This window comes from Eucyclogobius newberryi, unplaced genomic scaffold (genome assembly GCF_026437365.1).
Source record: "Eucyclogobius newberryi isolate DKJ021-1_F unplaced genomic scaffold, fEucNew1.0.hap1 SCAF_5, whole genome shotgun sequence".
NCBI classification, from domain to species: domain Eukaryota; kingdom Metazoa; phylum Chordata; class Actinopteri; order Gobiiformes; family Gobiidae; genus Eucyclogobius; species Eucyclogobius newberryi.
Window position 1 is genome coordinate 20888667 of NW_027316167.1, and position 72089 is coordinate 20960755.

Consider the following 72089-nt stretch of genomic DNA (forward strand, 5'->3'; position numbering starts at 1 on the left):
AGAGAGCAGTGAATTCTGTTGGTTTATGCAATATTGTGGCAAGGTTTAAGGTTTGAAGAGGCGAGGAAAAAGATGATCACTAAAATAAATTGAAAATGTATGGTGATTTTATGGGAACATGATGAAAACCTGATTATCAATTATTATCGTGAGTTTGAATATGGTGTGTTATCTACAACCTTAAAGTGAAGATTTTTTTCTGAACATTGCAACACTTTTCTTTGCACATTATTCCTGTACGCCGACACCATGTACTACCAACTGTCCTTTGTAAAACTGTCACATAATAATTCCCCATTTAAAAAAAAGAAGAATGTGCTTTTCACGTCCTATTCTCTATTTCATTCAGCTCATTCCTAATTAAGCTCACGCTGGAAAGAAACACTAGGATCAACGCTAGAAGTAACACTCAACAAAAGCAGTCTAGCAGGTTTTTTTTCTATATTGCTTGAGTTATGATCCATTCTCTACTTCTTTCCCATTAACAGAATGAAAGAAAAAGCAAAGTGTATTCTGTATTCTTCTATTAGCAACTGCCAAGACACAATGCATTTAGCCTGCCCTCCTCTCTCTCTCTCTCTCTCCCTCTCTCTCCTCCATCTGCTGCTCATCCCTCATTTGCTTTAATAAACCACAAATCTTATCGGCCATCTTTGCTGTCTCTGTGTCCTGCATGTGGACACTAATCTAAATCTGCATGAGGGAGCAGGAAAAATACAAGATTTATAACTCATCTTAAGATAGATTCATTTTTGGAAACCAAAGTAGTTCCTAAAGGATTTGATGTGTTTTCGAAAAGTCCTAGTTTCCAGATTTGCTATTATGATATAACTTAAGCGTTATATTTATTCAATGAAAGTTTCAAACAATGTCAAGATTGGGCATAATTAGGTCAGGAATGATAAAAGCTAAAAAAAAAAAATAATTCTATGTGGAACCAGAAGATTCAAGCATTTTGGAGTATATATTGTGCAAATGTTCAAATAGATTTTGAGCATTTACCTCCAAACTAGGTCTAGAGCAGACTTGTAGTGGCATGTCCACACGCATTTGCATGTATTTAACAGTAGTGATGTCTGCGTGGCTTCATCCCATGGCAACTGTAGACTGTGAGTTATGTAAATTAAGCACTTATTTATCTCTGGATAAAACTAGTTTCATGGTCAGCAGACAGAGCCAAGTCATTGATCATATGCACAGCTGGCCCTCCCTACAGGCAGTGCGGCCCACCTCTCCGACAGCCACCACTCTGGCCTCGTCTTCAAAGGCTTGTGGCTAGAGCGTGTGAGGAGAAATCAAGAGAAGTCTAATGCATTAGAGGAAACACAGGCGTTTATGGGGATTTGATGTGTCTACAAGTCTTCTTCGTTCACAAATAGGGCTGTGATAATTCTCTACGGCAACTATCCTCATACTTTTCATGCCATGTACAAACTCAAAACATATTTGACTTACCAAGTATAAGCTAGTTTTAAATAAATGAAATCAAGAACAAGATGGTGTAATCCCGGACCGACAAACCGAGTTAAATCTGCACTTTATGAATTAAGTCTAAAACACCTGGATCCACAAAATACAAGACTACAGAGAACTACAAACAGACGCTTTTGTATCATCAGCAGCAATTTACTACAGTAGAGTATATTACTACTTCAATAAAAGCCATGAATACTTATTTTCCAGCAATTGCTTTATTTTAATTGCAGGTTTATTTTATTTAAGATATGTTTCAGTCATTCTTTCGGATTTCCTTGTATTATTTTGTTTTTGTCAACAGGTACAGGCCCAAAGGTGTCATCAGTAAAGGGTTTCACACATTTTTTTTTTTTTAAGGGACACGTTCTACTTCCTTCTTGTGGGAGTAGGGCTCTTCACTCCTCTTCCTGCGGCCTTGGGGGTGGGGCTTGATGCAGCAGAGGAGGGGCTTGATGCAGCAGGGGCGGGGCTGGGAGCAGCAGACTGGGTTTTAGGCTGAGGAATCTCGATGGGCTGTTTTGGAGCGATGATGGTCTTGGGAGTCAGGGTTGGTTTGGCTTCAGGGATCTTCTCACCGTGGCGGTACACACTGACCTGAAGACGAGCAACAGCAGTCAGCGGATCATGTTCTATATAAATAGACTCTGTCAGGTAGCTTACCAAGCAGAACTGGGTTCAAAACACAGATCAAAGCTCAAAGATATACAATGAGACAGTGTTTTGGTTGATGTTATATAAAGTGTTATGATCCAAAGAAGTTTCTTTACAAAAAGGAGGACGTAAAGGTAGGTTTAAAGAGTTATAAAACTGGAGAGTCACACGTCCGTATATGGATGATAATGATAAAGCAGTATTGTATAAAAGTTAAATTTGTATGAAGATTGGACTTAAAAAATATAAATTCACTGAAAGAAGAAAAATCACTGAAAGTATAATTCATGAATTTAACAGTGGACATAATTATACCTTTATGTTATAACGTATATGTTAGTACATTTTCAACATTGTAATGTCAAACTTTTTTCTCTGAAAAGTTGCCAAGCCTTTTTATTTATTTCACAAAGTCTTACAAATGAAGGTCAAAGAAACGTTTTAAAGCCTTACATCAGCTCCATAACAAACATGATTTGCTATATCTAACTTTTAAGCCCCAATAAAAGTCACACAAAGTCAGAAATATTTCATGGCTTAGAGAAAAAGTAGTTATGACACTTACCACTATATCCACGGACTCTCCTCCATATTTGTTCTGGACAATCATGGTATATCTGCCTGAGTCCTCCATAGACACACCTTTGATTGTCAGACTGGCAAACTTCCCCTGATCCAGAGAGACCACGTACTGCAATAAGAGGGACGAGATGGATGGAGTTAAGCCTTTTAAACATGACGTCACTTGAAAGTGTATTCACAATGTCTCACAATACAAACTCATTGTCTGTATTAGTTTGAGTGACAAGCCTTTGGTGAAAGCTGCGTTCAGGTCATATCATATTATAAGTATATTATATTATAAAATCCACGAAAACAACAAAGACGCATATACAAGGAAATAAAACATCCATTTCCATCCACTTTTATCTAAAGATGTGGCTCTGACTCATGGACTGTGAGTAGTGCTGCACAGAATACATAGACCTCTTAACTTGCCCACTCAAAGCAAAGGTTCTGTGGACAAGTATTGTTTCTCAAGTACCACTTATACAAGGCTAATTTCATTTCTATTAAAAAGAGAAACACTTGTAATGTGTGGAATTAAAGCTTGAGTGCTTGCAAATGCCGTGTTAACAATGTTTGCCTTTTTACATTTTTATAGGTATCAGCAATCATTTACTCATTTATATGTCATAGCGTTTGACTCAGTGCTTACTTGTCAACAGTAAACAAGCGTTGGCCTTATTTAATGTGCTTTTATTGCCTGGAGACAGAAATTCTATAATATAATTGTTTGTTTCATATTATATAACTATTCATCTCAAGATGGAGGAAGAAGGACCTTGGAGTAGAGGAAAACCCATCACTGTGGACATCAGCACTGACTTTAGACAGACTAGTACCCAAAGTAGAGTGATGCGTAGTAGATTCAGCCTTCACTGATCACACAGACAGATCACTTGTGTAAATAATCAGGATTAAACCAAAAAGCTAAATTACAGTAAAGATTTTTATCTGCGAGGGCCTGTGATTAGTGTGATTGGTCAAATTAACTATAAAATGAACACGGCACCAGTAGTAAAAACACTCTTTTATGTGTTCATTAGATTTATAGAAATTTCCCCTTCAAAGCAGGTGATGTATTTTAGATCAAACGTAATTTTAAAAGTTCAATACCCAACAGCTTTTAGATTACAGTATATTAGATTTATATTGATCCAGAAAGAGTTCTGGGAAATTGTTATTCGTCTTTCTCATTTATTTCTTTTTTCTGCCTTCATAGAAAATGTTATTTGAGGTAAATAAAGTAAACACAGAGAATGCACTTCTAGGTAACTTTAGTAACATTGCAACCACTCCCATAAACAGTGAGTAGAAAACATGATTATAAGCTCAAGATCCATCAAAGTAAGGTTAGTCTGCTTTGGCGGAGGAACTCATTTCTGCTTCAAAAGGTATTTATTCTCATTTTTGTTGAGTTAAATACAAATAGATTTTCGATATGCTGTACTCTGTAACTAATCCACCAAAATACACAGCCAAATGGGAAAAATGCTCTGTTAAACTTGACAGATTAATAGAAACATACTGTTGCAGCGAAGGCTTAATAAGGTGATTAATCATGGGGAAGCAGGGCTGGTCTGATGCTACAGCAAAGTGCAAACATGCACAGTGTAACTACATGTGAGAGCTACAAACATGTATTTTTATTGCCAGGACTCAACTTAGTCAGAACTAAAACATAAATAGGACCCAAAGACATGGACCGTACCTGATCATCGGGCTCCACCTCTGCTCCATTCTTGAGCCACGACACCTGAGGCTTGGGGTCGCCACACACTGTACATGTTAAACTCAGAGTCTGAAGACAAAAAAAGAAATATCAGAGAAACATTGTCATATACACATACAAATGAACACGAGTTACCTTCTTCTCCATGATTGTGACTACATCGGGCAGGCCTCCAATCACTTTACCACGGTCTGGAACAAACAAAAATTCCGTTACACCTTTAATCTCTTCTATGGATGAACTTCAGTAAATATCCAAAAGCAATGGCAGAACTGAGGTGAACTCACTCTTTTCAGCGAAGGCCTCAGCCCTGCAGGATAGAGAAAGTAATTATAAGTCAAAGACACAGTTTTTACAAATGCACTTGTTAAGTGTATTTTGGCCACACTGAATTTACATTTAGAAAGCCGGCCTTGTAATAATTGTACCTCAATCGAAATGCTGGTACACTATCTAATTAAGTAAAGGAAAACTCTGCCCGGCCGTGAAACAAGGTCAAATGCCATCCACAGGGGCAGATGGCTTTAAAGAACAACCCTCCTTTTGGCACTCTCCATCGGAGAGCAACATGGTGTCATGTGGCTCCTCAAGTCTTTCCCTTAATTGTTTCTATTTGAATCTTAATTACAAATCCCAGTGTGGGAGGCTTTTAGTGATAGGATTTTCAAATGATGTTTCTAAAATTATTTTGCAGAAAAATTCATTAAGCAAAGGATTAAGATGGACCTCAAGACCTCATCTGGCTATTTCCACAACAAGACTATAGAGCAGTTTAGCAGGAGAGCACTTGATTAAATTATTAAGAAAAATGACTTACGGATCCTTGGGAACTCAAAATAGAGCCTTGCTGTTACTGAAGATTTGAAAATTCAACTAAATTATGTAAAGCTTATTTTTATGTTGTGTTTCTATCCTTGGGGCATAAATTAATGCCTTCTTACAAAGGATATGCTGGATACTAGGTCAACAGGGATACTGGGTTAACAAACGCAGAGTTCTGTGAGCATAAGATCTGCTTAAAAGGTAATTTCAGGCCAAATTGAATTTATGTGGATACAAATACAAGAGAGCATCTGTTTCTAAATAAATTACAACTAAAATAAGGAATGCTGTTACCAGCTTGTAAACAGAAAAGGTCTTGGGAAATCATTTTGCATTACTTGGAGCTTTCAGTGGCCCGCAGTGCTGAAGCAACACATATTCAAATGGGAAATAAAATGTAATTCATCATTAGCACAAATATCCACTCGGCAGGTAAATGAAAACTTTTCTTACTTGAGTTTCTGGAACTCCGCATAGGCTTTCTCATAAGCTGAAAAAAAACAAAAGAAAACCGTTTTCACAACTTTTGGCTGAACATTTACATAATATTCCCCTCAATGAATATGATTTATTTGTTTGGGTTTGTTGAAGGTGGACAGCATTTGTTATGACAAGTATAGAAATCCTCGGTGAAGGCGAAACACAAGCTGACAAGTGTACTGAGAGGGAAACAAAATGCTCTGTACAGCTGAGCAGAGGTGTTCAGAGGAGTGACAGTCTCTCGTTCAACTCTCCTCTCGTGGGCTTAAAATGGATTTTGCTGCGAAAACATCCAGTGTGCTGCCCCAAAATATATGACTTCTAATCTGTGACTGCGAGTGAATAAATGTCACAAATATGTTTCGATTGATTGATGGTGTGCAGTGTAACTTCCGCCACCAGTGCGTCTCTATCCAGGGAATCCTTCGCCTGAATGTTCCACAGTATGACATTGTGTGTTTATGACAAGTGTTTTATTCACAAACAAATACCTTGTATTCTAAATGTGACTAACTCGCCTCTGACCTGTAACTGAGCCTGCTTGCTTGTTTAATGCCCTACTGGAGAACTTTACTACTAGTGTTGGAATTAGTAAATTAACTCATTACTACATGTTTACTTTGCCTAAATGATTAAATACAATACAAAAAAGTCAAGGCAAAGTATCTATGTAATGTACGTACTTATTTTAAGATATGCATGGGATAAATGAGTACCGGTAAGTAAACATTTTAAATTACTTTCCAGGTCAGAATGTGGTAATAGGCTTTAAAAAAATACATTTATGCTTTTTATTTTCTGTGGGAATATTAACAGTAAACTATAACATATTTTGATCATAATTTGTTCATTGCAAAACACAATATTGACTGCTTAATAAAAATAGATTGTTGAAAAATTGCAGTGTGACTTTCTTTTTACTTTTTACGTATCACTTAAAGGATAATATGTCCCTTAATGTGTACTGACCTTCACCACTCAAGTCCAGGGTTCTCTTGTTGGACGTTTCAGGGTCCGCAATCACAATAGAGTACATTCCCTTGTCCTTGTCCAGCGGCTCAATCACCTAACATCAAACCAACACCAAATTAATACTCATAAAATGTATTAAGAGTGTTAATATTTATCATAGATTTTAGACGGATCACATGAGGAAAAGCTATCTCTTGGTCTTTGTCAGATTTGTAGATGATAACATAACATTTAGAGTATTCATAAGAATAAATCATCCTTAAATAGTACCTGGTGTGAGCCTTTATCAATCTAATTAACATATCACATATCAAAACTTGCTTTTATTTTGTATGAAATAAACATCTCTTTGAAGGCTGTTTTATCAGTTTAATTGATTCTATTATAGTCCTGGCATCACCTTGTTTAAAGCCATCCATTAGAACGCTCTGTCTAAGGGTAATTTATTGTTATTTGCAGCTTTATAATGTTCCATGTGTGACCTACCTCCATTGTTGCCATAGCAGAGGTTCCTCCGATCACAAACTTGTCATTGTGGCTGAGTTTTGTCTCTCTGAAAACCAGAGAAGAAAGGACATCTTAAGGTATAGGAATGCTCTGTTTGATATGACATACAAAATCATGCTCACATGCTTGCGTCAGATGTTATGCATAAGGATAATATTTTCGCTGTACAAACACTCTCCTCCAAACGAATAAATGGAGCAAATAATTAAGTACCACGTCCTCAATTGGCCTTAACGTCCTCCTTTTTTGTGTGTGGCTTTTGTTCTCTCTCCCTCTGTGTTGTCTCTCCCTTTGTGTCTTATATTGTCTTGAGTACTTTAAAGTCCACCAAAATAAGCATCTTTAGAGGGAATGATAGGGATGTGATTTTCACCGCAAAAGGAGTAATTTTATAGCAATAACAAGAACAATGAAAACCCTTGCCAGTGGCCATCACAAGTTTTATTATGTGGCTTATTGTTTTCCTTTTCGGACGAAGGAAAGGAAATTAAAGTGTCCGTGGTTAGTACCCTTAAAAGAATCTATGTCTCTGGGTAAATGGACTGCTTTTGGAGTGACTTACCCGTGAGACCAGGTGATGTTCATCTCGGAGGTGTAGTACTTCATGTGACATTGCAGCTGAATACCTGTTGCTGTGCAGTTAATCACAAGCTCTGCGGCAGTGGCTCCTACAAGAGGCAATTGAGGTCACACGGGTTGTTCAGGGCACTCTTGACATCAGCATTATACATATATTCGATCTGCTGCCAGGAAGCTATGAAGTCTTTTATCAGCTGGGAGTAGTAAAGAGGTTAGCAATTCTCCTCAGTACCGCCCTAGTGAATCAAGGTACAGATGCTTTTTATCTATCAGATCCAATACCAGTAAATGAAAGAACGAATAGTACCGTCTGAAGGTCATCCACTCAGAAGCAATCTTAATATCACTGTGGCTGTTTTAACATCCACAGCCACAAACAATGTATGAAACGCAAATAATGATTTCTCAGTAATTCCCCGGCCAGCCACGCTCACATACCTTCACAATACCTTTTAATAAACAAAGGGTTTGGAACCAGATCCTGTGTCCACAATGTTGGACTGGCCGTGATTGAAAGGTGAATTAACCAATTAGAGAAACGCAAGGTCTGATCATGTCTAAACAAACAGTGCTTACGGTTAAAAAAGAAAAGCAAATACGACACACAGAACTGAGGAACAGCTCGAGCCTCTGCAGACAACAGTGGAATCCGTCATTTTCTTACATTTACACATATAAATTCACCAAATAATCTTGAAATCCCCACTTTCAGTCTATAAACTCGAAGATTACGGTGTGTTTGTAGTTCAAGCTCCAACTCCAACCAATGTGTACTGTTGAATCTTTGGGAAAAACACTGCACCCTCCCTTAAGAATAAATGTTTTCCAAGTTTTGGTAGTGGTCCAAGAGGCTGATGGAGCAGATGCATTACAGTTAGCTAATGTAAAAGGGAATTTTTCATATAGTGTTACATAATGTTTCATGACATTGTTGATTCATTCATGAGATAGAGTAGATGTAATTTATCTTTATTTGTGCCCCTAATCCGTCAGAATCTCTACGGTTGCTTCTTAAGTGATTCTGTATGTGGTTCGTGTGTATGTTCGTCTTGTTGCATTGCCAGGGTTCCCTAACATCCCTGTAATGAACTGCGCTCCCTCAGCTTCCTCGGCTGTAACTGTCGTTGCCAAGCTGTCAAGTGACAATCTCTTAAAATAGGAGTAAGATGCTCCTCCACACCGTCACTATGACAGCAGTGGCAGAGGAATTTTAACATGATTTCAACACATGGCGCTGTGATGGCCAAATGCCTCTGCCTGCCTCAGAAGTGAGTGTGCAAGGCCACGCAGGAAAGACAAACCCGCAGTGCAAAATCTCACACTGAGGTAAATTTAGATTTTTTTTTTGCACCTTCAGCTGTTGATAATGATGTTTGGCACAGCATTCAAAATCAATGTGTCTTAGTGAGCCAATAATATGACATGTATTGTATCTTGTGTGTAGGCGTGAGTGTGTTTGACACCTACCTGCCAGCTGGCTTATCTTGTTTATGGCATCCTCAAACACTGGAATAGAATAATAGACAAGGGGTCAGGAAAGAGCGCCCTCCAGTGGCATCTTAAAAAGCCAAACCGGAGATGAACTTTTAATTAAACCCTACAGTGCCTTAAGGATTTGTTTGCCTTTGCTCAGCTAACATTGTACTTAGCAATTTATGCAAATGGATTTCTATTTTCTGCCTTAAACAAAAGGATGGCTTGATGTGTGTTTGCTGGTTAATCTCCCTCTTATGGAGTGATTAAATACTCCTGATATAGTGGTTGATCTGAAGAGGATTATAGCTCATGCAGAGTTTATGGAGGGGGCATTCAATCTGGGAAATTAAAATGGATTTACTCCTGAGTAAATGCTGTCGTGTAGAGCCACACTCTCACAAGAACGCTTTTAAAGCTTTGCAAAGTTTAAGGCTTTATAAACTTCTAGTAAAGGCGGACTCATTTGAGTTTCGTCAAAAACACGCGCATTCTTTTGGATTTTGAGTTTACCTTTTCCAGAGACATCAATTTGGCTCATATCTTTTCCTCTATCATCACTGATAATGGCTTTGTAAATTCCTGTTGTCTTCAGGGAAAACTAACAGAAGATATTGATAGATAGCCCAAGTCAAAAATGAAAGCAAACAATACCAGAACTGTGTTTTATTACAGTAGCAGAACAAATGAACTTAGTATTACCTGTTTGATGGGGAGTTTGCAGACACCTGATCCCAGATCGGGTTTGACATCAGGGATAATCTCTGTGTCTTCTTTGAACCAGTGGAACTCAGATTCTTTCTTCAGATTAGCAACCTGCCTCCCAGAAAATGCAATATTAGGAACATCACTGAGAGTAAACTTCTATTTTATTCAAAAAATAATATTTTTTCAATACATAATATGTATTGAAAAATTATTATTTAATTTAATTTATTTAGAATGAGCAGTCAATGTGGAAATGACTTAAGATAAGATAAGATAAGATATTCCTTTATTGTCCCACATGGGGAAATTTCATTGGTGCAACGCAGGTAGATACAGAGGTAGATACAGAAGAACAGATCACTTATAGGAAGTCTGAAAAACACTTTCAGTAGAAGATCTTCTATAAATAAATAAATAAAAACTCCCATAGACAAATAAATAAATAAATACATAAATACCATTGCATGTGATCACGACAGTAATTGCACATGAATATGTGTCACGACAGCACATAGATTGCACATGAATTTCACAGTAATTGCACATACGACAGAATTGCACATCAGTATTAGGTTAGGTCAGTATTGCGCCGGGATAACGTGACGATCTCCGGGTAAGACGACTGTTCTCCGCAGTTTCATGAGTTCCTCCTTTGTGGAAACGCGGTACGGCGCCGGCCGGGGGGCGGGGCCGGAGCCGGGGGGCGGGGCCGGAGCCGGGGGGCGGGGCCGGGGGACTCGGAGCCAAAACACATCGCAACGACACGACGAAAACACTCAATCCAGCCGAATAAAGTCAAAACAAGTTAATTTAAAGCGATTCCAGTGCGTGTCCCGATCGTTCGTGAAGTTCCTCTTTCATATAAACGTGTATATAAACGTGTACCGACGACACGCCGTACTTTAGCGCGGCCGGAGGGCGCGGGGAGGGAGGGGCTGGTGGGCTCGCTCGGAGCTAGCTCACGTCACAACAACACAACGAACGCAACGAAAAACGCTCAAATCCAGCCGAAAAAAGTCAAAAACAGTTGAATTAAAAAACTATTCCAGCGCGTGTCCCTATCGTACAGTAAAATAGAAAAAATATACTAACTATATTTACAAAATATAGGAGATAAAGCACAATAAGTGTGAGAAAGAAGAGAGAGCGTTTACACCGGGCTGCCAGCTGTACCAGCGCCTTATGACGACTTCATCAACAAATTACAAATATCAGAATTAAAATAGTTTCTTCAGCATTATAAAGCATTTAGTTGGATTAAACTTGCTCTCTCTGAATATGATGTGCAAATCTGATCTACATTTGTTTGTATTGTTAATATGGTATAATATTTGAGTTGTGCTTTGTGTACCTTGCAGACCAGACTAACAGAGCAGTCATCTCCAACCTGCAGTGACAGAAACTCACTGAAGTGGGGTCCTGATGGGAATAAAACAGCAGCAAGTGAGCCTAAACATCATTATCCACCTCCTTCGATTGCTTTAGCTTTACTCCCTCTGCATCCTAATCCCTTTTACTCCACATGTTTAAGGTATTCGAGCTTTAACTCCTGGCTGATTTCTCCTTTAAAATTAGCTGCACGCCTTGTCACTCAGGAAATATCCAAGCAGCCAACTTGCCTCACATGTTGTAAAGTAAAGTTCATATAAATTAAAAGCAACGATGTGCTGCTTACCCTCCTTGACTCTGATGTACTCCCTCCTCTGATAGTCAGCTTCAGCCAGCGCTGCCTTGAAAGCTGTGCATAGATAAAGATGCATATAAACACTGAATAATTAGGAGTTCAAAGTGCTGTCAGCGCTCCCTATAAATGAATTTAGTGAATTATCAAGCTAATTCATTCAAAGGATTAGAACACAATCATAATTAATTAATGCATTCATCTACATTTTGATACAAACTTGTCTTTAAGTTGCATACATATCCATATCATTAAAAACCTTGCATTACAGAAGTGTTCCATAGGTGGTGTGCTTTTTAAACAAAGGAAGTTGTTCTCTTTCATAAGTGTATTTAGAAAGTGTAATTAAATTTGAATGTAGCTATATGTGTTTCATTGTATTAACCTCTAAAGATTATATGAGCCTGGTGATGACAGTATTCTGGATACTAACGGAATATTCCAGTGAGAATAACCGGGATACTGTCATAACCGGCTTATTGAAATCAGGATATGGTGTGTACATGGACAGACACAAAACCAGGATACTTAAAAACCTCATGGTAACCGGGTTATTCACTCATTGTACATCTTCAAAGCAAAATGCATTTCAAAAGTTCTGGCAATGTTTAGAATAAAATACAATACAGAACTGATTGAAAAGGAATCCTGGCTATTTTTTACAGTTATTCATGCTTTTGCAACAATACCAGAGTAGGTGCATTGCAGTACTGTGACTTGTCCCTACATACCATCTCCAATCAAAACCAGAGAGCTCTGCGCTTTGCCACCACCGTCTGCAATCTGACAGGTAAATGTGCCTTCATTTTCCTCGGTGAAATGGTCCATGATGAACTCGATCACACCTGTGGCGGCATCATGACCCATCTTGTTTGGCTGGAGACAGAAGAAAAATACAGAGCTTAATTATACTCTTCTTCACAGTAAAATCGGCACTCAAAATAAGTGTCATTTCGTAACAGAGGCACTGATATGTCATCACACGTTTATCTCAGTAATGTATAGATATGTTTTAAATCTTTTTGTGTTGTGCATCTTACACTGGCTCCGGACAATTCCTTATCGTTAGCAAAGAATTTGTAGGTGACATTTGATGAAATCTCCTCAGCCTGAAGCCAGAACCTCATTCGGCCTCTTTCCAGAATCTTGTAGTCCAACTCGGTCTTCAGTGGGATGACTAGAGCACAAGAAGGTCACCAGGTAATTACATTTGTTGACTGATTATTTATTAAAGCACTTAGAGATGAGAAGAGAAGTGCAACGTGATGAGAAAGAACAGAGAGGCCGAACAGTAGCCAGGCAGGTGATGCAAAAGTAAGTAAGACTTTTTTTGCTGATCAAATGAAATGAAAATATTGAAAGGTTCAAAGGCATTGAGAACAAAGAATAGCGATGGCAAAGAAAAACAGAAATGTGGATATAAAAGAAGGATGAGGACATTAAAGCAGTGATGCACAGAACGTATAGTACAAGAACGGAGATTTGGACAGCCAAAGACAGATAATAAAAGAGATTGAACCTACTTGGGTGTCTGATATCATAGCTCAGTGCCAGCATCTTAGCCAACTCTGAAAGAAAAGAGGAAAGTGTTTAATTCCATTCAGCCAAGAGCAAAAAAAGCAATTAAAACAGAGCTTACTTTTTATATGCAGACTTTAACCCTGACTTAGGATGGGGAGCTGATATATTAAGGCCATTTGGAGGGGAAAAGTTAGCGCTGGAATTAAAATTGTAGGAGATAGAGAAATAAAAGACTAAAGCAAACAACCACAGGGGAGAAGACAGAGTCGTCTATGTCTACCAAAACAAAGCAGTTCAAAAATGGCACTATTTGTCACTTTGGGAGACTTGACTTGAGAGTTTAATAAATGAAGACACAAAGACTAGCAATTTATGAGCGGGTCTAAATTAAAGTATAAAACTCTAGGCTAAATAAAAACACTTAACATCTTTCAGAGTCGCATCATATAGCCTAGTGGGCAATGGTGCAACAGTAAGAAAGGAGCATTGCACCACCAAAGTCTTCTCTGAGATGCACAAAAACACTTGCAGCCATACTGTGTTTCATCTGATGTGGATTATTGCATTTTCCTTTTTCAGACCTTTTTACATTGAACAGGGCATCCGTATAAGATACTACACTCTCTTGTGCGGGTTGTGTTTGAGGGTTTTCTCATTTCATAAGTAATTTTAATTTAAAATCTGGTGTCTTTATAGCATTTATAGTCTTTTGTGTAGAATCATACCTTCTGCTGAAACTGAACAGCTGGAGGAAACTCCATCAGTGTTGGTGACACTGACAGAGTATGTGCCAAAGTCCTCTTTGTCGGCGTTGGTAAAGATCAGTTTGGACCTGTTGATGGAGACAGTTGGGGGTGAGATGGCCTGGACTTGAACAGAATAATAATATATATGTGTTTTTCTTTCTATACGCTCACAGGTTTCCCTCAGTCTTTATCGCTAGTCCTTTGGAGAAGTCTGTGATCTCTTTATAATCTTTCTTCCAGATGAACTGAGAGCCTTCCTTTATTTGGCAGGACTCAAAAGAGAAAACAATATCACCAGTCTTCTCATTCACCGCACAGCACACTTCTTGGGAGCCTGGCATATGACAAAACGAAATGACAAATTTTAAGACATTCTTTCCATTAGACAATTATTTAATTAACGAATAATAATGTGATAAGTGCACCTTCCAAAGCCTTGGTAATCACAGGGTCAGAGGGCATTGAAGCCATTCCCTTTCCAGCTGCATTTGCCGCACGGATTCTGACCAGGTAATTAGCACCAGCCTCCAGACCTGTTACCTTTAGTATAATGTAGGATGTAAATATTGATGAATCCATTTATGTCTTACAAGTTGCATAAATCAGCATGATGACAAAAACATTGTTAATGAGCAAAAACAGTGGTTATCACACTAATCATACTAATTAATACATTGCAGGCCCGTTTGATGAGTAAGTATTCAAACAATCCACTAGATGTCAGTGTTACACAAGCGTGTGCTGTCTCTACAGTGAGTCCAGCTAGTGGTGCCCTTGAACAAGAGTTGTTGAAACTGTAATGATATTGATTGAATATTTTAGACGTGGAGTTCAACAATCCGTAATTATTATGGTGATCATCTCATAATTCTCACAAATGTTCAATAAAATAAAAAGCAGTTAATAAAAATATCATCTGACCTTGAGGAAGCGTTGAGTGACAGCTGTCTCATTAGCTGTGGTCCAGTCAGAAGAGCCAGTCTTAGCGTATTCAACATGGTACCCAGTGATGGGTCCAGAACCAGTATATAAAGGTTTTTTCCACTCAACCACAACTGAATTATCTCTGACTTCACAGAATGTTAGGTCATAGGCAGGACCTGGCATAAACAAAGAAACGCTGTTTTGTTACAGATTATCACATCTGGAGCTTCAGGCGTTTTTATCAGTTGAATGAAGGTAAAACAAACAAAACATAGCTACATTACTGACCGGGTTCAGGCATATTCCAAGCATCGCAGGTTAAATCAGCTGAGTGTTTTGAAGCTGGTCCAAGACCGGCAAGACTGGCAGCATACACATGGAACTGATAGACAGCGCCTGTGGTCAGACCCTCCACCTAAAAATCACAAAAGAAAAAAAACATTCATATTTCTACTGACAAAATATGACACATGGAATAAAATATGGCAAATATTACAATGCTACCTTATAAACTCTTTCTGTCACTGGGGGAATATGGATCTCTCTCCATACACTTTCCCCACTCCGTCTCTTGTCCACATAATACTCCTTAACCTTTGACCCTCCAGAGTGAAGGGGCTTCTTCCAGTTCAGGACCATTGAGGTGCCGTCACAGTTCAACAGAGCAACGTCGTAGGGGGCAGAGGGAGGGGCTAAAACACAATAAGCAACATTAATGTGAGCCTACGTCATTGTAACACCATTTTGCTATTGCTGTAGAATAGCTAACAAAGCACTGGTCAATAGAAACATCAATAAACACAAAGGACTGACTCAGGGCGGCCTTGACCATAAGTGGGGAAGACTCCTGGGACTCATCACTCAGACCCAGCTCATTGATGGCCTGGACACGGAAAACATAGGTCTCTCCGGTCGTCAGTCCACTCACCACAAACCTGAACGCCAAGAAAATTCCTTTTAAAACAACATATGCACAAAATGCAAACAGCAACTTAATGGATCTAAAACCAACTTGGTGCTCTTGTGTGGTTTGTGGTTGGCAGAGGTCCAGTCCTTAGAGCCTTTCACGCACTGGTCAATGTAGTAGCCGATCAGATTGTTGGGTTCCTTAGGGGAAGCCCACTGAATAAGCAGAGAAGTGTCCGTCTCTCTTGTAGAAACCACCTGACCAGGAGCGGATGGCACACCTAAACACAATTACATCATTTTTCACTCAGGTTTGCTTTTGAGATAAACTGAATCCAAATTTAAAAACCTTTGAGTTCCTGAGTCTCTACGGGCTTGGACGGCTCGGACGGCTCACTGGTACCATACATATTGGCAGCCAAAACCCTGAATTGATATTCTTTTCCCTCTGCAAGGTCAAAGACGGCATAACGTGGAGAGCGAATGGGCACCTGAGTGTTCACACGCTGCCAAGCACCACTGCCTGCCATGGACTGGAATTAAACATGCAAAGATTGGTTAAATACAGTCGTGATAACCGACAATCCTCACTTAAACTGATTATTTGAATGGTTCATAAAAATTAAACAGCGTAATTTACAGGTGATTAGAGTGCGAAAATGAATATTTTACCTTCTCTATGTAGTACCACATAGGAGCCTTGCCAGAATATGGAGGGGCCTTCCAGCTCAGGACAACGTACGTTCGGTCAGTTTCAGAGGCATAGATTCCGGTCGGTGTGGCTGGTGGCAGTCCCTCCTCTACAAAAACACACAATGTTGTCACAAATCAACTCTTTATTCCAGCTAACATATATGTATGTACTGTATGTAATCGTACCTTCATGGTCATCATGGTAAGACACAATGTCCAGTTTTCCACCCAGTTTTTTGGCTGAGCAAGATAAAAATTCAGAATTATTAAGACAGATGATTAGGGGTGGATTTTATCGTAGTAGAAAAATGAGCACAATGCTAACATGTACACGCCTTGAATAAAGCTTTGATATGTTAATCGAGAAGCGGGAAACAAAATAACACAAATAGCAGCCGGCAGTAAAGCTCATGATTATTAATGTGGTAATTTTGTAATTGCTTACTTGCCTAATTGCTTCTGTGATGTATTCAGTTTATTTAAATCAATACCAAAGTGAGGCAATAAAAGAGGCAGGCACATTGGATAAGAGTAATAATCTACAGTGAGACTCACTATGAAGCCTCTCGAACTCGGTGGGGTCCAGGGCGGCGATGGGCTCGGACATACGTGATCCTTTGCTGATGCCATGGGAGTTTACAGCTCGCACTCTGAAGTAGTAGGAGTGGCCTTCAAACAACCCAGACACTGGGTATTTACAGATTTTAATGGGGTGATCATTGCACTGGGTCCAGTTTTCTGTTCCAACTTCACATCTGAAAAACACAAAGAAAACAACAGAATGCATTTAAGAGACAAAGTATTGACAAAATACTCAATTTGACTGAGGACAGTACATCCATTCAGTATAGTTTTTCAAATAAAAAATACAAAACAAAAAAATAGAACAAGACACAGAGAGCAAAAAGGCACAAATAAAAAGAACAACAGTAGTTAGTCAGGCATTTGTTCCCTTATATATTTATCCCAATGTCCAGCAAATCTGTGAATTTTCAAATTCATAATAAATGTTATTTCAGTCCTTGTCATCCGTTTTCTTGGTTTTACTTTTTTGCTGCCGCCAAAAGTACATTCCAGGTATCCATTGTTTGAGTTTTATGCCCTTTATTCAAGTTATATTTCACCAGAGAAAATATATGTGGTAAATCATTAATGTGAACAGTTGGTTGTCCATGATTTTTTTAGTATTGTAATAGGCCTTGTAGATACCGCTTGGATCATCCAAAGTAATAAAGACATAGACCAAAAGTCATGACTTACTTGTCCACAAAGTATCCTATGATTGGACCCTCAGTCGTGGTGTTGGGAGGTTTCCAGGACACAATCACATAGTCTCTGTTTGCATCATGAATCTTGATGTCCATAGGAGCCCCGGGAGCATTGGGCGCAGGGGGCGGGCCATCTATAACCAATAATGAAAAGATATGAATTCGACAATTGCTCAAGAAAATGTCAAAATTAATGTGCCTTACCTGCTACAGAGACAAAAGCACTGTGTTCAGCAATTCCTCCTCTAGTAACCATACGCAAGGTATAGAGGCCCTCATCGTCTTTGTACAGGTCGGGGAGGGTCAAAGTAGTCACTCCCCTGCCAGTCTCAATCTTCACCCATTTAGAATCAGCGAGGCGAACATCTGGGAATAAAACACAGAAAAGAGTCTTTTATGGTACAATTTTTAAAGGGTAATTGACCTAACTATATATAACTTTATGTCTTATTTTACAACCTGTTTCTAGCTTAAATGAATAATGTACTGCTAATGGTCTATAAAATAATGCAATTTTTATCTGTTCACACCGATAGTTAAAGACTTGCTGAATTAGGACAGAAGATAGAATTGCAAAGGTAATGCACAGAGCTATTATTTTTGTAGTTATGATGCTATTATCCAAAAGTTACCATCTCTGTACCACTGTGCCTCAGGCTGCAGGTTGGCAAGGTTGGGACTGAGTGTCATTGTGGCAGTCAGAGAAGCAGACTCCCCCTCAGTAGCAAAAACTGGACCAAATGACTCCAAAAATGTAATACTGATTTTAGTGAAGGTGATCTTTGGAAGCATTGCAGCTAGACAAGAAAAGAAACAAATTAATGGAAGGTGAAACACAAAACATTGTGACTGATCGTAATATTTGGTGTCCTACCAGTGAATGGCATCCATCCATAAGGGCAGATCTCCTCCTCTTGTTTGAACCCTGCATAAATACACAAAACACAGAAGGTTAAAACTGAGCGTTACAAATGTTAAAGGACAACAATATGTATAAAGATTACATAAATATGAAAATGAGTTTCAAAGTGTCAATATAAATATGTATTTGAAATGGATTCCTAACATGATAATAAGTCAATGTTAGAAAATGTTATGACAACTTTCACAATATCCAAAATACTATTATGATGCTGGATATGTATATTCAAACAAATGTAGCTGTCTTTTTTTTTGTCTGTTTAAGTCTTCACAGGATGAATTGTGTTTTGCATGCACAGAACATCACATACAAATCTGACTTACTTTTGACAATGACTGATGCTTGAGTGGAGGCCTGTCCATGCAGATTACCAGCCACAGCAGTGAATTGTGCTGTATCATCAGTTGTACATCTAAGCAAACACAATAATACACAATATTATTCATACACTGTATGAACTTCAATTAAATTCAATTTCATGAGTAGGGCCATTAGTAAATGAAAGAAATGACTGTAGACGGGTGAAATCCTCTGTCCAGAGAATAAAATCTGTGTGAGGAATGCTAAACGATGGGTTGGGGAGGCATACAGAATTACTATGATGGCTATTGCATCAGACAGCTGAGTTCTGAATACATGGTGTAATTATATGAAACTAAGAAGCTGTAGGGCTTATCACAGAACTCTAGTCAAAGGTTAACAGGAGTTTAGTATTGCATTCAAACAAACCACACAAACTAACAATTTATCTGGCTGCAGAAGTGTAAAGGTTTTAAAAGTGACTGGGAGCGGGTGAGTGTAGGAGCCCCGCAGTATCACATAGCACTGAGGTCAGCTCTCGAACAGCTGAGACTCCTGAGGCTGGAGGGGCATACTTTTAACGGCCCCTCCACAGACACACTGTCAGCTGACTCGCACACAGTAACTAGCAATGGGCAATACCAGTGCTTATTGTTTTGATTCCATACCAAGTATTGTAATATCCAATACCAATGAGTTTTGTTTTAAAATGCATTGAAACTACTCTACTATAAAGAATTCTACCTTGGGATTCAGATGCTTTTATAATTTTTACCTCACCCCAGCAAGAACTGATCTCAAATTAAATATATCTACATGTAAACTAAAATATAAAAAAAACTGTATTAAAATTTGATAAGATTTTTTGTTGCTGCAAAATTTTAAGTATTGAAATGTTTTTCATAAGAATTGATACTTTTCAAAACCTTGTTAGCATCAAAATATCAATCCACATGCCCCACTGACACTGGTGAATCTGGTTCTCATCTTCCTGATGTCTCACTACATGTACCTTGGGATTTCCAATGTGTGCACTCGACCTTTGGATTGGACGAAGTATTTTCCAGAAGACATATCCAGAGTGACGCCATCTCTGTACCTAAAAACAAACTAAAACATTTACTCACCCTGACAACAATACAACACATTATTGATAAATGATAGTAATTATCAACTGACCATTTCACAATTGGAGTGGGGTATCCCTCAACTGTACAAAAGATTTTAATAGGAGTATTTTCAAATACTGTGTGGGATCTGAGTCGGACCAGGAACTTTGGACCCCTGATCATGGGCTCCTCGCGCACATACTTGTCCAACATCTTTGACCTCACCTAAATAGATAAACAATACACAATTCAGCAAATTATACTTGCAGGAATAAAAGCAAGAACTCTAACAATGAAGTGATGGTTACCACTTCCTGGATGCAAGCTCGTGTTTTGTACTCATATTTGTCCTCCATCGTCTTAGAGCTAAACACACGCAACACATGGACATTAATGACAAAACATAATGTGACAAAAACAAAAAACAACAAGAAGAAGAGCGAGAAGAATGAAGACTGATGTAAGAAAGATTAGTGAACTGCAACGCTCACTGTCAAGGTTTCATAGATTTCTTAACAACATTTTCACAACACAGTGCAGCCAGTTGACACACCCACTGAGTAAGAAGGAGTAATGGTTGGACTCATACAGTTGTTTTCTTCCCAACAAGCTTAAAGCGAGGTCAATTCAGAATGAAGCTGACAAAGCTAATGAGTCATGGATTGTGAAAATTATATTTTTGGGGTTAGCCTTTTGACTTTAAATGTGGAAGATGGTATTGCTGTGGAGGTTAGTGGTACAATCTAAGTAGTTTTATTTAATATTTTGTAATGTTACAACAGATTAAATATTTGACTAAATACAAAAGAACTGTCATTGTAGTCCTTCTCCTAGTGTAAGGATTGGTATATAACCAAAATATATTTTTGGTAGTAGCTTAAAGGATTGGTGAAAAGCCTAAATTTGTCTGTGAGTGACTGCAACAACAGAACCTTGTTTGAAGGCATATGTGCATCAAGCCATAGCATTCCTGAGCACACTGGTAAATGTAAAACATAAATTCTGGCCTTGAAAAAGAGACCGTTTGGGAATCAAAGTACAATCTTCAGTTATACAAAAAATATTATTAAAACTGAAATTTGGGTAAGAAGATGTAAATGTAAGCAAGATAAATTATTTCATGGTTTGTTAACCACACGTGTTTGATCTGTAAGTTAACACACTAACCATGTTGTTAGCTCCTTTGTTACCTAGAGGCAAAGCATCAGTAGCTGAGATGATTATAGGTGACACATGAACTACAAATAAACTTCAAGTCAACTTTAACATGGCTACTATTCTATGAACACCAAAAATCAGCTGCTTTAGTAACTATGAGCAAAACTCACTACTGTTAAAGTATCAAGATTAGCTGGAGTTTAACTAGAAGCAAAACATACAACAGTTAAAGTATCAATATTAGCTGTTTTTTAGCTACGAGCAAAACTTACTATTGTTAAAGTATCAAGATTAGCTATTGTTTAGTCGTTATGAGCCACAGAAGATACCTGCTGTACTCCTTAACCACATATTTGCTCTCTTTGTGATGATAATTATGGTCGTAGTATCCAGGTTTGATCCACACCGACATGATAACACTGTGGGTTCTGACCTGTTGAACCGTAACATATATCATACAGGACAAATAACAACACAAATCACAGAGACAGATACTGACAAAAACAATACGATATGAACTTGGAGTCCACCTGTAAGGGATGCACATAGTAGCTAGCCATAGTATAAACAAGATGTGCAGCTAGTAAACACAGAGCTTGTGCTGCCATGTCTAAACACATACTGATACTCTGTGCATCGATTATTTGAGTGAAAGGAGGTGTGATATTCAGCACTGTCAAAAGCACTCTAAATAATTAATTAACCCTAGGATCTGACCCAAACTGCACTTACAAGACCATAAGCTCACAGGAGAAAAGGATCATCTTTATTATGTAAAAAGGAGGCTGACTTCCAGAACCCCAGCTGATTCACTTTAAGAATCCCAATAAAAGGGTTTGAATGTAAAAAAAAAGAACTCAACTAAAGGTTCAAATAAAATAAATAAAAACAATAAAAAGAGATATGACATCTTCATAACTGTGCGTGTTCAAAATGTATTAAATTGTTTAATTATTAGTGCATTGTTAAGAGCAGACTGGTGATTACTGACATGTGGTGCGTTTAGGTTACACCTGCTCACACTGCTGTGCATCTTTTAATTTCCCTCTGGTCAAAATTGAAGGTGAACTGAAACATTAACATGTTTTTTGGGTATGGTAAAATGTTACAATGATCATGGAGCCTAACCCTAAATAACAAAAACTATAGGTAAGTAATCAGTGGGCTTCAGCAGGCGGCTCATATTTTAAAAGCACTGAAGTAGCAACACCGCTCCACTCCAACCACAGTGTACCAGCAAAGATGCCTATCAAAGGACTCTCAAGTCACACTGACTGTAACTGTAAACCACAAGAGTTATCTAACTATAACTGTACAAATCCCCTTAATGCAGTGAAGTAAGTAATACAGACAATGTAGACAATAATACTCACCCAATAACAATTAAGTCAGAGTTGAAAAGTGCTTTATTAATCCAGTTTAAGAGTCAACATGTGTTGACAACATGTGTTGACTCTTAAACCGAACAGAAAAACAACTGTTGTAGTCATGATCATTACTTTCAAAACACCATTTGTTATTGCATATCTCTTGACACATTGATTAGGCCTTGTTGAGAGACCATAACATCGCCTTTAGATCCCTACCTGATCTACCTGTTGTACTTACTCCTGAAATGTCAGCCTTGAATCTGACATATATAACCATCCAAATATATATTATGAATAATCAAAAGATGTTTTACTTACCCTGTTAGATCCCACTAGAGCAACTTCGGCTGTCAGCCTGAGTCCACAGGGAGTCAGCCTTGTTCCAGGTCAACGAAACCACCACCCGTCTTCACCGACCCCCACCTGGTGCTTCTTGAGGCCTTATAAGGTGAGAGCTGCCTATATATAACCAGTATCCTTCAAGACTCTCCGTCACTAACTGCGAAACTACAGTAAAACACAGAGACAAAAAATCCACAGAGACGAGGCTTATATGTAGGCTTTTTCGAACAACAACTTTGCACCTGTTGCTTTAGACTCAAAACAAAATTTGCACAGTGCTTGGCCTTTTTGTTAAACTGATGCATTGCAGTATGTTCAGTATGTTCACATAATATATTAGGCTCCTTGGTCTATGTATTTTTAGGGCATATAGTGCACATGAGTTGGTCCTCATACATTTCCTCTCAGATCTACAGCTTGTTCCAAACTGTGATGTGTGCTGAACTTTGGCCAGAGACTATTTTTAAAAGAAGCTACAGTTACTGCTATTCCTGCAGCACTGGAGGGACACTAGAGGCACTAAGACATCTGTAAATGAAGATAAAAGAAAAGCAACATAAAAGGTATTGTTATAACAATTATTATTATAATTATTCATTATTAAATTATTAAACAGGTTAAGATAAATCAAAAACACATTTTTTTTTTGCTCCAAGTCGTCACAGTAATAGGTTACTCAAAATTAGAAGGCCTATGCTTTAACTTTGTGTACATTTACTTCATAATATAGTTGTAGTGAAATAGAATATTATTGTGAATATTATTGTGGTCGTTTGTTTTTCTCCTGTGTTGTTGTATGGTGCCTCCTGCTGGTCGATGTGCGAAGCTTGCAATTTCTGCTTATTATAGGTTATACTGTCAAAACCGAAACAACAATTCTAACTAAAAAAGACAGGAATGCATATCGAAATTGTTAAACAGTCTGTAAACCTATATAATACCTAAAACCTAATATGGAATAAAGAGTGGAAAGTCGTCACGTGACGCTGCGTTAAAAAGTTCGGAGGATGTGATTGGCTGGACGCACAGCGCAATAAGGAAGTATGAAACATAAACAATAGTACCAGCTCAGCAGGTTGAACCAAAGACTTTGGAGGAGCTGTAGTGCACACACTGTTTTCTGCTCTCTACGGGTGAGTGTCGGCTCCTTTCCTGATCAACTCCAACCTTTTAAAATGCAATAATCCTGCTACTGTACAATTTATGTCTGTGTATTGTTGCTGTTCCAGTAAAGTATAGGTGTAATAGGTGTGATGTCACCAACGTTGTTATTATTGTGTAATACGCTACAAGTTAAAGCTGCTCATCTTTGATCTTAAAACATTTGCCTCACCCTGAATGTTGGTCTTCTATGACCTATTTTTAGTCAATAGCCTACATGTTTTTATGCATTGAAGGTGAGACTAAAAGCGTTTATTACAAACTACAATGGTTGTGCTGCAGGTCAGACATGAAGCTGTTTCTTTTACTCTTCCTGGCAGCAGCCACAGCTTCTGCCTTTGTCCTGTCACCTCAGTAAGTAAACATTTTATTGCGAAATAAAACAGTTTGTCAGCCCAAGGCCTTACAATGTTATTCTAATCTTTCAGACACACATGGACTAAACTGATCTTGACACACCACTGGCCCACGACCTTCTGTGGAGTATGTGATCTGGACTGGATTATATTTTGTGTTTTTGTGTGTGGCATTTCCAGAAAGCCATGACAGTAGTTAGAGTCATGTGGTCAGTAAATGTAGTTTCAGTCACATGACTGTGGTTCACCTAAGAATGTGTCATTGAGAAGTGACATATCCAAGGTTCAAGTATGCACTTTTCAGATAATTTTTTGAACTACAGTTGTAACAATGTTATGACAAATTAATTTAGAGATGTTTTTGTGTTCAAGTGTCTTTTCTGTTTAATACAGTCCTATGCTCAAATACATCCATAACATTTAGTGGTCAGAGCCACTGGCCCGCAGGTTGGTGGTGTGATTGCAGCTGCCTCATGTGAATACTGCCGTTGTGCCCTTGGGCAAGGCACTTAACTTGAATACCACTGTGTGAATGTTTGAGTGAATGGGTGACTGGTTCCTTGATGTAAAGCGCTTTGAGTGCCTTGATGGTAGAAAAGCGCTATATAAATGTGACCATTTAACATTTATCAAATAATCATATTCCAAATAAAAGTTAATGCTGTTCATTTCAGATGGAGAAATGTCATTCTAAAATTGACACTTGGACTTTACATGGACTTTGGTAAGATTGGTTCTTCCTTATTTTTCCTCTATTCAACTTCTGATATTCAACACTTGTTTCTTTTCAAACAATTCTTATCTAGGCCCAACAATGGAAATGAGTGTAATTCAACTTGGCATTTCAACGAATCTTTGATAGAGGTTTGTCTTCAATTTCCTTATTAGTCATATGGAGTACGTCCATGTGTTCAATCCATATTTACGCTCTATGGTTCATATCGCAGGATTTACTTCCAGACATGGAGAGAAGCTGGCCAGATTTAATCAGTCCTGCATCTCCAAAATTTTGGTAGTTTTATTTTATTTTAAACAATGTGCTCAATGTTTACATGCAGTACAAAACCAAGTTATTTGACTTATAATTGTAATGTGTAATGTAACCTGTTTCTGGTAATTTCCCCATTGCAGGATGTATGAATGGAACAAACATGGAACATGTGCTGCCCAAGCTGAATCTCTGAATAGTGAACATAAATATTTCGGCAAAGCCCTGGAACTGTACCATAAAGTGGACCTGGACAGGTATAACATGTTAACAAAGGACTGCTCCACAGTCACTGTTTATACCTGTTCAATTATTACATAATTTAATCTGCTTAACCCTCAAGCTTCCCTTTGAAAAAATCTCACTTCGGACTCAAGATACATCACAATCTAATCGTAGTTTGAATTGTCCTGCAATCATTTATTATCAAACATCATTTCATTGCAAACATATTGCAACACATTATCCAATCTTATTATGTCTAAAAACAGTTTACCCTGTAGTTCAGACCTCTCCCTCTAAATTGGTTCAGCATCACATTTCAGTCTTGTCAATGCTCTGGGGTGAGTTTGAAATGACTTTGAATGGAACCTTTCTATCAAAAGATACATTTCAAATTAAATTACAATATAATGTGTATAAGAAAAATTCAAATTTTTAAAAAATATTAAAAAATCTATCAATAATTGTAATAGATAAAATAAAACTTTAACGTGCCAGTTTTAAAACTTTGATTTCACATGTAAATATTGATATATCTCCTGTGAAATCAAAGCCAGAAATGAATGAGGTATATTTTTATGTGTTCTAGGCAGTGTATAAAATGTATTTTGCGCCATATTTCTGTCACATGGTCCAATCAGAGTACTATATTCTGAAGACTTGTAATAGTTCACTTTAATCTTTTATAGTGCAAAAATACCATATTTAAAAATGGTCTAATGGTTTTATTTTTTTTATTTGATTTATTAATCACTGATTAGACAAAGAAAATTTTACATGCTAAACTTACCACAGGAGCTGTGCAGTTTGAAGTGTAAATTGTGTGCTCAAATACCACAATGTATTCCAAATACATTCTGGTATTGGAAATACACATTCCAAATACACGTTTTTAAACTTTTAAAAATCTCTATCTCAATTTTGGCTAGGGCATGGATAGATCTTCAGATTAAGCTGAATGTATCTATAATGGTTTTAGACATGTTTTTACAAGTGGACATTTATGTCCTTAATGCATTGGCAAAAATAAATAAATAAAAGGAACTAAAAATATGCCTGGTCACATAATTTGGTATCATGAGCATCAAATGAAACCATATAATGGCCAAAAAGGGAAGCTTGAGGGTTAAGTTACCTACCCAGACTTACATCATTTTGTTTTTTACAGTGTTTTAAAGAAGTTTGACGTCACCCCTTCTAAACAGTACTACCCTGTAAGCAAGTCTTGCATATTCAAATGTATTATCTTTTGCATGATTATTAATTTCTGTGATTTTCTATAGTTTGGTCACATTCAAGAGGTTATTGATACCTTCTATGGCGTCAACATGAAGTACCAGTGTGTTCACCCTTCAAAGGTATGACCATGGAAAATATTTTATAGTTTTTCAATTCATATTTTGTAACATCTTTCCATGTTTTCTGTAGAATGCTGCTTATCAGATTTTGGGTCAGATTGAGATCTGTTTCACCTCTGACTTCTCTTTGATGGACTGTGAGAAAACATTCAGAGAGAAACCTGTGAACTCTTCGGTGACGACTGTAGCAAAGCCTGGCTTCAGTGTTTGTGACCCGGAGGTTCCAGTCTACTATCCACCCATCATGCAGGCACAACATCTGTGGACAATATGAGCATCTGTGTGTGCGTTCTTTCTTTTCTTTTCTTTTTTTTTTTTATCCCTTTTTGGAAAACGGGTAGTATGCACAGTGCTTGATGACATTACTTGATATGTAACTAATTTCACTAATAATAATAATAAGACTAATAATATGTCAATAGCATACAGTTATACCTCTTTTGTATCAAATTATATTGAATTGCCAGTGCCAAGTATTGCCTTCTGTTAAACGTTTTAATGTAGCGTCTTTACAGTCTTTACCTCCTGGGATTTGTGTTTTTGTGATGAATTTTAGCCTATTGCATTTCGGGTAATAATCATCGAATCATTGAATGTGAAGTAATTCATTTTCAACCGTAATCAAATTATGCAGGAAACTTTAATATCTGCCTTTTAACTGTAATAAAACTGCACAGTTGTGTTTGTGTTGTTTGTACGTTACTAATTTATTGTTCACAATATCTCTGTTTATTTAAGAATCAGTAATGTATGCAGTGAAACGAGCAAAGCATCTGTTTTTAGACTGGACATCTTGGGTTTGATTTAAAAGTGTTTTTGTCTGGCTGCCCGGCCATTTCCCTGACAGTGTGTAAATATTAATGTGGTGATCTTCTTACAGAGCCTTAATCCCAATGGGACAAAGACAGGCCAGTAATCCTGAATCATCTCTGTAGCTACAGTGCTCATGCAGCAGACTGACTGAATGTTTCATTACATTACATGGGGACATATTGTGAAAAAGTGCAGCGCAAATCACTTGTGTCTAATACCACCCATGGGCCAAAAACCTTGTGCAGTTTATCATTTTAAATTTAGCCTTTAAAATACTGGTAGAGTCAGTTACACATGCCACTGCACATGTCCGTATTCTCTTTTTATTTGAGAACCCCAGTGATCACTTCCCTTGCTCTGGTCTCATATTTCTGGCTCTCTGTACCTTGTTATGTAACACTGCAGTTCTGAAAAGGTGCTGATGTGCCAAATCTAAATACCTCTACATTCCAGTTCATATTACACATGGCATAGCTATTGACATTGGTGGCAAATTGAGGTAAGTAACTTCCTCTAAATGACCTAAACTACCCACTGCAGTCATTATGTGGCGCAGTATAATCTGCCCAGTGTGTATTTGTGTGTGTGTCATGTTGGTACCAAAGAGAAAGCACAAGAGGATGCAGACAGACAGAGGTATCAGGACGTGACCATGTGACCTCCCCAGCTGTTGCTATATTCTGATGGGAGAAACAGGGACGTGAGTGCAACACCAGAGCGCACACGGGAGGAGGAGGGTGTGAGGCGCTCTGAGGTACACAATGTGACTGTTTCTGCAGAGCGACAGCAGCGCAGCGGGATCAACGCGCAGACACGTGTGAGAGACTGAAGAGGGAACTCACTCCCAGCTCTCCACTGAATCAGCACAACACGTAATTCTATCACATCTCAGCCTGCAGCATCACAGCATCACGCAGCATCACGCAGCATCACGCAGCATCACGCAGCATCACGCAGCGGGAGGACAAGCCCATCAGCAGTGACCGCTTAGCATCGTCCGCTCCTCAGCTCGGACAGTGCTGCTCACTGCAGCTGGCACGAGAGAGAAGGCAGAGTTTAGGGCCAAGGGCCAAATGGAGACGACGGAGAAGCTAAACGGCCACTCTCTGGATGGACCAGAGGACATGGCGCGAGGCAAATAGACCATCATTTGAAAGTTTCTGCCTCTGTTTCTACATCTGTCGTAAGGACCTCCGCGGAGGGATCATGTTCACCATTATGGGATAGAGACAAAGCAAAACCACCCATTGTCATGGATACGAGCACTCGTAAATTCACCGTACGGAGATGGTTCTCCATTTACCTGAAGAACAAAGCCGCGAGGAACAAGAACAACACAAGCTTCAATCAGCTCGAGGTGAGAATCCTTTTTCCCTCGTGGCGAGAGAGAAGTTAACTTCTGTCCAGGAGAGACAGGGGATTATGTTGTGTGCGTGCGCACTGCAGTCGGCTTGCGTCGCCGCTGCGCTCTGCCTACAGTGTTCATTGCTTGGTCAAAACACAAAGTTAACTTAGTTCGTAGCTTAAGCAGACAGAGATAATGTGATTGTAAAATGACATGCTGCGTTGGAGGCTGTGCCATCACCCCATGCGGTCACAAAAGGCCACACATGTTGACAGATGGGTACAGGCCAAACTGAAGTGCACTCTGTGAGTCAGATGGGAACAAACGAGCAGACTGGTCAGCAGCGAGACAGACTAATCAAAAATGAACAAATTGACCTAATGAATGCACTGTGATGTCTATTTATAACCACCATGGCAAGTGCCAGATGCCCTCACGCTGTCCTCAGCACATTTACCTGCGCTTGAGGATATTTATAGAAATCAAAGGAGCCAGTCTCCTGGCTGTTTATTGTGACCAAATGAAGGTAATTCAAGTTGAAGTCTGTCTGCCTGGTGGTGTCTCATGACTGCCTGTCTGCTGGTCTGTGTGGCTGCTGACTCGTATCTGCAGTGTGCTGCTTTGATGTCATGTGCACAAATGTCACCTTCTCTGAAACGTCAGCTCAACATGAGGCTCAGCATAAACATTTTGGTCATTATTCTTTTTGTATCTCCCAGTCAGTCTCAAAAGCACAAGATGACATCACAGCAGGATATTCCATCTCTACCCTTTAGTGACTGCTTGGATTGAAGCTTTTGATTGTCCTTTTTGATCAGATTTGTACTGATCACTTTATTGAAGTGAAGTGTCCTTGACATCTTCTGACTTAGCTTTTTTTCTTTTAGGATGACAGCATATTGAAGGAGTTTGACATCAGCCACAATGTGAGGGAGGGCTGTGAGAAAGCAGACCCTTCACAGTTCCAGCTGCTCAAGGTGCTTGGCCAGGGTTCCTATGGAAAGGTATGTAAACACACTTGGCAAAGGACTAGACTGATTCCCCTTATATATGCTGCAGGTCATTGTGCAAGTAGTGTTCTCTCTGACAAGCGCTAGATATAAATAACCCATGACTTTTGGCTCAGCTGGGATCGCGTCCTGCAGCTTGGCCACCTGTTTTCTCCCAGCACACCTTGGCTGGGTCCATAATTACTCCCACTGGGATTTTAATGTTTGCACATACAGTAGGCTGTGTTATGGATGCAAATGTGCCAGTTTCATAAATGTTTGATATAATAACTATGATCACTTTACGTTATATGTCTATTACAGGTGTTTCTGGTGAGGAAGATCCGAGGAGCAGACAGAGGGCAGCTGTACGCCATGAAAGTTCTTAAAAAAGCCACACTCAAAGGTAAACTTAGTTCTCTTAATGCTAAATCTAATGTTATGCTGAAAGTGAACATATACAAAAGCTTGTCATCAAACTCAAGACAGAATAAGATTTTGAATTGTTTTAATAGTGGCCTACTTTTCAGGGGATTTGGGTTTGTTCACCAGATTGTTTGGTTTGTCAGTGGGATTATTTCAGACATTCCGATGCTGCATTTTTAGTTTCTTTGTCTGAGCTGTCTGCACGTCAAAAGTTTAAATAATTCACCGTGTCAACCCACTGGCATCATTGTTTTTGACATAAAACTGGAAACACATTACAGATGTTTGCATTTCAAGAACTGATAGTATATTCATATGTTGTTTCTTTCAGTTCGAGACCGTGTGCGCTCAAAAATGGAGAGAGACATTCTGGCAGAAGTTAATCACCCATTTATAGTTAAACTGCACTATGGTAAGGCTTGGGGATCATTTCTAAATGACTGCTATCAATATCATTTCATTTTCATGAAAATGTTTACAATTTAAATATAATTCATAAATTCTACATATGTGGAAATGTGCTGCATCACTGTGTTTGTGCAGCTTTCCAGACGGAGGGGAAACTCTATCTGATCCTTGACTTCCTCAGAGGAGGCGACCTTTTCACTCGCTTGTCAAAGGAGGTGGGTCTGCTCAAATCCTCCAAGCATTTCATTATTAATCTTCTCAGAAGCTAGCTTTATTTTTAGAAGACATTCTAATTTTACTTTCTGTAAGTTGGGAAACTATGAGATATCCTCCCTAGTACTTGCACCCTCAGTTGAAGCATCACTGTTTCCTTTGGTGATGGAGAAGCTTTAAGACATACTGTATGAACAATGGACTTTATCTATAGATTAGGTTTAAACACCCAAATATATATTTATTTTGAAATATGATTGAAGGAATCAGACAGCTTATGGGCTCCATGAAAGGTAAAGGCCACAAGAACGACACTGACAGCACTAACTTGTCCTGCCCTTGTTCAGTGTTGAAGGTACTTGTTCTGTGGTAAGAAAAGAGGTAGTCAGGATAAACATGTGCCAGTTGGGACCCATGTTATGTGTGCTAGTTTGATAGCCAAAGTAGTTTTCCGGTGCCAGGGCCATTTGGGCATCATCCACATTTCTTTTTTGAAGGGAATGTGTTTTGAGGCCGGGGTAAACATGGCTTTTTGAACATATGAAGAAAAAAGTGACTGGCTTAGGAATATGAACTTGGTACAATTACTGCTGCATTAAGAAGTAATTTGGTGTAAGAAATTGTAGTGCAATGTGTTTTGCACATTTATTTTATAAATTAATCAAATGTTTTATTTTGTGTTGAATTGTATTCTCGTAGGTGATGTTTACAGAAGAAGATGTGAAATTTTACCTTGCAGAGTTGGCCTTGGCTTTAGACCATCTTCATAGTTTGGGAATCATCTACAGAGACTTAAAGCCAGAAAAGTACATTACACACTGATGATACACAAGATTGGCATCTTTACAATGATATTAACATGTTTTTTTGTTTCTAAAATAGTATTCTGTTGGATGAAGAAGGACACATCAAGATAACTGGTCGGTGATTCTACCTGACTTCAAATACTTGTTCTATAGTGTAATATTTTGTCCCTACAACCAAGTAAGTTTCTTTTCTGTGTTTTCAGATTTTGGACTAAGTAAAGAGGCCATTGAGCATGACAAAAGAGCATATTCCTTCTGTGGCACAATTGAGTACATGGCTCCTGAGGTAGTGAACAGAAGAGGACATACTCAGAGTGCAGACTGGTGGTCCTTTGGAGTCCTGATGGTGAGAATCTGAATCAGAAAAGGTTCATAAAATGTTCACAAAAATAGGAACTTGCTTTGGGGATACGGTGCAACATAAAACAATGAACAACGATAAAACAGCCTATATAAAATCAAAAAGAAAAGCAATTTAAATCTTCTATAATATGAAAATAAGAATAGGTTTACTATGTACACAAAATGCACAGGTGAATCTACATATGTAGTGCAGAAAGTGAACAGTGCAGTGAATGATTAAAGTATAGTTAAAGTGACAGTGTTTAAGAAGTGTTCATGAGTCCAACAGCAGAGGGAAAGAAACGGTTCTTGTGGCGAGAAGTTCTGGTCAATACAAATAATAGAAGCATAAGCTTTTATTAATGACATGTGTTTGTTCCATCTCATTATACTTATTTATTGACATTCGGGTTCTCTGTGTTAAGTCTATTATTTATGATTTTAAAGACTAAAAATCATGTGTTGTATTGGAATTACAGCGTCACTTGAGCTGCTTTGAAAGAGACCAGTTTACCATATCTTATCAGCCCGTTGGATTATAGGCACATGTTCTGGTTTGTTAATTTTCTTTCTTCTGCCAACGGTTGCTTAATGAACAAATCTGGCAGATTATCTAGATCTCATCACTTTCAATAAATACACATCTGCTATATACCACTTGTTTTTTCACAAATACAGAAAAGAGGGCTTGTGCTCTATGACAGCGCTCTGTTGGGCAAAACATTCATTTCAGTTTGCCCTTATGCTAACTAGACCTCCTCTAAGCCCACTGGCCAACTCATGGTGTGTAATCAGGGCTTTTCACATCATATAAATATACTGTCTTTTGTTTTATTTTTTAGTTTGAAATGTTGACAGGATCCTTACCTTTCCAAGGAAAAGATCGCAAGGAAACTATGGCACTCATCCTGAAGTAAGTGCTTTAAGAAGTACTCCAGCTATATTCTGTTGTAAATTCATAACAACAACCTCAGAATGAACAATATGTACTATAAAGAGGCTGTTCCTGACCACACATGCTTCTGTGTTTTTTGTGTGCAGGGCGAAACTGGGAATGCCACAGTTCCTCAGTCCTGAAGTGCAGAGTTTATTAAGAGCACTCTTCAAGAGAAACCCTGTTAATCGACTCGGTACGTTACATAAATAATGACTCAATTATATTCACTGAAGGACCAGTCTAAACCAGTTGACCCATTTCATTTTAGAGGAGCCCTTTTAATAATGAATTGCTAACCTCCTCCAAAAACAATTTTCGTATTTCATCCAATTATATTTCCCATATTTAACACAGGTGCAGGGCCAGATGGAGTGGAAGAGATAAAGAGACATCGTTTCTTTGCATCAATCAACTGGAACGTGAGTGGGGTATTTAATGCTGACAAAAGATAAAATAACAGTAGCTGAAACACACATTACTTGGCTCAAAAATACATTATGGGAGTTATTTTTTTGTTAAAGAGGTACTTTTCAGTTGCAATATATCTTCCACAAAAAATAAAATCCCAAGCACACATTCTTTTTTTATCAGGCCCAGTGAGACAAAGATCATTTCATTTTTTTGAATAATGAACCTTCCATTTTGACAGCAACGGATTATGAAATATATTGTGTTTGGCTCATTTGTATTGCTATTGCTATGTTATTTTTCCACACAGCACATTCAATGATGTATTGTTCTGCTTCTACTTCTTCTATTTTACTACCTGTTAATCTATTTTTGTTCAAGAAATTACTGATCAACCAAATTATGTAATTCTTAATGGGCGCATCTTCCTTCTATTCCTTCATCCTTCTATTTATCCAACGTGATGCTCTCTTATCTGACAAAATCCACCATCATCGGCTCTGTATCCCTGGCTTATCCTGCACAGACAACCAAACGAGCATGTTTGCTGCCAAATACTACATTTACATTATACAATACATTACACAGTTAAATCACGTTGACACTTTTACATTTTTACACTTCATAATAATGGTGCTTGAAAGAGCGATCAAATTGATCTAGTATTTTGATACTGGGACAATAAAATAATATCATATAATGTTTTACAAGCGTGCAGGCTCCTTAAAACCCAGTATTGTTAATATACTCAGTAAAACTGTACTTGTATTCAAATAGTGTATGTATTATTTATAACAGTGATATAGTGTAGTGTAGTATTCATTGTATAAATATTTAGAGCAGAGATATTGTTGTTGTATTTGTAATACTAGTAAAGGCAGAAATAATAGTTTATAACTTATAACTGAAAAAGTTCCTAATTTATGGTTAGAACTAATCTATTTGCATTTTTCAGGCTTTGATGGCTCTTTTGCCTGTTATAGAAAGTCACCAGACTAATGCTTTTCCGTTGGCGCCTCCTGCTGGCCATATTTAATACAATGCAAACATCGAGTATTATCCTTAAGTTTGAATGCCATTTATATTTGAAATGACAACATTTATCTTATTTTGCTGCTCTATAGAAATTGTACAAAAAAGAGATGAGGCCTCCATTTAAACCCTCAGTGGGGCGACCTGAGGACACCTTCCACTTTGACCCTGAGTTCACCTCCAGGACTCCCACAGGTAAGAGCTTCTACTCGAAGAGAGCAGGGGTAGCGGGAGCAACAATAATGACAGTACATTTTTTCGGTGTCATTTCAATTACACTGGTATTCTTTTGTGACAAAATGTTTGTTTTCCCTGTTAAGATTCTCCAGGGATTCCTCCCAGCGCAAACACACATCAGTTGTTCCGTGGCTTCAGCTTTGTAGCAACCAATCCAACTCAAGAGGCCAGTGTTAATATTGTGGCACCTTCTCAAAATGAAGTGAACAATGTCAACCCCACAACACAGGTAATCAATCAAACAATCACTAAAATAACTAAATTTCATTAAATGAGCACTATGTAACTTCTGCTGGAGGGTCCATCACCTGCTTGTCTCCGTTGGGATGCTATTGCTTTGCCTGGAATGTTCCACAGTATGGCATTTACAGGCATTTTACTGTGAGCACTGCAGGCTCACCTCTCCGCAGATCTGACCTTGTCTCCATGAAAATGGATAGTTCTCATTCAGAATCAGAAAATTGTCCATTGTCAATTGAGTTTGCAAACATAGGAACTTGTTCCAGCCTTAAGGTGCAACATACAACAATGACATAATAATAATTGCAACGTCTTTAGAATCAAAGATTCTAAACAAGCATAATTTAAGTATAATTTTCTAATAACACAAGGTAAAAAATAAACTTGGTATGTACCAGATGGTCGGAATAGTGCAGAAAGTGAACAGTGCGTGAATAGTTTGAATAATAGTTAAAGTGGCAGGTGTTAAGTGTTCATGAGTCCAATGGCAGAGGAAAGAAACCGTTCTTGTGGTGGGAGGTTCTGGTCCGATGGATCGTTAAGCTCCAGGTTGTTACCGCTGCACCAGGACAACTGCCGGTCCACCTCCTGTAGACAGACTCATGCCCGTCCAAGATGAGCCCGATTAGGGTGGTGTCGTCCGCAAACATGATCAGTTTTACAGAGTCGAGAAAGTACACAGCCCTGTGGAGCTCCTGTTGCTCGTAGTCCGAGTGTCTGAGACATTCTTCCCCAGCCACAGGCACTGCCTCTGGTCTGTCAGGTCAGGAAGTCAGTGATCCACCTGCAGGTGGAACATTTAGGCTAAATAATAACATCTCAATGGACACGAGGAGTTGGCAGAAACCTCCATCAGAAAAGTTACATTTTGCACCTTTAACATGATGTCAACAAGCTCTTTCTGGAGTTCCCAGACACTTGTTGATAATAAAACTAGTATCGAAACAAGACACATTTGGGCATGCTGACATGAATCAATATTGATTTTGTATGATATCTTTGGACAAAGTTTCTGAATAATCATTCAAATATCTTGTTTGTTTCATCTTTATTAGAAGTAATATAAGATTATGTGTGTATATGCCAATGCACATATTGGGTTTTTTGTTTTTGGTTTGTTAAAATAATGAAAATATAAAGCAGTCAGGAGCTTACTTTAGGACTACATCACTGCACTTTATGACAGATGTATTTTTTTTCCACTATGGTATCAAATATATCAATTATCAAGCTCTTTCTTTTGTATCAAAATAGATTTTAACATTGTGACAACAATCTGTCTTCTGCCCATAGCATCTTCGAGGGGATGTAGCATTCAATGATGTTTATGAACTAAAAGAAGAAATTGTACAGACTACCACATCCGTTTGTAAGAGATGTCTGCACAGAGTTACTGCTGTGGAGTATTGTGTAAAGGTAATCAAATGCTTTCGGCTTGGGGGCCAAATGTGGCCCTCCGGCTTCCTGCTAAGTTTGTCCAAACAACAAAAACTAGTACTTTTTACCTTAAAATCTGAAAAAAATCAAGAATTTTTAAGTTTTAAAGGTGTGGAGGCTCATCGAAACAATGTCAAATGCAAAATTTTGAATGATGATTGTCATTTGACAAATTCAACTTTGTCTGGTTGTTTGTGGCCCTCTGCTCCGTATAAGTTTCAAAATGCAGCCCGCGGTGAAAAAAGTTTGGATACCCCTGCTTTGGGGTATTTCATTTGTTCTATAATTGTGTTGTATTTTTTCCCTGTAGATTATTGACAAAACAAGAAAGGATCCTTCTGAAGAAATTGAGATTCTGCTGCGTTATGGCCAACATCCAAACATTTCTACTCTAAAAGATGTAAGTTGATGCAGGAAAGAATGACAACACAATAACATTAACAAGCTTATCAATGGAAATATCTTATTAATACATTGACTGTGTACATGTGTATCTTTGATTTGCTTTTAGGTTTTTGATGATGGACAGAGTGCATATCTGGTTCAAGATCTATTGAGAGGAAATGAGCTCCTGGACAGAGTTTTCACAATGGCACATTTTACAGAGAGAGACGCATCAGACATCATTTGCACGCTGACGAAAACTGTGGAATATTTACACTCCCAAGGGGTAAGTTGTAATCTAATAGTAGGAAATAAAACTGTGAATATCATATGAAATATATTTTCTATGATTTATTGTTTACACCAGAACCGATTGCGAAGTGGTAAACTTAATGTATAGGGTGCACATTTAATATACATCTGTAGAAAAAGTTATTTTACTGTGAGATTTATATCTTGCAATTCATAAATAAGAAAAAAAGGGAAATTACGTAGTATATGTTGGCTGTTATACATTCCTTTGTTACATAAATGCATTATTCATGTCTATTTTCCAATAGGTTGTTCATCGAGATCTTAAACCCAGCAATATCCAGTATGCTGATGACAGTGGCCTGCCTGAAAGCATTAGGTTGTCTGATTTTAGTTTTGCCAAACAGCTCCGAGCTGAAAATGGTTTACTGATGACTCCCTGCTACACCGCTACATTTATGGCTCCTGAGGTAATGGCAATTATAATTTATCCAAAAGCACTTATTCAAATAGGTAATTACACCCCTGAATAGATTCAAACGTGCACAAATCATGTTGTATTCAGGTTCTGAAGAAACAAGGCTACGATGCAGCGTGTGACATTTGGAGTCTAGGGATTCTGCTTTACACCATCATCGCTGGGTCAGTTCTTTATCACATTCGAATCCTTCTGGGTTGCATAGTTTCTTATTTTCTCACTCTATCTTGTTCCTCTGATTTAGTTTCAGTCCATTTGCGAGCAGTCCCAACAACACAGCAGAGGAAATTCTTGCCCAAATTGGATGTGGTAAAGTCGTAATCACTGGAGGGAATTGGGACCTGGTGTCAGATACAGCAAAGGTAAAACATTCACAAACTACAGCTCTATTTTTTGTTTTATGTGCTTCATCCACATAAGTGCGTTTATATGTTTCTATATCAGGATCTTGTTACAAAGATGTTGCATGTGGACCCACACCAGCGACTCACTGCTCCACAGGTACTGTCTGTCTTACATTATTACACTATAAACTGTTCTATTTATATTTATATTTATTCTCTGTTGCTGTTGGGTCTGTTCAGGTCCTGCGTCATGCATGGATTGTAGAGCGAGACAAGCTTTCTGACAAATCTCTGACAAGGCGAGATGTTTTAAGTGTTAAAGTAAGTCAGGTTTGATATTTATGAATCAATGCAATTTCACTTTAATTAAATGATGATATTCACATCTAATCATGTATTAGGTGTCTTGTTGTATTTTCTTTGACCAGTAGATGGCTCTGCATACATACAGGATAAGCTACTGCATATTGGGCAGAGATTTATGCCTGTGATTCTGTGTTGTTGCACTAGGGGGCACTGTCGGCAACATATTGTGCGCTGAGACGCTGTACTCCAGCTCCTGTCCTTGAGCCGGTCCAGTCCTCCGGCCTGGCGCAGCGCAGAGGGATGAAGAAAGTCCCGAGTCCGAGCCGCATTGTTCACACAGGCTCTAAAGACAATGACCACACACCAAATACAAAGAGTCAACGAGGAGGACTCATGAAAGTGTAAATAATCAATTAGCAACGGGCACATAACCAATACCAACACATTCAAAATTTTAAAAAGTCAATACAATAAAAAAGAGTTGCACTATAAATTATTACTGTACAATTAAAAGCTTTGTCCAGCTATAATCAAGCTTAGAAGTAGTAGTAGAGATAGTGGACCAAAAAGTAGTTTTCACATTATTATTATTATTATTATTATTATTATTACTACTACTACAGTATTACTACTACAGTGTTACTCGCTTTAATTTTGTCGCACTGCTTAAGAAAAGTAACATATACCCCGATATTAGATTTTTCTTTTAAAATCACTGTGCCATTTCCTTTGTGTGCATTGACAGTTATTATTTAGCACAATTTAAAACTGGTGCAAAAACAACATTTTCTGCTTTTCTTTTGCAGCAGCCGTTTACGTTTCTGGCAAATGTATCTGTTGTATGTATTGACACAAAATCCTAACCTGTATGTCACATAGATGCTTTAACTGCAGTCTTTAGTTTAGACACTATGGGTAGCACTAGTATCAGAGGATGACGTCTCTCTCTCTTTGTGTCTACAGTGCTGAGTTTTTCAGTAAATAATGACAAAACTTATAAGGGTAGCATTGTACTGTAATAATGTTATGTGATGTTGCTATGAAGTACAACCAAATATTTATATTGTGCATCTAAGGACAATTACACTGTGGATTACACTGGTATGCAAAGGAATTGCATTGCTAGTTGGCGTAGGAGCTGTAAATATGATTTAATAACACAACTTGTACATTATTGAAATAAGCTACAGCTAGTTTAACTGTATATTGTGCTATGCAGAAAGACATTTGTTGTACATATTATACTTGCAGTTGGGTAGCAAGTGTGTTTCCATTGCTGTGTAAATATTGTGAATAGATGGTGAACAGAAAATTTATTGGACTGGACTGCCAAGGTTTTACAAATAAAGATGACGACAACTGATTGTTGTTTTTAATTAACAAATAAAAAGGTTAATTCATTCTGATTGTTTAGACATAAAAGAGACCGAATATAGTGTATTTAAATATGGCAAATAATAATTTCTTTCAGTTTCTAGATTTCAAATCCCCCTACTTGGGTTCATTATTCATTCATACACTTCCACGTTAGTATTGGTTTGGTGCTTCTGTTGCCACAAACTCTAAATCATTCTTTCTAACCTGCCATTACATTGATTTACTATAGTTCTCATAGCATGTTCACACTTGTATTGTACATACCATATGGAAATACAATACAAAAAATGTAATCACACAATAACCACTAGATGGCAACTGATTACAGACTATGGCCTCACCAAAAGTTGTCTGTTTACAGCCCTAATCCCCACAACAAAGTTTAATTTGTATCATGCTGAAGGCTCACACTTTGGTCCATAAAAGCTTTTAGCAGCAGAAGCAGATGTGTCAGGTGGGTGTGGCAGCCTCATCAGCTCTGACATTTAAGTGCAGTAGTGCTCTGAACACACTGCATTGAGGGATATGAGTACATTCAGATGACAAGCCCCCCTGCCTGGATGATTGCAGTGGAGTGACAAGCCTAGACCAAACAACAGATAAAGGAAGAGGAAAGTGTTGGCAGGGAAGACATGAAAGGCAAGGAAGAAGGACAAGGCTCCGCAAAAACAATAACTGTCTCCAACAATTAGAGCTTTGTCATAATTATTGTCTTCTTTGACAACAATGGACAACAATGTTCTCATCACAGGTTCTTCTGGTTCTTTAAATATCTCTTCAACATGTTATCTAATGTCACTCTAATCACAACAGTGGAGATTTTAATATTTATACACAATTCAAGACATATTATATAAAGACTTGTTCCGAAATTAAAATAAAACATCTGGATTGAATGAACAGATTTTTCTCAATGCCCAGTAGAAAGTTCTGACATAGTTTACTTTTGGAGGGCAAAGTGCTGTACAACATGCTGACATCTAGTGGTAACGTTACAAATTGCACCAAATTGCACTCAAGTGCACCAGCACTTGATCGAACTAAACACATTGTGTTAATTGTTATGAAGTCTTTATGCAAATTAGAGCACCAGAATATAAAAGTACTTATCTTTTTCTTGCAGAAGATATTACACCATAGGAAATCATTGCATGTCTTTTACTTCCAGATATTTTCTTTTGTCAGATGTTGAGTCTAAGAATATAAAATACATAGTGACAATGACAGAGATCCCACCACCTTCAGAGTAGACAGAGACAAGGACGGCCGGTGGCACTACAGCTCGACCTGCCACTCGGACACTTACCAAATGAGACGGACAAATCTGTAGCAGACGGGCCCTGACAAAGACATTACGGGTGTGACAAGGGAAGAGTGCAGCTGTGGGAGGTGGACTTTTACAGCAGTGGGACGACAGGGGGTGGGGGGGCGCGAGGAGTCAACTTTTTGTACATTCACACATTTGACTCTTGTCTCCGACACGCTGAAAGTGCTAAAAGTCTGTGGATGAAGCAAAGAGATGTGGAGTTTTAGGTATATTTTGTCATATAATTAACATAAATTCAGACAACAAAAGCCTAATCTGAAATGTCACTTGCCCGAGTCTAGGTTATATTTTTTATGCATACAATATTTAGTGTTTCTGGTCCATAAATTACTTTCCAGAGGAGGAAAATCTTGTTTTTGCACTCTATCTCAGTCAACTGTAAATTGTGTGAATATATTGTCAAGTATAATTTTTTGTGTTATTTACTTACCCAGTTTTTTATTCATGCCTTCTTATCATTTTTGCGAGTATATTTGCTGTTTCATGTTGCACCCTATCACCCAAGAAAGTTCCTAGTTTGTGTTTGTGTGAATCTTGTTTTTATTCACTGACAATAGCAATAAATTTTTTTCCAATTCTGATTTGGATCAGAGATTAGACTAATTTGATGCAAAGGATAGATTGAGAAAAGTTTTAGAAGAAAGGTTATTATTAGTTGTTTGGATATATATTGGTCATACTATAGAACCTCTGCATAATTATATTTATTTTACCAGAAGTTACGATTCAGTAAAGAGTACCCAAAGTGCACAAATGTACCATAAGGCCACTGTGGATGAAAGGCTTAATGGGACACAGTTTGATGTTTTTCAGACACAGTTTGGAACAGACCACAAATTGCAGCAATAACGGTGATATAATCATGTAATCAAAACACAAATACACTGACAAGTCAAAGGTGGCAGAGGAGGATAAGTGAAGCTCCCCGGAAAGTCAATTAATCTTTTCAGCTCTCCCCCTCGCCTCCGCCCTGCTTAAAAGCTTCATTTGCCACCTATGGAGAAGAGATAGAAACACCATTAGTGAGATGATGGCAGGACTGGAAAAGGGGAACGGAGAATCTCACAGATGGATGAGCTGAAACAGTACAAGCCCCCGTCTCCTCAAAAAGTGAGCACAAAAAAAGGCGAGAGTATTACGCTTGGGAGAGCTCAATTGGATTCTGTCTTGATTATCAAAAGCCGATGTTGAACAACTTTTAATGCGGAAGTGCAGCTCATATCCTTGGGACAGCAGAGCGGGACTGAAATGCACGTGCGGCAGGATACAGTGATTGAAGCTATACATAGAAGACGTGACCATTGTTTCCATATCCAACATAATGTCAATGTTCATGTGTATATTTACATGTGTGTGCATAGAGGAGGGCCCCAGCTGGGTAAATGCACTTCATGTGTGTTTACTTGCACACAATCAAGTGTGTGAAATGCCAGTGAGCATATAGGCCCCGCTTCAGTGAGCCCGGTGGGCGACGGCAACACAATTGGGGGTCTCTGTGGAAGAGGTCCTTCATGCAGTTACAAACACAAACGCGGAAGTTTGGATGGCCACACAAAATCAAAAATATTCAAATCCATAAGTTTAATTTTCAGTAAATTATACCAAAGCGCATTTTCCCTTGCAATCATCTAATTCAAAATGTTCAAGTAGTTGAAATAGATTGTGCCGAACCATTTAATACCAGAAATATATATTAAATATAATACCATTTACCTATACTATACTAAATTATACTAAAAATGGCTGTAAAAGTAGGAAAAGGAGTCATGCAATTTGAATCAATAGGAATTAGATCAAAACATCATGCAAAAAATGAAAGAAAAAGAAGAAAAGAATAAATCTGTGAAAATAAAAACAAACCAAAAGCACAATATCTGATAATGATTTGAGATCATTACAGAACCATGGCAAAAAACGACTTGTTTTCCAGACGATGTCCATTCAAGAAGCCGACTGCAAACAATGAAACACTTTGAGGTTTGTAGAGTTGCAGGAATACTACTTTTTCTCGATCAGCGAAATAGTAGTATCCTCTTTCATTTTGGTTTCTCATGAATGCATGTTTGAACCATTCTGGTGTGCAATATGTTTTTGTCCCAGTTAACATGGTCCCTGGTCCTGTCGAACCAAACATATTTGGCATTAGTCAGCTGATGCTGGTGCATGTGCAGGGTGCTGTATTCATGGTGAGCATATGTTTGCTGGATGTGGAGCCGGGGGACAGCCTCGGCTGCTGCTGACACTGGGCCTGTCTGCCTGGTGTGGCACTTTCTGCACCAGTAGAGCTGGCACTGCCTCTACACAGGACAGTGTGCCAGCTGGGCGCAACCAGAGGCCTGTGGAGAAGACCAGGTCAGCTGTGACATGGGAGAGGAGGGTTCAGACACGGACCAGAGCCGAGAGAGAAATGATGGATAACAATATTAAGGGCTGTTTATGAGCTTAAAACGGGGGGAAAAACACCAAAAAAATCACCACCAGGATGTAAAAACATTTCAAGTTCATATTTTAAAAAATTGTGCTTAAGTCTTTGATTCCCTGTAGAATGCTACGGTTACAGAACAGCGTTATTTAAAGGTGCGCAATCAGACACAATCAGACACAATCAAATCACAATCAGACTCTACAACAAACACTGTTAGCTCTGAACATGTGTCATTCAGCTTCATAATCATGTGCAATGTCTGTCAATATAACAGCTGTAATTAAGAGTTTTATTGTTATTTTTATTAAGAGTATAAGAGGTTTTTGTTTTTAGTTATCTGTTTCTTTATTATTATACTTCTGTGCCTAATCTGTTTCTGCACCTAATCTGTGTTTCAACATTGGAATTTCCCCATTGTGGGACAAATAAAGGTTTTCTTATCTTAATGTAACTTTTCTAGTTACATTAAGTGTGGGTTCCGCCACCACCGCATGGCTTGCCTGACCAGCCAGCCCCTCCTACATTCTGTTCAAATTCAGGGGTCTGGAATCGGACTATTGGGGGGCATCGAAAGCATGAACCGGTTAAACCACCGCCACTAATTTGTGTCACGTGTCTCTCAAATGCGGAAGACTTTGTGTCACGTGTCTCTCACATGCAGAAGACTTTGTGTCACGTGTCTCTCACATGCAGAAGACTTTGTGTCACGTGTCTCTCACATGCAGAAGACTTTGTGTCACGTGTCTCTCACATGCGGAAGACTTTGTGTCACGTGTCTCTCACATGCGGAAGACTTTGTGTCACGTGTCTCTCACATGCGGAAGACTTTGTTTCACGTGTCTCTCAAATGCGGAAGACTTTGTGTCACGTGTCTCTCACATGCAGAAGACTTTGTGTCACGTGTCTCTCACATGCAGAAGACTTTGTGTCACGTGTCTCTCACATGCGGAAGACTTTGTGTCACGTGTCTCTCACATGCAGAAGACTTTGTGTCACGTGTCTCTCACATGCAGAAGACTTTGTGTCACGTGTCTCTCACATGCAGAAGACTTTGTGTCACGTGTCTCTCACATGCAGAAGACTTTGTGTCACGTGTCTCTCACATGCAGAAGACTTTGTGTCACGTGTCTCTCACATGCAGAAGACTTTGTGTCACGTGTCTCTCACATGCAGAAGACTTTGTGTCACGTGTCTCTCAAATGCGAAAGACATCTCTCAAATATTTTCAGAACATTCAGAACAAAATATATAACTTCATTTACCTCAGATTTACAGAGTTTAGCGAGTCGCTTGTTGACTCAGCAGAAGTTGGCAAAGTTTCTCAGTCTGTATTATTTTCATTCTTTCCTCGTAAGCCACCATGTTTGTTTGGACATGAACGGACTGATTGGTTAATCAGCCTGTCAATCACTCCCTTTGGAAATTGGAGCGACTGGGTTTGATTTTAGACCCCTCTTCTAGTCAGGCATCCGTGTGGCCTTAATGTATCTTTAGTATCTATCATGTATCCTGTTCAAGTTGGTCATATTGTATTTTGTTTTTTTTGCTGGGCTTTATAGTTCTAACTTGGGCTGATGTGTCACCTGCTTGTCTTCACGAGAAAAGATACGTTTAATGCCATACTGTGGAACATGCTTGAAAAAGCAATGACGTCTCCATGGGACAAGCAGATGATGGACCCTCTACCAGAAAAGATAAATAAGCCGTGGTAGACACAAATATTTGTAATATATGGAAATATCTGAATGTGAAGCTAATGTTTAGGTCCGAGGGTGGCGAAAAGAGTTTGAGTGGGGTTATTTGATAATTTATAATTGCAATAATTGTATTAAATGAATCCAAAGTTTTGTGCTACAGCTGTTCTTAACACCCAGCACCTGGGAAGTCCTCCTGATGGACTGAGGAACTAAAGACTAAAGACGCCTAATTAAAGTAACTACACTTTGTCCTTTCCAACAGAAACATAATCACTATCCCGTACAGGAGATCTTCTGCCCCCCACATCTCACCCCCTCACTCGCTGGGCTCTGGGTCTAAGACTGGGGCACGATGGCACAGCTGCACCGGGAGCCATGCTGTCACAAGCGGTTAGAGTGACAGCCACTCACACTTCATAATGTTCCTCTCACAGGTCAGCGAGCGACAAGCTGGGTCACTCCACTGCAGAGCCCCGCCCCTCCCCCTGGGGCAAGCGGCATCTTCCAACCTAGCTCCTACATCAACCTCAGGAACAGTCAGGGAGACAGGTGGAGGGATGAGGAGGTGCCCTGTCCTCACCCAAAACTACAGTGTGATCAATATTGCACCTCACCACTGTGGGATACTTACAACATGATGGCAAATATGGCCAGGCTGTGTTTAAAAACAATGTATATATTAAAAAATAGATTCCAAATATGAACCCATAAACTTAAATTTATGACATTACATGCAACTAGAGCAGTGATTCTCAAACATTTCACAAGTCCCACCTAAGAAAATATGTGTCTTTTCTAGTATCACCAGGTCTTAAACAGAACTACTCCAGACTAATTTTACGGCTGAACTTAGTCTAAAGAAGAACTGCAACAATTCTACAGTAGCATTTTAAAGCACATAGATCTAACCCAAAGGTGGACAAAACCATGGATAAAATGTACTCTAAATTAAGCAAACATTAGAAATGTAGAGGAGCCTGAGTACCACCAGAAGGAGCTGGCCAGTGGTCCACGTCACACCGTTTAAGAAAAACTGCTTCGGATCAAAATTGACATATTATTGAATCTTGCATTTATATTACCTGTAATTGATTCAAATGAGGTACTTAAGATGCATCTTAATTTTTGTGTCACCTTCCATTTGGAGTGGCCCTAATTGTATGATGTCCATATAGAAGAGCACCATATGTTCCTGATGCCTGCCATCCAAGTGTCATTAATGTGCATTACCTCTGCTCTGGGCCTGCTGTGACGACTCCTCCAAGGCAGCACAAGCCACAACACACAATATTAAGTTGTACCTTGATGAGCTCACACTGTCACTCTAATTGCTTTGCCATTTTCACCTAATGCACCACCTTCAGGTCATCACTTCAACTTCAACTCTCAGGGGTGTATTCCTCTAACTGAAGTAACCAAATTTTAATGACTATCATCATGTAAATCAAAAGTTCAAAATTTAGGAGTATAGATTTAAAAAAAAAAAGAAAAAAAAGGTAAGTCTAAGAACAAGGATTATTTTTGTTTGTGCATATTTCGTGTTTCATACACTAAGTTAACCGTGTGAATCCAGGTCAATGCAAGTTAATTGGAGCCAATGTCTGCAGTTGGCTTCAGCTGTGAGCGAGGAGACTCATACCTAATTCCAGTTATTGAAACACTCCCATTCAGAGTGGTTAATTCAGTGAAGGGGCACACACACCCACTGAACAATGTGTAGCAATTAATTGTGCTCTCCCTCCCACATCTGGCGCTTCACAGTGACCCTGCCTCAGTTACGCTGTGTCGCTCCGGCTAGGCAAGCCACTGCAATTTCACACGTATGGGACACCAATGAAACGTGAAAAGAATATGTGCCATTGTTAAATTGCATTAAAGAGTTTAAAAGTGTAGATCCGTGGGCCTCCTCCCAGTTCTTCCCAAACAAAGCAGTAAGTGCGCTTCAAAGCTCACTGATAAAAAGTGACATAATGTAATAAGCACCGAGCATGCACTTCCACAAAGGGGAAAATTTCATTAAGAGGTTTTACCCACTCTGAATGAACACGGTACTGCAGCAGGAGTCACGGCAGGATGACTGACAACACTCAGGCCTCAGATATGTATCACTTTATCATACTACATTACTGATTCCAGTTTAAGATTAAGTTGGATTGAAGACCACATTCTAGATTTGGGTCCTCAAATGCCTGTGTCTATGACAAATTGCTGCCCAGATAGCAAAATGACATTGAATCAACGTTATATGTTCCATCAGGCTTTTCGTTGAATCAACGTTGATATCTGACATTGAATCAACAACATGTTGCTCGTGTTGATCAGCATTGAAATAGCGTTGATATTAACGCCTATCTGTACATTGAAACAACATCAGATCAACAATAATTTTCAACATTGTTTCAACGTTGAAAACTCAATTCTGTATCAACCTCACATCAACGTGAAACAACGTTGATTCAACGTTGTTTCAACGTTGAATTTTGATAGTGTTTCTTTGATATTAACCATGGTTAATATCAAAGAAACACTGTCAAAATTCAAATCAGAATAGGGAGCCTTAAACAATTCTCTTTTTATTTCAGTTTAGTTCATTAAATCTCTGATACATTTTAAAATGGCTTTATTTGTAAGAGAAAACTAGATTTATGTCATTCAGTTTATGCATGTGGTAATGAACACTGCTGCTCGGTGCTCGGGTTCCAACGGGAATCAGGAAGTATAACCACATTAGACTGGACTAATGTGGCTCTGAGACTTTAAAGCAGATCTGCTTGTGTGCAAGTCTCTCTGTGGCCTAGTGCCAAAGTAAATCTCTCTGACATGTTAGTGCCATATGAGCCATCTTTGACTCTGAGGATTTTGGGGACTAGTGCCCAGAGTGAGGCCTAAACGTGGGAAGGTTAGGTTTTATGAGTTAAGATGTGAGACAGACCACTAGTGAATACTCATATCTAGGCTCAAACGATTGAACTGAAATAATGTTGTCTGCAGTCCTATCTTTTAAGTAAATTCAGCAATGGTTTGGTTTCAAATCTTCACATGTACAATGTGAAAAATTATATAAACAATAATAATTCTAAACTAATTCCACTTTTGAACACCAGAAGACTTATTTTTTGCGTGTGCACTTTTATACATCACAATAAGGGGCCAGTGTTCTAACTTTCTATGAAGCGTGTGTCCGGATCACCTCGTTTATGATATTGAGTGTTCTGCCCATACCACGTGTGCCCCCTCCCTGTGAACTGTGCCAGTGGCTTGTACTGCCTCTTGTGGGGGTGGTGCCTGCCCTTGGATCAATAAGTCACAGGTTCAAATCTCAGAGGAGACAGTTGATTCACTGGGTACTAATATGAAAAGTGTAACCTGCAATCTACAGATTCAGGGGTGAATACAGGGGCGTGCCTTTTCACCGGTGAGCACATGAGCAAAGGAATCCTGTTGGCCAATGTACTCTGGACATCACATGACCTGGATTTACAGGCTATGGTTTGGTAGTATAACATCTAGGATCAAAAATACTATTATGGTTCAGAACAAAAATGTAATATACGTATTTAGCACAACTCTTAAGTGGCATGTGTAAGCAGTACCCAGGCTAATACAACCTAAGTAGAATCTATATGCAACATTGGATAGAACATACTGTATATGCTCTATATGTCCAAGCTATCTGCACTGTTGCACTTGACAACACTGAGCTGGTAGCTCTTTTATTTCAAGAGCACCCCCTTCATTACAACACCTCTCGTTCTTGCATCTCTCAGTGCCACTGTGCCAGTCACCCGCTCAAGGGCTCTGGAGATATTTCAAACATATCTGGGAAATCAATCTTACAGCAAACTGAAGGAAAACATCGAATGTCATTGAGCAATAAGTACGATGCCTGTCAGAGGTGGGGCTGAGAGCACGGCCCGCGGCGAGTTGGGCCTGCCAGTGTCCCGGTGAGAGGTCTGACAGCTGGGCCCCCTGCTTCTCCCTATACGCACACACACAAAACAAACAAACACACACACACACACACACACACACACTCTGATGACAGAGGAGTCTTACAATTTTCTGTCATCATGGCAAAACAAGGTTTCCTCATAAAACAATAAATAAAAAATAGTGGTGTTGCTTCAGGCTTTTACAGAAATAAAACTTTTTCTTCAACAAAAAATCTGAAAACTCTTTGCAAAGCTCTTTTATCACACCTTTCAAGTAGTGAGTGGGTGATATGACAAAGACAAATGTAAATGTTCTTAAAGCCAGCTCACGATTTAGTTTTAATATTGTTTCATGTCAACTTAGTATGTTTATATTATATTTATATTATATATTAGATTTTTCACAGTGATTCACCTACATTTTGGGGCACAGTTTAGAATTAGACAGAGAGTAATGTAAAACTATTTGGAAATGTAAATACAATCTACAAAATAACAAGAGTGCAGCGTACATAGTGATGGTATTTTTAATATTACCCTTCTATGTTTGTTAAAAGCAAAGGTAATGGTTGATGGTTAAAAGCATCTCAATTCTTCACCCTCACACCTTTTATGTCTAACGAAAACTAAAATAAATGTAGTCAGAAATGTGATTATTACCCACATCTACCCATATGTTTTGATCTGCATTTAGTCTGATATTCAACTTTTCTCTTAGACACAAGGGAAACGTCAAAGTATTTCTGATTTTCTTTCTTTCTTTTTTTACGTCTGAAGAAAAAACACACTTTTGTGGAGACTGAAATGGGAAGATATAGAAGATATATATAGATTTCAGAGATTGAGGTGGAGGAGCAGGAGACAAGTGAAAGACTGAGTCCAGACAGACAAGTGAAGGGAAGCAGAAGTTGATGAAACAAGATGTCGCCACTGATGGGTCATTACACACAAGTAAGCATGGGACACTAGCCGGGCCTGTACTGACCTCCTCTGTTCCTCTTTGCCGTTTGTGTCTATTGACAAAGTGAGACAACCAAATGTTCTGTTGCTTTGGCTTCTCCCTTACGACCATGGCCGTGCATGCGATCATCTTTACGGAACAGCAGATCGGCACTCTGGTCCTGTAGTGTTTCTAATTGGCCCTCACATAAACACGTTAGCATGTTTACATCTCAAGGTCAATTGAATTAGGTCTTATAATGAGCCAGGGTGCTGAATATGGCGCAGCAGAGCATGCCAGGGCAGAAATCAGGTGAATCCAGTTAGGAGTGTTTACACTTTGGAGCACATGCATCTAGTGTTCATTGCGCTGTCCCTTGTTGCTCATTATCATCACTCCATGCCAGCATAAAGATCAGGAAAGCTGCGTCAACAGAATCAAGATATGGGATCAAAATGCGACACTAATTTACAATTCGGTAGTGTGAGAGTTTGATAGTAAAGCTCACCCATTATGTGTTTAAAGCTTACTCATTATTTGGTGCACAATGCCCATATCACATGGCCACTGACCTCATCCACAGACTAAACCAATTAGGTGTGGGGCATGAAGTAAGTGAGATGTTAACATATACGGGAGTACATACAACCATTATTCAAAAGGGTGGAGACATTAGTGAACATCCAGTGGTTTAAGGAGAGTTTTTGTGGGCATATGATAGTTTGATGTGACAATGAACGACTTAAAGTAGGATTTGATGGCTTGGGGTGGTAAAGTAACAGCAATGGAAAAGATAGAGGCGGCCAAGTGTAAAATGTATGTGTGTTCATTGTACTGCATCAGTTACTTCATTGTCATTCAAAAACATGTTGAATTTGTTGGATACGATATTTTGATCTTTGTCTATATTGTTTGAAGAAGAAATTTGAATCTACAAAGGTCAAAAGTATATATATTTTTTAATTAAAATGTCGAGCCAAAATCTACATAAGTGACTATTAATATTTGGAATCAGAACATCCTGATGTGTTTTCATTAAGACTAGTCAGTGGAAATAAAACCTATCCATTGAACCAACAGGCCTCGCCATTCTATCGGGACACACATCTGCGACAATAACAATTAAATTAACCATGCACAGGCAGGCATTGGTGTTGGTAAGGCGTGAAGTCAGAAGTCAGAAGCGCTCTGTCAACTTTGGTCCATTGCTTCAACAACAGCGATGTTAACAACAAGACCACACACAGCAGCCGCTATCCTTTACCGTGAAATTAGACAGGGGTGTGAAAGTGGAAAACCAAACAGGCATGATGGGGCTGAAGTAGCGCATCACACTCTTGCGCCTCTCGCTCTGAAAAGATGAAAATTGTCAGAAGGATTTTGTTTTTTTAAGTGGTGTTTTTGTAGGATCTTCATGTCTTATTATTATTTGGTTATTTTGGAAAATATTAAAATGTTGATAGCAGAAAACTTTGATTTGTCTATAAGTTGTATGTGGGTTGTTTCAGCGTCCTGTTATCCGCACCATTTTGGGGACTTGTTTTCCCCATTCAAAAGATAAAATATATTGTTTTAAATTGGTAATCGATTACAATTTTTTATCATTTTCAAACCCCTGGATATGAATAGCAACCACGTTCATATATTATACGTGCATTTTTGTTATATTTATCTGCCAGTGTCCCCAGACAACAAGAACTCTGATTTTGGAGTCTATCAGCAGTTTTCCATTGACCCTTTCACATGCTGTTCCCTCATGCTGGCAGCTCTAATAGCATCCAATCCTTAGAGACGAAATGAACTCGACTTGATCCACTACCACACAAACATTGAAGACACTGACAAATCTGTGTGAAAGAACTCAAGTCCAACCTTTTTCTAAATGACTATGTAATAGGCCTATAATCAACAGTCATTATTTTATGGTAAATTATGCAATAGAAAGTGGAAAAAACAGGCTATTGAAGACATCTTAACAAAATAAGACGAAAAGAACTAAGCACACACACCTTTGGAGTCCCTGTGCAGTCCCTTATGAGGCCCATCCTGAAGATATGTATCTGGTGGTAGAAGCAGTGCAGATATTGGTAGGCTCTCCATTATCTCCCACAGGTTTTAGCGCATCAGATGAAGTGGTCTCTGACATGGACAGGCGGAGCACTTGTTCATGGCACTCTCTGCGCACCAGGCCTAGTTATACTCCGTCTGTTTGAGGTACAGTGATTACTGATATTGCACACACACTACCTTCACTGCAGGGTATGTGTAAAATCACTATGCCGAAGCAGGTCGCTGCATTAAACACAAGCATATGTTAGCAAGGAGTCTTACCATGATCTTGCACACTGCACTCCAGTAGACTGGGCTTCAGCACGCTACACTACTCCATATTTGTGTGCATCACATTGGGCAGTGCTTGCTCGTGCCTTGCGTGGTGCTTCTACATGGGACGAGGGAGAGAAGGCCTCTTTAGCTGGATGCTAGGCTAGAGAAAATCAAGGCCTCCTGCAGTCATTGGTGTGAGAGCCCATTTTCACAGTTCACACCCGACCTGCTAATGGCTGATCATTCATTCACGCTCTCCGTTGATTGTGCAGGCAGGGGGTTCGCTAATGTACCGTACATAGTGAGGATAATCGGTGAGAGCAATAAGCATATAATGGTCCGTTGGCCATGAAAACTAAAGTCTGGTAATCTGGAAACTCTTAAGAGCAAGGTCATCCACAAGCGTTTAGCCGAAGATTGTATCTATGTAAATGTCTAGTGAGTAGACTACATCAGTGAACCAAGAGGCTATGGAAAGTGAGGATAACTGACCCACTGTTTTCTCTCCCAAAAGATCATCTCTTCATCATCTGCCCTAAAAATGCTGATTCAACAATCTAACTGGAAAACAAAACTCTAAACTTGTAAGCTGTCCTATACCCTCCTATATGCCAATAATCTTTGTAACAAAGTACCAAACAGATTTATGTAGGCCTAATCCATTAATGTATGTATTCATTCATGTATTCATCAGATCAATTAGCAAAGGCCCAAATATTTATTAAACATTTTCTATTGTTCATCTGGCTAGGGACAATGTCATATTCTAAAAGTGTCCAGTCATAAGATTTCATCAGACGGAATGATATTTTTATAACAATTAAAAATGTGTTTTTTCATAGTAAGGGTCATTAACATTAACAACCACACTGCATGATGGCAGAGTGGCTAGCGTTTGACTCTCGGGCCAGACCGGGTCTTTCTGTGCCTGGATGGGTTTCGCCCGGGGCACACCAGTTTCCTAAATCAACCTAGAACCTGCACCATAAACCTGCAACAAAGGTCCTGACCATGACTTGCACAAGATCTGGAGATGGCTCCCCCGAGCGCTGCAGCGACCACTGCACCTGACAGCTTGCTTTTAGTTTACCTTAACATGAAAATCTACATTGTTCCCCCTTACTGCCACATCATTTGCTGATAGACCAGGTCCTAGCTCACCTTCAAAGAATTGGAATTTGATTTGAGAAACATTTGATTAGTCATCAACTAACATTATTTCTTAGAGGAAACTCTTCCGTTCCGTCGCCAGTAACTAACTGAATCATTTTTAAACATGCCTTGTGTTATGTAACCCGGTCTCCTTAATGAGCTTTACACTGTAAACTGGCACGCTGCAGATGCTCTGTTTAATCTGTCTAATTGTAAATTTACATCAAACGAATTAGCATTTAACAGCGTTTATCTTGCTTTTCTCTTTTCACAGCACATTAAGACAACCTTGTAGAAGCAGCTTTTGCAATCACAGAGCATTTTCTGTTTCATTTCACTTTCTTACCCTGTGGTTGAGACCACTCTGTCCTCTCGTCCAGGAGAGTCCTGTTCTGCCAAACATGACAAACTTCCTCAACTTTACTGGATGATGTCATTAGGGGAGCGTGCAACTGCAGGCTCTGCAGGCTAAAAAGACATAGATAGTTGGTGCCAAAGAAGCATAATTAATGTTCTTAATTGGTTCTTCCTTTGATACTGCGACTGATAGTCCACACAGTCCATAGTCATTCATGGCTCCAGGGCCTCTGCCACACACTGTTAGATGCAGTGTGTGTAGTTTGTACTTGTCAGATCTCATGTGATACTCAGACTGTGGTCAATGCACTTCCCCAGCTCAAAAAAACATGCTTTTATATAAATGCACTGTTTGTATATAAATTGTTGCGTCATGTTTAAAATTCTTGGTCTTTAGATTTTTTATTTTGGATCTGTATTACACATTAACCCTCACACTATTTAATGAGATACTGAAGAAAATCTATGGCACTACTTTGAAACATAAGTAGAAACTACTAGCATAGGGAGAGAGCGGATTTCCACGGACAGGTTTCCCTTCCCTTAGTTGTAGGCAAGAACAGCGTGAACATATGTTATTGCACAAAGTAAAATAATTGAACAAAATAGTAGGTCTGAAAACATGTTTAATTATATATATTTATTCATTTGTCATATTAACAACAGACATTTTGACACAACCTGAGTCTTTAAAAAAAACAAAAAAACAACAACAATTATCACTTTATTTTTTTGTTTAAAACCAGCATTTTTGCCTTTCAGTGCAGCGACTGTATTTAGTATCTATACATCTGCAGTTTTCAGACATCCCACAACATGGGCTCTTTTTTAACAGCAGTGGTCCCCAACGTGTGTGTCGGGACCCCTGTGGAGGTCGCAAAATGATTTTAATATGTCATTTTAAAATTATGATTATATAGTTTATCTAGTGTATGTCTGTTAAATTCGGTCAAATAACTCAATAACTATTAATAATAACTAATTTTATATATTTTACAACTTGAAATGATCATAGGTGTAAAATTCATTTTACTATCGGGGTCCTGTGTCAGTTGGATGGTTATTTTGAGGTTCCAGTTAAACACTTTATAATTGTGAACCTATTGAACATTTTAACATTTTTTATGTGTCAGGAAAAATAAATAATATGTATTTTAAAGTTTTTAATATTGTATAATGTATTAGTAGTAACCAGTAGGGGTCAGTAGTGTATCATTATCTCAACGTCTCATGGCTCCATAAGAGCTTCTTAATGAAGACATCATCGTGGATCCCCATTAGCGCAGTCAGGCTGTCTCTAGTCTCTCTGGGGTCCATTAAAATAATCTAATTAAAATACAGAAAATTATTTCTTGTATATATTTATATTTCATATACTTACAAAAGTGTATTCTAAATTGACAATGTCAATGTGAAACTTATTACGATAACTATCATAATACAAACAGTTTATCTAAACTAAGACTTTGTGTGTTCAATTGGGTAACAGGAAATGTTTCAATTAATCTTTTCTTATTTTCTTCTTGCGTTAGAAGTGTGCATCGCCCTAAAAATAAATGTTTGTTTTCATTTTCTTGTAGAGGCATACCTAGTCTTATAATTATGTTTGTCAGAAATTATTTGTGGACATTTAGATTGTACGATATATTTATTTCAAATTATAACAATGAATATGATAATATTCTGCACCGATAGACATTCTAGTAAAGGGGTGTCAAACATGCGGGTTAGGGTTTTAATCTGGCCCGCCGAACATTTCAGCCCCTTATGCTCAATGCATCCCAAGCATGAGACATTGAACTTTCTCTTTATTTATTCCATTTCGTCCACCATCTTATAAAACGGAAGCTGCTTAATATGTTGAAAATAAAAATAAAGCTGAAACCCTCTTATTTCCAGTCAAATCGATAATTCTGGGAAGCATCAGGGTCAGTTTGTACACCAAACCCACAAGGAAAAAAATACCCTAAAATAAAATGAAAAATTTATGGGATATTTATATAGATTCTGGAAATGTTTGCTTTATTACAAATCCCTAGAACTATTTTTTTGTGAATTTACCTTCAGCTTTTAAAAGAGAATTGTCAAAATCCAAGTCTTAAGTCCATGTTCCTGTTCCTGCTGCTGATGCATGAATATGGACTCTGTCTTTCACCTGCTGCAGAGTTGTGCAACTCATAACTATTACTAGGCTAAATACAGGTTGTATAAAGCTTTTTATTATTCATTACTAGTTTTATAGTTTTATTTTTTGCGTTATATTCGGCCCGTGACCTAGCCTGCGCATCGAAATTTGCGCATCGAAATCTTTTTATGATTGGAATTACATTGTCATTTTTGTACGTCAATTGATTCAATGTGCTTTATCCTGGCAAATTTATGATCCATAACCCACAAGACTGGCCTTGTGTACTTGTTCTCAAAATCATTACATGCTTTAAATTGATGCTGTGATCTGAACCTACAAGCATTATATATGTCTTCTGTGTTCAGTACCATAATATTATTTTTTATCCAGTTTACAACCTCACTCAAACACAAATTCTGTAAAATATTGTATAGAAAATAAGCGCACAGCTTTGAAATGTAGGTTTCTTGCTGGCATCAAATCATCCAACACAAAGAAAGTCTGACACACTTTCAGTGGTTCCAGCCTCAGGCAGAAAGCTAATTAGGAGGGCCCCTAGTTTTATTTACTGTCAGCTCCTGGCACAGGCTGTGTGTGCCTCCAGTCTGAGGCTGCTCAGGCATAGTCTGCTTAGTTTACCAACATTTAGCTAGTGGCAATCTGTTTGACCAAAGGCTCATCCTACCATAGTATTTAATGTTGTATTGATTTACTGTGGGCTGAGTAGGAGTAACAAATATTATTCTATTATTGTTAGCCAAAAGTTGATTCTGCTGATATCATGCAATCTCTATTCCTGCAAAACTGTATTGATATCACTAGCTTGATAATTGCTTTAAATAATGTTTATCATATTGTGAGCTTTTTTGAGAGAATAGAAAACTTACTAAAGAGGTCTGTGTTTCTTGTAACCTCCTGCAGTGTTTATTATATTTCTCGGTAACTGACGGAAGCATTATCGTTACATTTCATCATTGCTGAATTTATATGCTGCATAAACAAAAAGCTGCAAATACATTTACAACATTTATTCACCTTGGACTGGGGTTTTCATGGCAGTCCGACTACCCTGAAAAAGAGATTTATAATGACTGGTGTTAAATGATTGCTTTTTTCCAACTGACTGGAGTGTCTAAGGTAGAAAATGAAATAAACATATTATGATCAGTGTGTGTGTGTGTGTGTGTGTGTGTGTGTGTGTGTGTGTGTGTGTTTGTGTTTGTGTTTGTGTGCGTGCGAGCATGTGTGTGTGTGTGTGTTTGTGTTTGTGTTTGTGTTTGTGTTTGTGTGCGTGCGAGCGTGTGTTTGTGTGTGTTTGTGTTTGTGTGCGTGCGAGCGTGTGTTTGTGTGTGTTTGTGTGTGTGCGTGTGTGTGTGTGTGTGTGTGTGCGTGCGTGCGTGTGTGCGCGAGCGTGTGTGTGTGTTTGCGTGCGTGTGTGTGTGTACATGCAAGCGTGTGTGTCTGTGTGTGTGTGTGTACGTGCGTGCGAGCGTGTGTGTGTGTGCATGCGAGCGTGTGTGTGTGTGCGTGCGAGCATGTGCGTGCGAGCGTGTGTGTGTGTGTGTGTGTACGTGCGTGCGAGCGTGTGTGTGTGTGCGAGCATGTGCGTGCGAGCGTGTGTGTGTGTGTGTACGTGCGTGCGAGCGTGTGTGTGTGTGCGAGCATGTGCGTGCGAGCGTGTGTGTGTGTGTGTACGTGCGTGCGAGCATGTGTGTGTGTGTGTGTGCATGCGAGCGTGTGTGTGTGTGTGCGTGCGAGCATGTGTGTGTGTGTGTACGTGCGTGCGAGCGTGTGTGTGTGTGTGTGTGTGTGCATGCGAGCGTGTGTGTGTGTGTGCGTGCGAGCATGTGCGTGCGAGCATGTGCGTGCTGTGCATGTAGTTAAACTGCCAGTGGACGTCCTCTGATGTTTATCAAACAGAACCTGCAGTCTCCCACTGTCTCCAAGTTGATTTGAGGTGCAGCCCAGTGGGATGCTCCTTCCAGGCTTCCAGTGCAGCTCCATTTGCCAGTGACAGCAGTTGTGCGGAGGTGATACCCCACGGTGACAGGGGCAGCCTCCCACTGCCCGCTCCACACAATCCTCTCACCCAGTGCCAGTGCCCCAGCAAGCTCCGCACCTCGCCCACATCAGTCAATAACCGGCAGGCGGCCACTCACAGCAGCACCTGCAAATGTGGACTGAGAGAAAGGAAGTGATAGATGATAGAGGAGTGAAGTGTTTGAGTGGTATCCGAACACAGCTCAGTGAGAAGAACTCCTATTATTGTGTCTGACTGCGCCGGCACTATAGCTGTTCTAGCCAGAGGATGACCCAAGTGACCCGGAGAGCAGGGCGTGGAGCCCACAGCTGTGGTCACTAGCTCACTCACAGTGTAATTAATACACACAATACAGACAAAGTGTGCACAGAAACACACACGCTGAGGTTTGACTGCTTATTACAACCAAACAGTGAGTTACAGTCTGACAACAGAGAGCTGTGGGTAATTTCCCATCATGCCTCATCAGGAACAGTGGGGGGCCAAGAGCTTCACCACATCAGCTCACACTCGGACCTGGGTAGAAAATTACCATCATTAAACACTGTATGTGAGAGAGAAAAAGAGAGCCAAAAATGGAGAGTGGTGATAGACAATAGGACATGAAATCCAAAGAGAAGAACTGGATCTAAAACTGGAACTGGCCCTTTTCAAGCAGATATGAAGTAGAACAATAATGTAAATCCAGTTTCCAACAGTTTGCCAAATGACTCATCTCATTCTGTCCCAGATTGGCTAAAAATATCAAAACTGAGATTTAAATAAACTTTTCTTGAAAATTGTAGTTTGTCTTTTTTATTGTATTTATTTTGCAGCCGTATATTGGCAGCATAGAACAAGAAAAAGCTGTTCGCTCTGAAGACAGATCTATAAAAAGATTTCCCCCTGACAAATAAATGACAGAATGGAGTTATCTTCCTTGTTTTTCTGCAGGCCTTTCTCCAGCTCTCATTAGGGAGTGCCTCTGATAGTATTGGATTGAAGTGTGACTGTATTGATCCGCACTGGCCTCGGAGGACTAATGTAATCAGTGCCCTCTGCCTCTGTGGAGCGGCAGGTGACTGAGGGGAGATTACACACGGACACCCAGACGGGCTTTCATCATCAGCCTCGGAGCACCTATATTTACAGGTATAGCTACACAACGGCAGAAGGTAACAAAGATGGATTTATAGAAGAAAAATATTTTCTTTCTTTTTTTGATTCTTTTACCATTGCAAGATAGTGTGGAAGCAATAGTCATTTCTCAACAATAATAATAAATACGGTGACAATAATAATAAATACGGTGACTTCCACTGTGTTTTCTTTCTTTTAGTTCATTCTAATCTGCAAACACTTGTTATTAGTTACTGCTATGTCTTCCTTGCCCTTTTTAACAGTTAATCTTCATATTTTTCGAACAAATCGAAATTTCTTTTAAAATCTCTTTCATTTCTATTTGAATGAATTGGTGGTTTTCAGGTTAAATTAATGTGATGATGACACTCTCAGACTGGGGGAAATAGAGTTCCTTTTTGATAATATTGTATGCTTATAATAAATCACAAAAGTTTAATCTGATTATTTCAATTGGTGACAAGACCGTGGAATTTACTTAATATTACAACAAAAATGAATTTCAACAAGTAATTAATTTTGCTTTACCCCATCTGGAATCAGGGTTGTTGATTATTACAAAAATAATTATCATGTTTAGTTAGCTCATAATTGAAATAACGTTTATTCCTACAATGTCACCTCACAATTAATCTGTAGAGAAAGTATAGACGAAGAAAGATATTTTTTATTTACATCACAATTATATATTTGATCATTGCACTGCTTCAGATACATTGTAAAGCAGTGCAATGAACCCCCAAATACAGGCTAAAAACCTCAGGACTGTGACCCTGATGTGTTTCTTTCACCTTGTCAATTGTCACCAACATCTTTGCCCTTAACACCCATCATGGAAATTCACACCTGCGTTGAGTTTTGCTGCTTTCGCGGTTCTTGGAGCCACACAATGTTTCCTGACACTGTAGTCTATCAGCTCCCTGGTTGTCCTGACAGCTCCACTCGGCCTATGGCTCTGTTTCTGTCTTTCTGTGTTCCTCAGTGTTTAGCCTCCAATCCTCTGCCATCACCCTCACTGTTTCTGCACATATGTCTGCACTTGCCACTGTGGCCTTGACTCTTGCTTGCTGTAGTCCAATCCCAGTCGCACTGCTTTTGTTTTTACTTTCCTTCTTCTATTAAATTGAATTTGAATTGAGATCGAGATCTCAATTTTCTGATTGTCAATTATATGCTCGAAGCTTTTTAATTGCGAGATCTACTGCTAGTAAAAGGACGTGGTTTGGAGCAGATTCAAAACTTTCATTAAGCCTTATTTTAACAAGACAAAATAAAATGTACTCAAAAATGCTGATCGATGAGTATACAGTTTTTTTTGTCATATAAAAACCCAACCATAAGTACAACCCAAAAGGCGTGTTGGTTGTTCACTCAGCTTGTGATGATACAGTAACTATATTCTAAAACGGGTTAAATAAGACAGATAAGACACGAGACAAATAAAGTAACCAAAATAGTTTGAGACGTTGTTTGCCATCTTTGACAAAACGCTATGTTACATTAAACACACATACTACTGTATATTTCAAAGGCAGATGCGCTTTGTGTTTGTGGTTGTTGGAGGAAAAAGAGAAAGCCTTTGCATGCATGACCCAGTTGGGCTTGTGCCAGTGCTGGAAAAGCCTGAAGCCAAAGAGTGTAGACCTGGACTCCCCCACCACCACTACCCCATCCATACACACACTACAACAACATACCATCTGGTCCCATGTCTTTTAATAAATGAAATAAAGCACAAGATGTTGGCAGTATGGTGCATTGTTTCCCATCAGAGGGATATTGGAAGAGCTGTAAGTAACAATAGGACGGAGAACACAGGTGAAAATGCATGGAAAGCTTGAGCAGGAGGGCATCTTTTTGAAGTTCTCAAATCAGGATGTTCAAATGACTTGTTCGTCATAGGTTGCTTGCGTGATTTTCTTTTCTTTACCATCTTTTCTATCCTCTCTTGTCTTGCTCCCCCGCTGCGTACAGGAGCCAGGCCGACTTTTGATCCTGACATCTGCGTCTTGCAGGAATGTCTGTGCGCTCCCTCTGCCCTCTGATGTAGCTCCAGGAACTAATGGAATGTGAAAGAGACAGACGGGCTTCTGGTCTGTAAAACACTGGCCTCGCTGCATACACGTGTACATGTGTATATATATACGTATGCGTGTCCAAGAGGGCACCACACAGATCCACTGTCTACTTCGATACACATATTTCCTGAGCATCTTCCAAAAGGGAAGTGAAACAGGCCGAGACAGGTGGAGAGAGATGATAAACGATTGGTACACCTTCTATCTTTTTGCACAGAGCGATATGTTGCATGGTTTGAGAGTGCCTAACCTTTGTGCCACAGTGTACAGGGTTAATCTCACTACTCTTTTACTTTTTCACTGGCCGCTGTGTTTCCTCGTTCTATGGGGAGAGTCTGAAGGTCTAAAAGGGTGTTTACAATTCGCTAATCTGACTTCAAAACCAGCTTAACTCCAGGAGACATCAAAGGTGTGCGCGTGATGGCCCCACTGATCCCAGTGAGAGGACGATGTATGATAGACTGTAAACATAGTGCGAAGGGGCAGGGGAAGGGCTGAGAAGGAACCAGAGGAAACTGGAGATTTCAAAGACCTTGTGATGACTGTCTGACTTGAGTCAGAAAAATGAAAATTGCATTCTGAAAATATTCTGTGATTAAAACTTAGTTGTTGTTTTTTTTAAATTGTATATTTTACTTATGTATGTGCAATTATAGCAAGTCAACCCTCTATAAAGTCCCCTCTAATTGCAATTTAATGTCAGAATTGAGCTTATGTAATTGTTCTTTACAAACATCATTACGATCTGATTTCTCCGTAAACTTTTCAAGAGCTGGACGTGGAGCTCTTTGTCCCACCGCTTCAAACTAATGAAGGAGTGCTCATTAAGAGCTTCATGAATATACAGACTGAAGGATACGGCCAAGGTAAAATTAGCTAGTAATAAATGAACATTAGTGAAAATACATCCAACATTAATTGTCAAGTTGTAGGGCACGGTTCATTAAATTACCATTAAAGAGCTTGACAAAATATATTTGGTGCTCACTGAGGTATGCTGGCTTTGTGAGGTAATGTATAAATATCAGTAATAACTACAGATGTGTTTCTGAGACTTATTACCATCAGATAGACCAGAGAAGCCCTGTCTGCTCAGACATTATCAAGGACTGGGCTATTAACAGATGTATTTTTCCTCCTCCTTGAACACGCAGAAATAATGCAAATTCTAATAAATTGTCATGTAATGAATAGTCTGAACCAAAATGAGGCCAGTGTGATTTGATGGGGGTGAACTGATTGCAGTATTGTAGGCAGTATAGTTAGTGATTCACAATGTGTGCTGAATACATCTCAATGCAAAGTTCCCCTTTTGTAATATCAAGTTTGTCCCACATTTCTATTCAGCTATCAGGGACGACATGCGCGACCGCCCCGGGCAAACATCTGCTCACACATGTACAAATGTAGAGCCATGCACACGCTGACATACATGCCTGCACCGGACAGTTAGGCTGAAGAAATAAAAGCAAAACCCAATGGGGAATACAGTGGGAAGCTATTTGATCAAGTCTATGATGAAGAAAGGAACAGAAATGTGTCTTCTTTTGTGTGTGTGCAGGGCAACACGAGGCAGCGAGACTAGGGTGGACAGACAGTGATTCCCCCAGGTGCATGTTGGGTAAGTCTTCAATAATGTGGAGTGACAAGGAACAGAAGGAGCCGATTTCTGCTCATGTCATATCCTCTTTCTCTTCTCGCTTCCTGCTTCTTGTCAACAGGACTTTAAACTGGTGTTTGTTAAATTGCATGTTTGGGTCAAAAGAGGACTTGTTACATGGGATACTGCCGTGTGCAAATGTTCATGTTATCAGTTAAATACAGTTATGGTTTTGTTTTGTTTGTATACTATATTTGCCACATGACTATATTAAAAATGTTTTAATTCATGTTCAAGTTCAAGTTGCCATATCAACCCTATAAAAACAGTTATTATTTGGTCACAATGATTATTTTAAAGCCATGATTGAACAATGCTAAATTCTTGTCTGGAGGAGGACTATCCCTGCAATAGAGATATTCTATTTTCCAAGTCTAACCATAAAAATACTTTTTCCGTAAGTCTTTATACGGTATGATTTGCTGCTTTATGTGTGTGGACAATGCACTTTCCTGTCATATTGAACAGTTAAGCCCCAGAGCTTGGAGGACCCAGGCCTGCCACTGTAGCAGGTTTTACCACTGCCTTTCCAGGAAGCCCCAGATGAGTAGCCTGCCCCTGGACATCTCCGCTAATCACTCATCCCTAAACAAGCACTTTCTAAATGACCTTAGAGAGAAGCAAATAAACCAAACACACAGCCAAACAGGGGCCCCAGGCTGCCGAGCAATTTAAAAATACCAATTAGGCTTTTTACATGGTCTCCAGAGGTAGAAGGGTGTCTACATACCCATGTTCGGATATAGTCAGAAAACCTGCTCTATGTGGGGACAGAAAAGGTCATTCCCTGTCGCAGCGATGGCTGTTTTTTGTTCTGACTAGTCTGTGCGGTTTTGTTATGACTGTGTTTGTTACAATTGTGAAAGCCTGTGACCTTTGACTGTAACAAATAGAGGCTAGCATTAATGTCACTGTCAAAAGAGTACTTTCTAGCTCTGAATATAAGTCTCGAAGTCCTTCTAATTCTAAATAGACTGCATGTAATTTTTAAGGATTTTTATCCATATTCAAAGTCACTCGCCGACAACAGTGTTACTATGTGAATGCTGTTGTTGCTGTAAGTATCTGTCTTTTGATATATATAAAGAAATGCTTTCATACATGGCATGAACACCAGATGGACACTCCCCTTCACCTTTCACAGTCCCCATGGCAACAGGTCAAAACAGGTCCCACCTGAACGGGCCATTTCTGGTTCACAGGTGGGGCCCTTCTCTTCATGTACTTGATCTCTTGTACATTGTGGGGTTCTGCAGCTCTGTGGAAGTTAATGGAGCAGGTCAGTGTGTGCTGCAGACCAGATGGGTCTGTTACTGTAAATCATATGATTTAAGGGATTTGTGTCTTTATACATTAAGTGCATAATACACTCTACAATCTATGTATATTAATTTGCAGATGGTGCAGAGTATATACAATTAATGTAGCTCTGCAGCCAAGTCCTAAGTCCTTTTTCAAAAACATTTCGTCCTTCTGCAGCACCCCCCTAGGTGGCAGTGTTGCCATCCAAATCAAGGGCCTTATTCGCGCCACAGCCAAGCAAAACCATACAATTCCTACTTATACTCCGCTGTGCCACAATCTATAGCTACATTTTCTATTCTATTCCATTGTATTATTTTCTATTGCATTTTAATACATACAGTAGATATAGAAACATCTGTTGGTGTTTTTTTGTTTTTTTGCTTTTTAAAAACATTTGAAGAATTTTATTTCCTGATGTTTGGTCCTCTTTATCCCTGAAGGTCCTGCCAGTATTAGTAAGTTTAATTGGGAATTTGAAATCTAATTCATTCTTGTTATTAATAAAGTACAGTGTTTTTTGTTTTTTTTAAACTATTACACATAAGTAAAATTTGTAATATGAAATCTGGAATATATGTCAAATTTATTTGTATGGTCAACTGATTGAATTAAATTTCAAAATATTATTCAGGTATAATAAACCAAGAAAAATTATAAACTATCATAAACAAAGCATGAAAGATTTTTTAATAGCCATAAATAGCTTGTAAGACTTCACCGAAGTCCACTTTCTGTGGCTAAACCTGGTTGAGACAAGGACTTGCAATGTGACAAGTGAGCCATAGACAATTAGACAGATTATTGTATCCAGAAATGAGAGAAGTGCAAAGTGGGCACTCCCCTACTGTGACTTGGCACCCTTCAAGACAGTGACTCATGTACACATGTACACATTTGCCACAACAATACCACAGAAACACATAAAACAGCCTGCCCTATTCAGGAGCCCTTTAGCCAGCCAAGCACGCACTCTAGTATTGTCTGTCAGCAAATGGCATTTAGAGATTGAGCCAAGAAGGTTTGGAAAAGGGGAAGAAGTCTCATTTGTTTCATTTGTGGTCATGTGATTATGATACCCATTTAAATTAATCATTCAGTATTGCTTTTAATCTATTTCAGATTTTTATGTCCAATTGTTATGGTATTTTTTCTCCTCCCTGCGAGACTGAAACGTAGCTACTCAGAGTGTCTGACAGCAGTTTGTACTATGTCATGGTGTGCACTGATTGTCTTATCTACCCATTTATCACAGTTGAATTGGAACCAGCCTTGCCTGAAACCTGCTTTCAGACTTTGTTCGGGTGACTTGGGATGCATGATGCTGCAATTTGAGTTGAAGTCTCTCAAATACAGGCTCCATTGCAAATGTATTCCGGGTCTGTGTTTTATGCCCTGAAAAAAATATATCCAGAATCAAACTACAACGTCGTAGTGCTGAATGTAAGATTTGTGGCAGTATATTGCTAAAATCTCTTGTTGTACTATTCCATCAGATGCAAGGATACATGGGAGCCTAATAGTTTGTGTTTGCTTTGGTGAACAAGTGGATAGAAGACACAGCAACCATAAGTATTAGTAGTAGTAGTATTTGTATTAGTAAAAAAAAGTGACCAAGGAGATGTTATATTCCTAGATGCTACATGGTTTTAGTACAAACCTTTAAAAATGGAATACAGTTCTGTTTGCACATAAACACACCTGTCTTGTGTCAGGACTAATTCTGATAAACATATCTTATCTTATCTACATGGATTTGTGTTGTGACAGGTGCATGATTGAGTCGCTTAAAAGCTCTCTCCTCAGCTGTCCCACACGGTCACTCAGATTCGCCTCCTCTCTAACATTAGCTGCATTAGCTCCACTTATCCTATGCAACATTTTGTGGTCCCTTTTAATACACATTTAGCTGGCTTTAGCTAAATTGTTACTCATTTTGCTCTGATCATAACAGTATTATCATTCAGCGCATCATAATTTAAAAAATAAATACAATTATTGCTAGCTAGGTGCACTGCTTCACATGGACTTTATCACCTTTTTCTCAACGATCTTCCCTTTAGGACTGTCTCTAAAAGAGATCTGTAATAGATAAACATTAAATATGCAACTGAATCTTCTGCTCGAGCAAGTGTACTGAATCTGTATGAATGGCTAATGCTTTGCTGTGACTGCAAGCAACTGGATTGATCACTCATTACGATATCTGCTCCATTGGCCATTAACACCCGCAAGGAGCCTAACTATGGGTGCCCCATCACACAACAGGGTTAAATTGAGAGTGAAGATGTGAAGTGTGTGTATATGCATGTATGTGCACAGGGGAAGGTCCAAATGGTGGCGATGACAGTGGAGCTGTGAGAGATTGTTCAGGTGCATCAGTTTAGATTGTACAATAGACCTATATCAACAGGGATGCTCTCACTGTTGCATTTAGCACATCGCATCTCAGTATCTCCATTGCCCAGGTGGTACATGAAAAGAAGATAACATGTGGATATAAAAGATAGTGATGAGGCACTCAACATGAGGAGATGCAAACTGAGAAATTTTCTGTGTGTATTTGGGTTTATAATGATTTCCAGTTGGAACACATTTCAGATTTTAGTGAATTGAACAAATGAGCTAATGAGGCAAATTACTTTAAATGAAACCCCTGAACCAAAAGACAATAATGAGCTTGTTTGTCAAATTCTATTTACTGCAATTATGGTCTGTGCAGTATTGTTTTATTTCTCGGCTTACTTTGGTGTCACCAGAATTAAGAAATATTTCAAACACTTTGCTGAAGCGTGCTCAGATCTAATTTGGTTGTAGTAATGATATATCGTAACAACAGGCAGTAGTATTACTTACAGCATAGGTTACTACAGTCAAATATTGCATCAATCATTTAGGGCGCTTTCACGCTTTCCCTGGTTTAGGCCCAGTTTGCGTCCAATTGTATATTTGGTTTGATCCCATTCTAGTTCTGGTCAGGTCCAGGTTTATTTCTGAGTTTAGTCCTTTGATGATTGTGCAACATACAATAAACCACTGCTGAAATTTGTGAATTCTGTTCACTTACAATGGCATTAATCTTTTTTCTGATTTAGATTCTGATCTGAAAGGGCTCCATCGTTTGATATGTTAGAATTATGTAGTTGTGTGTTCATTTTCCTTTACTACTTCATGGTGTCAATCAAAAACAAATTCTTCGGTTATGCTCATCTCCCGGAGATATGATAATATTAGACATGTGGGAGTTGCCTGTTTTTGGTTCCTCTCCTCCTCTAAGAACAACACATGCAAATGGAAGAGTGACTCAAGAGGCCTGTCCACGCCCACTGCCAAAGGGCTGTTGTCAAAAGAAGAGAATTTAATGAAGCCGTGCATTGACACCTGCACACTCTGTCTATCTCTTTCTCACACACACACACACACACACACGCACACACACCCACCTGCCTGAGTGGAGAAGGGTTTTACCTGAGTTAGCACACAGCACATTGAACATGCCAATCAGGCTCACTGTGCTCTCTGCAGCTGCCTCTCTGTGTGTTGTGTTGACTGCAAGGTGTCTGCATTCCTTTAGAAATGAACTCCGAGATATGCACGCGGCTTTCACACGCCGACACTGGGGACAAATGTCGTGACAAGCTGCTCGCTCAGTCTTAGTCACTCAAATACTGATAATAGTTTTAATTGCCACGTCAAGTGTAATTAATGCAGTACATGGATTTAGTATTGGATTTGGCTATTTTTCAATGTCAAAGGAATATAATAGTACCATATTGCACTACACTTATTTATGCTATAAATTGCTGTTCATATAATATAACATACTGACAATTCTGGATTAATATATATATATATATATATATATATATATATATATATATATATATATATATATATATATATATATATATATAAGATAAGATAAGATAAGATAAGATAAGATATTCCTTTATTGTCCCACATGGGGAAATTTCATTGGTGCAACGCAGGTAGATACAGAAGAACAGATCACTTATAGGAAGTCTGAAAAACACTTTCAGTGGAAGATCTCCTATAAATAAATAAAAACTCCCATAGACAAATAAATAAATACATAAATACATAAATACCATTGCATGTGATCACGACAGTAATTGCACATGAATATGTGTCACGACAGCACATAGATTGCACATGAATTTCACAGTAATTGCACATGAATTGCACATGAATTCCAACAGCAATTGCACATATGACAGAATTGCATATGTATATATATATATATATATACATATGTAATATATATATATATATATATATATATATAAGGAATATAAGGAATATTATAGTCCATGTTGATGGATATCAGTAAGTTTTTAAAGTATCTATATGAATACACTTGTAATGCATTCCTATATTGTTTATGAGACTTTTTTGACCAATTGCAATATTCGCATTTTTGCATAATATCTTGCATAATGGGGTGCAATTACATTTAAAGTCTATAAGAAAGAGTTCAAGAGCTGTGAAGTCTGTCTTACATTAGGCTTTAGAAGCGTATATTGTTTGCCTGTGTTTGTTTGATATGAAGATTTGACGTGTGTTGTTGTGCCTCTATTGCCTGTTTACTTCACTGCACTGCTTCTGCAAAGACCCTGTCCAGGGCTCATAAGGAGCGCGGGGACCCCTATTCATCTCCTCCCCAATGGGACAGCATCCTCCTGGGGAGAGGGGCGACATGGTCTCTGCCAAGGCGATGGCAAGTTCTGGGGCTGATAATAGCAGTCGATGGGGGGAACAACCTCAGCAGGCAGCGGGCCAGACAACTGTCAATCATGCCACCTCCGCTCCTTTCCTACCTCCTTGTCCACATGCCTCCTTTTTCCTCATCTCACCCCCTACATCCTTCACAGTCTGGTGCAGTTCTCCAGATCTTAGTGGTGAACTATGATTGGTTGGGGCATTGATGAAGACAAACATCATTTGCAGATGTGTAAGTTTTAATAATGTATTTAATGGGTCAGTTAATGGACTATAAGGGAGGAGCTTCACAAAAATGGTAGAACAGATCTAACTCCAGCTGAATGACAATTAACATTGTGTGGATCCATTTTACCCAATTAATTGCTACAATGTAATTACCACACTGATGATTAAACAACAATTATTAGAACAAAGTGAACATCTCAATGTAATCTAAATCATTATTCCATCAAGTTTAAATTACATGGGCTGAGAAGAGGAACATGCTCTGACTAACATCATCAACATAACATTAAAACTCAATTTGAGTTGACAGCTGAAGAATAGACATTACAGGTCAGAATAGCCAATATATATACAATGACCATAATAACATTGCAGAATTTTACATTTTTAATTAGATTTATGTTTTTTCAAAGGCTGTTTCAAGTGCACTACAGAAAAAGGAATCATTGTACCATCCATAATGATTATAATATACATAATGACTAGACTAATTAATATGAATTTTTGGTGGCAGTTTCTTTCAATTGGATCATCTGCTTTGTTTACAGTTTTTGATTATTATCATTATAAACAGAAAGATTAAAAAAAAAAAAATCTGAATCACCCAGTTGGCTGAATTTCTCCTCAATAGCACACTCTATTTATGTTGTAATCACATATGTTATACAGCACTTGTTTGTTTTGTTGTCCAGGTCCAGTCAAAGAAGGAGAGGTAAAGCTGTGCTTTTTGCTGTAAGCTGCCTATTAATGAGCAATCAGTCCATCAGAGGAGGCCTGTTATGACAACTACCTCAGGCTCAGTGCATCTGTGTGTGTTCAGAGGGTGGGGACTCAGCCCACAGCTAACACTGAATAATGTACATTTCAAATGTTTGTTTTTGGTAAATAGTGAGCTACAGTATGACATTTAGGATACATGAGTGAGGGAGTGTCAATGTGAGCTAGGCAGGACAGGAATAATGTAACGATGTAACAGGGACGAATATTATTTGAGCTCCTACTGTAAATAGGGCAAAGAAAATTCAGCTTATACCACTTCTTAAAGTCATGGTGCTAGTTTAAGGTATAATTAGTTGTAGTAATCACGCTTTGCGTGTGGTGTGCGGTATGTGTAGCAGGTATTTGCGTGTCAAGGAGTGGCATGGTATAAAAGGAAACCCCAAGACTCATAAAATATATACGGCAGACCATCTTGCTGATTTTCTTATTTGAAACAGTAGCACACGCATACACATGAACCCACTGACTTATCGGAGCATTTGGAATTTGTTCTCGAAATTATGTGTTGTAGTTTAAAGTGGCAATAAATAGTTCTTCAGTTCTTCGATTTGTGTTTTGAAAGGAAATCTGCTGTGTATTCCATCATTTATCTAGGCTTGGTATGACCATGAAGCTGTGCAGGGAATTGTCTGAAATTAAAGCGTATCATGCAGTTGATGGTGGTGTACTGAGGCATATAATACACTAAACCTTTATTTTTCTCTCTTAGACATAGGCATTAGAACTTTAGCATAGACTGTGTACAAATGCCAATCAAGTTTACACTTTGTTTTTGATTTTTCAATGGTCATTAGATAATACAAAAATAATTCATAATATGTTCTAAACCAGAAAATTGTTTCAAACAAATCGAGGGAATGGTGCCCAACACAAATAATGATTTTGAGGAATTAATTACACTGGTGTAGTTTGATCCAAGAATATGGCTTTGTATGTGTTCACTGGGAGGCTCTAATCCTGAATTCCCCTTTCTCATCTCTCACCAGAGGTCTGTGAACACTCTCCCCGCTTTAATCTCACCCAACACTACATTAAACTCATTGTATAAATCTTTGCAAAGTTACATCTATTGACCAAACTGTAAAAACTGCTCCTCCCCTTTTAACACAATGGGCTCCAGAACCTAATAAACTCTCATGACCAGCCGCTCAAATGACCCGATGTAACCATTGATGGTTTGGATTGCCCTTGGAGTATTACCCTCTACTTCAAGTTCTCCCCTTTCAAGTCCCCATTTAACAGCAGTGAAAACATCAACAAAAACACAAACAAAAATCTCCCTCGAGCTCCAGGCACGCACAACCAAACCTGACATTCTAATTACCAGTTTTAAAAGTAATCGCTCGAAATGATTAGTTGAGTTGGGCCACTTTCCCTTGTTACCTCTGAATTGGAAATATAATTACGATGGACAGTAATTGGCCAGCCATAGAATGTTGGGTTATTGTAGTCTGTTGTCATCATTACCAAACCTTGGACACAGTTCAGCTTTTGAACTACAGTGACCACAGAGAACACAAACACAGGCGCACGCAATGCTCTGATTCCCAATGCCCAGCCCTTACATCCATTGCCACTCAGGGCCCCATGGCCCACTACAAGGATCTAAGTCTTTTTTTCTTTTCATTCTATCCTGTTCTTTCTTCTACTGCCCAAACTCTTCTTGTACCTTAGGGGCAAATGAAGCACTATTTTTTAGTGGCATTAGACGTGTTGACAAAAACAAGTATTTTCATCAACTCATCCACACATTCAGCAAACAAACTAACACACTAAATAAGTTTGCACACATAGCAGTGATTGTATGTGTACACTCGCTGCCTGTTATTGCCTGGATCAATGCCGCTCTGTTTATGTTTGTTGTGCAAGAGTTTCCTTTGCTAAATCGTGTGGAAGCCCAACAGCCCCCATCAGCAAGCCAGGCAGAAAGAGTTCCATATCCTGCCTGAGCCAGGACAGGCCAGAGCCGGACACATACACACTATGCATGCAGCAGCACCTTATTCTCACCGACTCGCACATAAGCAGCCTCTACTAATTGAATGGCCATTCGCACGTCTTCCAATGAATAGATGTGTTATTGTGCTGACAGATA

General features: G+C 38.9%; 3 protein-coding genes across 6 annotated transcripts; 2 read left to right on the forward strand and 1 right to left on the reverse strand.

Annotated features, from left to right (window-relative positions):
• Positions 1–1672: 1672 nt before the first annotated feature.
• Positions 1673–23021, reverse strand: myom2b (myomesin 2b). 4 transcript variants are annotated; one of them, XM_072464484.1, is made up of 39 exons: positions 22881–23001; positions 21522–21625; positions 20343–20400; positions 20105–20259; positions 19938–20024; positions 18949–19037; positions 18578–18628; positions 18336–18500; positions 17908–18069; positions 17696–17837; positions 16991–17190; positions 16622–16675; positions 16415–16542; positions 16092–16275; positions 15849–16023; positions 15650–15771; positions 15341–15528; positions 15125–15251; positions 14834–15012; positions 14338–14452; positions 14084–14246; positions 13892–13998; positions 13169–13213; positions 12686–12822; positions 12377–12521; positions 11640–11702; positions 11316–11383; positions 9959–10072; positions 9770–9857; positions 9251–9289; positions 7767–7872; positions 7184–7250; positions 6695–6791; positions 5699–5735; positions 4711–4733; positions 4559–4614; positions 4403–4492; positions 2693–2818; positions 1673–2070 (listed from the first exon to the last, which is right to left on the reverse strand). In XM_072464484.1, exons 2-39 carry the CDS (start codon positions 21602–21604, stop codon positions 1843–1845), a joined length of 4263 nt encoding a protein of 1420 aa, XP_072320585.1. In that variant the 5' UTR covers positions 21605–21625; positions 22881–23001; the 3' UTR covers positions 1673–1842. The 4 variants fall into 4 exon arrangements, with proteins under 4 accessions (XP_072320585.1, XP_072320586.1, XP_072320587.1 ...); XM_072464485.1 differs by having other exon boundaries at positions 21522–21620; positions 22877–22973; XM_072464486.1 differs by lacking the exon at positions 21522–21625 and having other exon boundaries at positions 22881–22905.
• A 927-nt stretch (positions 23022–23948) lies between these two features.
• On the forward strand, positions 23949–27320 carry rnaset2 (ribonuclease T2). Its single transcript, XM_072464920.1, has 10 exons — positions 23949–24037; positions 24348–24419; positions 24494–24548; positions 25096–25145; positions 25228–25285; positions 25369–25433; positions 25553–25666; positions 26800–26845; positions 26915–26989; positions 27060–27320. The coding sequence occupies exons 2-10, from the start codon at positions 24355–24357 to the stop codon at positions 27261–27263; spliced, it is 732 nt and encodes a 243-aa protein (XP_072321021.1). The 5' UTR covers positions 23949–24037; positions 24348–24354; the 3' UTR covers positions 27264–27320.
• A 1186-nt stretch (positions 27321–28506) lies between these two features.
• Positions 28507–39744, forward strand: rps6ka2 (ribosomal protein S6 kinase, polypeptide 2). The gene is made up of 22 exons (XM_072464863.1): positions 28507–29159; positions 30035–30151; positions 30461–30542; positions 30894–30974; positions 31106–31185; positions 31883–31989; positions 32066–32103; positions 32193–32335; positions 33174–33244; positions 33373–33461; positions 33623–33687; positions 34801–34903; positions 35029–35174; positions 36479–36601; positions 36933–37022; positions 37134–37292; positions 37567–37728; positions 37824–37900; positions 37981–38098; positions 38181–38237; positions 38321–38401; positions 38591–39744. Exons 1-22 carry the CDS (start codon positions 29055–29057, stop codon positions 38789–38791), a joined length of 2295 nt encoding a protein of 764 aa, XP_072320964.1. The 5' UTR covers positions 28507–29054; the 3' UTR covers positions 38792–39744.
• The last annotated feature ends 32345 nt before the right edge of the window (positions 39745–72089 follow it).

Excerpts from the sequence above, each read along its gene's own strand:
- myom2b (XM_072464484.1), bottom strand. The coding sequence starts at position 21,604 with ATGTCGGTGTGGATCAAACCTGGATACTACGACCATAATTATCATCAC. Across the intron at positions 16,276-16,414 it reads TGTGGTACTACATAGAGAAG|TCCATGGCAGGCAGTGGTGC; the intron begins GTAAAATATTCA and ends GTTTAATTCCAG. Across the intron at positions 2,819-4,402 it reads AGGTGGAGCCCGATGATCAG|TACGTGGTCTCTCTGGATCA; the intron begins GTACGGTCCATG and ends CTCTTATTGCAG.
- rnaset2 (XM_072464920.1), top strand. The coding sequence starts at position 24,355 with ATGAAGCTGTTTCTTTTACTCTTCCTGGCAGCAGCCACAGCTTCTGCC. Across the intron at positions 25,434-25,552 it reads CCTGCATCTCCAAAATTTTG|GATGTATGAATGGAACAAAC; the intron begins GTAGTTTTATTT and ends TCCCCATTGCAG. Across the intron at positions 25,667-26,799 it reads CATAAAGTGGACCTGGACAG|TGTTTTAAAGAAGTTTGACG; the intron begins GTATAACATGTT and ends TGTTTTTTACAG.
- rps6ka2 (XM_072464863.1), top strand. The coding sequence starts at position 29,055 with ATGGATACGAGCACTCGTAAATTCACCGTACGGAGATGGTTCTCCATT. Across the intron at positions 30,975-31,105 it reads TATAGTTAAACTGCACTATG|CTTTCCAGACGGAGGGGAAA; the intron begins GTAAGGCTTGGG and ends GTGTTTGTGCAG. Across the intron at positions 33,245-33,372 it reads ACTATGGCACTCATCCTGAA|GGCGAAACTGGGAATGCCAC; the intron begins GTAAGTGCTTTA and ends TTTTGTGTGCAG.